This window comes from Benincasa hispida, chromosome 1 (assembly GCF_009727055.1).
Source record: "Benincasa hispida cultivar B227 chromosome 1, ASM972705v1, whole genome shotgun sequence".
In the NCBI taxonomy this organism is placed as follows: Eukaryota; Viridiplantae; Streptophyta; class Magnoliopsida; order Cucurbitales; family Cucurbitaceae; genus Benincasa; species Benincasa hispida.
This window is the reverse complement of record NC_052349.1, coordinates 5,594,885-5,656,564: the sequence shown is the minus strand read 5'-3', so window position 1 is coordinate 5,656,564 and position 61,680 is coordinate 5,594,885. Positions and strand designations below refer to the sequence as shown.

Genomic DNA, 61,680 nt, shown 5'->3' with positions numbered 1-61,680 from the left:
ATCGGACACCACCACCACAGGATCAGGTGCCGTAAGTCCAGACTTAAAACATGATCCAGAACCAAAGCATGTCAGGCCTTTCGGTGGAGGCCAAACATTTGCGAGATTTTAGGAAGTATAACCCCAGCACCTTTAATGGGTCACTAAAGAACCCTACCAATGCAGAATTATGGATATCCTCGATTCAAACGATTTTTCGTTATATGAAATGCCCAGAGGACCAAAAGGTGCAGTGTGCCGTTTTTATGCTTACCGACAAGGCTCAGATCTGGTGGCAGTCGGCAGAAAGGATGTTGGGTGTAGATGGGGATCCAGTGACTTGGGAGCAGTTTAAGGAGCGCTTTTATGCGAAGTACTTCTCTGCCAACCTGTGGTATAATAAGCAGAGGGAGTTCTTGGAGCTGAAGCAGGGACATAGGTCAGTGGAGGAGTATGACTAGGAGTTTGATGCCTTATCCCGTTTTGCCCCGGAGTTGGTCGCCATGGAAGTCATGAGGGCAGAAAGGTTCGTTCAAGGCCTAAAAGACAGTATACAAGGTATCTGCGAGCATTCAAACCAACCACTCATGTTGAGGCACTTCGTTTGGCAGCTGAGGTGGACCTACAGTCAGGAGATGAGTTTTCACGAGTATTCGGGGCGGGACCTTCGTTGGGTCAAAAGAGGAAGGCAGATCAGAAGGCTTTGGAGCCTCAACCTCATCAAAAGGTTCAAGGTTTAGACAGATCGCTTCGTCATTTTAGGCAATAGGCTGTCGAGACGGGTACGGTGGAGAGGATGCGACCGATGTGTAGCTCGTGTGGACGACGTCACTGGGGTCGATGTTTGGCAGGCACCAGAGTTTGTTTTTATTGCAAGCAGGAGGAGCACTCGGTAGATAGATGTTCTGCTAGAGGCATGTTCGGTCTTGGGAACCAGTTTATAGGCCGTGATCAGAGGAGTTTGAGTAGGCCCCAACATCAACAAGGTCGTGTTTACTCTACCACTCGGCAGGAGGCCAAGAAAACAGGCACTGTTGTGACAGGTACGCTCCCAATCTTGAGGCATCTTGCACTAGTATTGTTTGATTCGGGTTCATCCCATTCGTTTATATCATCGCTATTTGTTAAGCATGCCATGTTAGAACTAGAGCCTTTACACTTTGTGTTGTCGGTTTCCACTCCGTCTGGAAAAATTATGTTAGCAAAGGAGAAGATAAAAGCATGTCAGATTGAAGTAGCGAGTCATACCCTGGATGTGACTTTAGTAGTCTTGGACATGTGGGATTTTGATGTGATTTTGGGCATGGATTGGCTAGCTGCTAACCATGCTAGTATAGACTGTTCTTGTAAGGAGGTGATCTTTAACCCTCCTACAAGAGNGTAAGGAGGTGATCTTTAACCCTCCTACAAGAGCCAGCTTTAAATTTAAAGGGGTGGGGACCGTGGTCCTGCCCAAAGTGATTTCTCCCATGAAAGCCCAGAGGTTGCTTAACCAGGGTACCTGGAGTATCTTAGCTAGTGTCGTTGACACTAGAGAGCCTGAAGTCTCATTGACTTCAGAGCCAGTAGTACGTGACTACCCGGATGTCTTTCCAGAAGAACTTTCAGGTCTGCCGCCGCATCAGGAGATAGACTTTGCTATCGAGTTGGAGCCAGGCACAACTCCTATCTTGAAAGCTCCATACATAATGACTCTAGCAGAACTGAAGGAATTCAAAATTCAGTTGCAAGAGTTGTGGGATAAGGGTTATACGCCCTAGTGTGTTCCCTTGGGGTGCACCGGTGCTGTTTGTGAAAAAGAAAGATAGGTCATTACGGCTCTGCATTGACTACAAAGAACTAAACAAGGTGACTATAAAAAATAAGTATCCGCTTCCCAGGATTGATGATTTGTTTGACCAGTTGCAGGGAGGTAGAGTGTTTTCTAAGATTGATCTTCGGTCGGGGTATCATCAGTTGAGGATAAAGGACAGTGATATTCCTAAGACAACTTTTCGTTTGAGGTATGGGCATTATGAGTTCGTCGTGATGTCATTTGGGTTGACGAATGCTCTTGCAGTATTCATGGACCTAATGAACAGGGTGTTTAAGGAATTTCTTGACACCTTCGTGATAGTCTTCATAGATGACATTTTGGTTCACTCCAAGACAGAGCCGGAGCACGAGGAACATTTGCGAAAGGTTCTAGAGACCTTGAGAGCACAACAGTTATATGCTAAGTTTTCCAAGTGCGAGTTCTGGTTAAAGCAGATGTTCTTTCTAGGGCATGTGGTGTCCAAGGAAGGTGTATCTGTTAATCCTGCAAAGATTGAGGTAGTCACGAATTAGTCTCGTCCTACCACAGTTGGAGAGGTACGGTTGGCAGGCTATTATCATCGTTTTGTGAAGGACTTTTCCCGTATAGCCACTCCTCTGACCCGGTTGACCAGAAAAGGAGCTTCCTTTATTTGGAGTAAGGCTTGTGAGGATAGTTTCCAAGATCTCAAGAAAAGGTTGGTTACGACCCCAATTCTCACCGTACCAGATGGAACAAGTGGTTTTGTTATTTACAGTGACGCCTCTAAGAGAGGTTTGGGGTGCGTGTTGATGCAATAAGGTAAGGTAGTTGCTTATGCCTCCCACTAATTAAAGAACCATGAATTGAATTATCCTACACATGATTTAGAGTTGACAGCTGTTGTTTTTGCTTTAAAAATCTGGAGGCACTACTTATATGGCGAGAAGATACAGATTTTCACCGACCACAAGAGTTTAAAATACTTTTACACTCAGAAGGAGTTAAATATGAGGCAGCGTAGATGGTTGGAGCTAGTGAAGGATTATGATTGCGAGATTTTGTACCACCCAGGAAAGGAAAATGTAGTGGCGGATGCTCTAAGTAGGAAGGTAGCCCATTCAGCAGCCCTTATCACCAAATAGAGTTGTCTATGTAAGGACCTTGAGCAGGCTAAGATAGTAGTGGTGGTAGAGGAAGTATCTACGAAGTTAGCACAATTGTCAGTACAACCAAGTTTAAGGCAGAGGAACATTATTGCTCAACGCAGTGATCCTTACTTAGTTGAAGTAGCGCAGCAGGTGAAGACGGAACATGATGGTGAATTCTCCTTATCAGCAGATAATGGTCTTACTTTTCGAAGACGTTTATGTGTTCCAGCAGATAGTGACCTCAAGAATGATCTGTTATGGGAAGCTCATAACTCCCCATTTTCAATACATCCTGGCAATACCAAAATGTACCAGGACCTAAAACGTTGCTACTGGTGGAATAACATGAAAGTTGAGATAGTAGAGTTTATCAGTAAGTGCTTGGTGTGTCAGCAGGTAAAGGCCCCAAGACAAAAGCTAGCAGGTTTGTTGCAACCTTTGAGAATATCAGAATGGAAGTGGGAGCATGTCTCAATGGACTTCATTGTAGGTTTGCCGCGAATGGTGAAGGGTTTTACAGTAATTTGGGTTATAGTGGATAGACTTACCAAGCTGGCACATTTTATTCCAGGGAAGTCTACATATCCAGTGAGTAGGTGGGCTCAGTTGTATATGAAAGAAGTGGTAAGATTGCACGGGGTACCAGTGTCCTCGTTTTACCTCTAGCTTGGAAGAGCCTTTAGGCAGCATTGGGTACACGTTTGGATTTCAGTACAACTTTTCACCCATAAACTGACGGTCAAACTGAGCGTTTGAACCAGACCTTGAAGGATATGTTACGTGCTTGTGCACTAGAGTTTGTAGGGAGTTGGGACTCTCACCTGCATTTGATGGAGTTTGCCTATAGTAATAGTTATCAGGTAACCATTTGTATGTCACCGTTTGAGGCCCTTTATGGGAAGAGTTGTAGGTCACCCATATGCTGGGATGAGGTTGGTGAGCAAAAATTACTAGGACCTAAGTTAGTACAAACCACGAATGAGGCAATACAGAAGATTAGGGTTCGAATGTTGACGGCTCAAAGCAGGCAGAAGAGTTATGCTGATGTTAGGCGTAAGGACCTGGAGTTTGAGGTAGGTGGAAAGGTGTTTCTGAAAGTGGCACCTATGAAGGGAGTGTTGAGATTTGGCAAAATGGGTAAGTTGAACCCTCGTTTCATCGGGCCATTTGAGATCTTGGAGCGGGTTGGCCCTGTAGCATACCGTCTGGCCTTGCCCCCATCTCTTTCTGCAGTTCACAATGTTTTTCATGTTTCCCATGTTGATGGAAGTAGTAGCAGACTCATTCATGATTTGTGGAATTATGAAACCTTTTTGGCATTTAAATTTGAGAACCTGAGCTACGAAGAAGAGCCAGTCGAATTCTGGCCAGGGAAGTGAAAGTTTTGCGCAACAAGAAGATAGCTTTGGGTGAAAGTTTTTGGCGAAATCAACGGTTCGAAGGAAGCAACGTGGGAGCGCGAGGAGACATAAGGATGCAATTATCCCTGGCTTTTTTCAGATTAGAACTGTTCGAGGTCGAAATTTCTTAGGGGGTAGAATGTAACATCCTGATTTTTTTATTTTGTAATTTTTTATTTTTTTTTTTTTTTTTTTAATTGGTTGGTACTTGGATAAATATATATGAAATTTTTATGTTTAGGCTAAACTAAAATAAATTTAATTATTTGGAATTAATTGGTTTTTATTTTGGCTTTATATTTGGGAGAATTTGGTTATTCTATGGAGATAATTAATGTGTATATTAGATCTTTTTTTTTTTAAAGGAAAAGAAAAATATATATACAAGTATATATATATTTTGGGAGATAATTAAGGATTTGTTTTTTTTTAAGGGAAAAAGAAGAGTTTAATTTTGGTTATATATATTTATGGAAAGGTTAAAGGAATGAAAAAAAAGAAAAAAAAAAAGAAAAGTAACTTAGATTTTACTTTTCTCATCTTCTCCTCAACCCACTCCGCATCGCAACTTTTTTTTTCCGCTTCCTTCTTCTTCTTCTTTCCTTCCTACCTATGCCGCCGTCTGCCGTCCACCGTCGTCGTCCGCCTTCCAGCGCCGTGAGCTCCGTCGCGCCGCAAGCAACGTCACCGTTGGACCTCATCGCTGTTCGTCGACGCCACCAGCAGTTGGCGTTAAGACCTCCCGTCTATCGCACTGCGAGCAGCGCCGCTAGCCTCACCGTTTCCAGTCGTCGTCCGTAAGCACCGGGGTCGTCACCGCTGCGCCAGTCGAATTGCCAGGACGTTCAAGAGGTTCGACTCAGGAGGGTAAAGGAAGATGTTGCTTCATCCTCCAAGTACGTTCATAGAGGTTCGAACCCATCAGGAACTGAAGTGTTGGCACCCTTCTACTTCGTAACTCTACGAAGGGGAAGAAGAATAAGGGTGGTAAGAGAAAAGGGAAAGCACCTACTAACCCACTGTCTGTCGCCCCAAGGAGGCGTCCACAAGTTTCTAAGGGAAAGTGTTTCCATTGCAACCAAGATGGACATTGGAAGAGGAACTGTCCTTGGTATCTGAAAGATAAGAAAACAGCCAAGGCCAAGGCCAAGGCCGATAAAAGTAAATATGATTTACTTGTGTTTGAAACTCTTTTAGTGGAGAATGATGATTCTTCCTGGATAATTGATTCAGGCGCCACTAACCATGTTTGTTTTTCTTTTCAGGGGATTAGATCTAGGCGACAGCTGGAGGCTGGTGAGATAACGATGCGAGTAGGCATCGGGCACGTTGTCTCAGTTGTGACTGTGGGAGGACTCCAGTTAGCTTTATAAAAAAGGTTTCTTATTTAAATGATGTATATATTGTTCCTGAACTAAAAAGGAACTTTATTTCTGTAAAATATTTATTGCAATGTAAATACACTGTTTCTTTTGATTTGAATAAAGCGTTTATTTATAAAAATGGTGTTTTTATTTGCACAGCAAATCTGGAATCGAATTTATATGTGCTAAGGCCGTTAGCAATTAATTCCTTCCATAATACTGAAATGTTCAGAACTTCCGTAACTCAATCAAAACGTCGACGAATTTCTCCAAAAGAAAATGCCCAACTTTGGCATCTATGTTTAGGGCACATCAATCTCAATAGGATTGGGAGATTGGTGAAGAATGGACTTGTAAGTGAGTTAGAAGAAATTTCTTTGCCAGTGTGTGAATCTTTCCTTGAGGGTAAAATGACTAAACGACCTTTTACTGGAAAAGGTTCTAGAGCCAAGGAGCCTCTTGAGTTAGTACATTCTGACCTTTTTGGTTCTATGAATGTGCAAGCCCGAGGTGGCTATAAGTATTTTATTAGTTTTACTGATGATTACTCCACGTACGGGTATGTTTATCTTATGAAAAGGAAGTATGAATCCTTTAAAAAGTTCAAAGAGTTCAAGGCTGAAGTTGAAAATGCATTGGATAGACGGATTAAAACACTTCGATCAAATCGAGGTGGAGAGTTTTTGGACTCTGCATTCTAGGACTATTTGATAGAACATGGAATCATTTCCCAACTCTCAGTGTCGGGTACACCTCAGTAGAATGGTGTAGCGGAGAGGAAAAATAGGACCTTGTTAGACATGGTTCGCTCGATGATGATTTACGCTTCCTTACTGGACTCGTTTGGGGTTTCGCAGTGGAGACTGCAGTGTACATACTCAACTGTGTTCCCTCCAAGAGTGTTGTAAGAACACCTATGGAGTTGTGGAACAGGCGTAAAGCTAGTTTACGTGAATCTGTTTATATTGAGAGGTTAGAGCTGCACATATGCTTGAGGCTTCCAATAAGTTGGAACCACGATCGAGATTTGTGGCCTTTTTAGTAAGTCTATCAAAGATACAACAAGGGGTTTTATTGGTGTTAAATGAAGTCCAACTAATGGTGTTTATTGGTTTCAACAAATGCTACTTTTCATTAAGGAGGACTCATATAGGGGGAGCACAGTTTACGAAGCAAAGTCGGTGTTATGTGAAATACATTCCAATGAAACTACTAGAAACTATCCGTTTTGAGAGCTGCTAACATCCGGTAAGAGGAAAGTTTATCCTAGTAGTGTCTGTTCGAGCGCGCGGTCAAAGTTTGAGGGAACCTCCGACGTAGTTGGGAGGGTTGCGAACCCACCTCGTCTCGCTTTCTTGGGTTTCAATGATCCTTGCTATGGTAGCAGATGGCGACGTTGAGGATCCGTTGTCTTAAAAGAAGGTAATGGAGGATGTTGACCGGGATGAATGGGTCAAGGCCATGGATCTTGAGATGGAGTCGATATACTTCAACTCAGTATGAGATCTTGTAGATCAGCCTGATGGAGTTCGCTCTATAGGTTGTAAGTGGATCTACAAGCGTAAACGGGGTGTTGATGGGAAGGTACAGACCTCCAAGGCTCGACTTGTGGTAAAAGGGTTATACCCAGGTAGAGGGAGTCGACTATGAGGAGACTTTCTCGCCTGTTGCCATGTTAAAGTCGATCTTCATCCTCCTGTCCATTGCAGATTATTATAATTATGAGATATGGCAAATGGATGTCAAGACGACCTTTCTGATTGGAAATCTTGAGGAGACTATATATATGATGCAACCCGAGGGATTCACAGCCCAAGGTCAAGAGAAAAAGGTTTGCAAACTAAATTGATCCATTTATGGACTGAAACAGGCATCTCAATCTTGGAACATACGGTTTGATGCTGTGATCAATTTGTATGGCTTTGACCAAAATGTTGATGAACCTTGTGTCTACAAGAAGATCATCAACGCTTTAGTAGTCTTCTTAGTATTGTATGTAGACGATATCCTACTCATTGAGAATGATGTAGGTCTACTGAATGCAGTTAAGAACTTGCTAGTGACCCAATTTCAAATGAAAGATTTGGGAGAGGCTCTCTTTCGGGATCGTAAGAATAAAGTGCTAGCACTGTCTCAGGTATCGTACATTGACAAATGTTGCTCAAGTACTCTATGTAGGACTCCAAGAGGGGCTTACTATCGTTCCGGCATGAAGTCACTTTGTCTAAGGAAATGCGTCCTAAGACTCCTCAAGAGGTTGAGGAGATGAGATGGGTCTCATATGCGTCTGCCGTTGGCAGTTTGATGTATGCGATGCTCTATACTCGTCTAGACATCTGCTACGTTGTGGGCATAGTCAGTAAGTATCAGTTTAACCCAAGCTAGGGTCACTAGACCGTAGTGAAGAACATCCTCAAGTATCTTCGGAGAATGAGGGACTACATGCTCATGTATGGTTCGAGGGATTTGATCCTTATAGGATACACGAATTCTGACTTTCAGACTGATAAGGACTCTCGCAAGTCCACATCAGGGTCAGTTTTTACTCTTAACGGAGGAGCTGTGGTGTGGCGAAGCACTAAGTAGGGGTGCATCGCCGACTCCACTATGAAGACAGAGTACGTAGCGGCTTGCGAAGCTGCTAAGGAGGTCGTCTGGCTCAGGAAGTTCTTGACAGACTTGGAAGTTGTTCTAGACATGTCTAGGCCCATTACCCTCTATTGTGATAATAGTGGGGCAGTGACGAACTCCAAGGAGCCAAGGAGTCACCGGCGCGGTAAACACATAAAGTGGAAATATCATCTAATCTGCGAGATAGTGCATCGAGGGGGCGTGATCGTCACGCAGATCGCTTCGGAGCACAATGTTGCTGAATCGTTTACGAAGGCTCTCTCGGCTACAGTGTTTGAGGGTCACCTATGGAGCATGGGTCTACAGGATCGCCTGTGGCTGGACTAGGGCAAGTGGGAGATTTTTTGTACTGGGCTTTTATACCCTAGTTTATTGTTTTGTACTAAGTTTTTTGTACACCCCACTTCGCTTTAGGACAAGTGGGAGATTGTTGGGGTTGATGCCCTAAAGTCTTGTGTCCTATAGTTTATAAATAATATGTACGAACACTTGTGTTGTTAATATATATATTTACTTCACATCTTGTATTTTTCTTGGTTAATTGTTTTATTTGCTTTACCACAAACCAATAAACATAAAATCCTTGGTTATTTGTATGTGACTCAAGCATGTATGTGGTGACATACAAGTGGATCATGTCTTGAGTGATAACGAAAATGGTATGTAGTAAATGAATAAAGGAGGGAAACCTTATCTTGGTAACGCTACGGATGCGACCCACTTTATGGAATGGTCATAAGTGTTGTGACTTGTCACAGATGGTCTAATACTGATCATTTGTGTTGGGCACATGCGAGCGGGGGTGTCCTATACAAAGAGTTTGTATAAGACTTGATCACGAAGTGTTAACGTCTCGTTATATAACATCGTTCATGACAGATACTTCACTTCACTAGGATGACCATAGGTAACATGACCTCAATCCTGAGTGAGTTGGGAACTTCTGCCATTGAAGGTGGTCATTTGATTTGTATGGGTGCGAATGGCCAGGGCACCGATTTAAACTTACCATTTTGGGGATTCGTCTGATTTGGGAGTTGGGAACTCAGTTACACAAGATAGAATTCACTCCTTCCTCGAGGCAGGGGTAAGTAAATAGATGGTTCCTTAAGGGCTGATTCCGGGGCTTGAACGATGTGGCGCAACACACATTTTCTTAGCCTGAGAGGTGTTTAAACATAGTTGGACTATGTTGTATTATTCATTAGAGGAATCAGTGGTACTTAAGAAGTGAGATGTAACTACGGGGCAAAACGGTAAATTGGCCCAGTTGTACTTACGAGCATTTGTGAAGAGTCATCGTACTCATGATTGGTTATATCTGATGGACACAGAAATATATCTATGGTAAGAAGAGTTCAACTGCTGGTCTTTAGTGGAATCACTGACAGTTAATGGATGGTGGATCTCGTGGCTAGAGAGTTTAGTCAGCAATTCACGTACCATTGAAGCTTTGAGCCATAGGTCCATTAGGTCCTTTGGGTAGCTTGGATAAATTCGAGAACTAGTGTTTGGGTTAATTTGAAATGTTCAAATTGACAAGAGGAAGTTCAATTATATATGATATAATTGGACTGATTAATTATATATGATATAATTGGCTAAATGTATGAGATACATTATTTTGGAGGAAATTAGATATAATTATGATTTATATCAAGTAGAGGAGAAAATACTATAGTAGATATGTGATATCAAACTATAGAATATAAATATAACATGATTATATTTATAATTAATTAATTGATTAATTATATGATAATTAACCAATTTTTCCGCGTTCGGACGTGGGTAGTGGGCAGCGTTAGTTATGGTAACCAGCGGGTTGAAAATGAAAAGAGTTTTCATTTTTCGCATCGAGCATTCATTAATTTCGTCCGCCCAAAAAGAATTCGTGAAATGATCACCCGAGAGACTATATGATAGTAGCTCTTCCGTCTAAATGATAGTCTACCTAACGATTTCTCTAAACGATCGTTTAGCCTTTCATACACGATAGTGTAACTCTTCTATACGATAAGCACTTCCACTATACGATAGCACTGCATTATCTCCCACTTGCTTATCGTCTACATAACTCGTTGTCCTCCGTTCTCTACCAAACTCACAAAAGCCCACTCTTTTGGTTTTCACTCCGAGAATTCCGGGGTTCATTAGTGGTGATGTCGTCCCCGCTGCAGTGTTCTGTTCATATTGATCGTTCTATTGCAGTCAATATTCCCGCTGGGTGTTGGTAGATCTGTTGGAGGGATTCGTTGCTTGGGGTTCAGAAGTTCGAAGAGAGACTTCAACTGGTATGGAACCCTTTCACTGTTATTTATTTTGTTCTGAGCATGCCGATAATTAGATTTATGTGCATAACTGTTAGTATTGAATGTATATCTTTTGTGTTTCGGTCACTGTGAAATCGGAGCGATCTGACACGCTCATGGAACTCTCGGTATGAGATCCTTCAAATACGACAACATGACATCCAATAGTGTAGAGTGTCTTAATTCCTTAACTAAAGAATATCGACTACTACCCATATTGTGCTTGTTGGAACATGTTAGAGGCCTTAGCCAGTTGTGGTTTTATGAATGGAGGAATTATTAGGCATCTTGAATGACGTTACAGTCGGACTACAATGAAAATCGATTAACAAGTGACTATGATAAAGGAAAACAATATGTAGTTGAGCCGATTGATTGTTATAGGCTCCATGTGCGAGACAATCAGTTGGAAGGTATTGTGAACCTTCATACGAAGGAATGCAGGTTGTAAGGAATTTGACTCACATGGTATTCCATGTTTGCATGCAATTGTGGCTGCCTGAGAACGAAACATCTCCATCCAAAGTCTTTGTAGTCGATTTTAAAGCTTTGACTCCATCATGGTTGCTTATGCAGAGCATATAAATCCGCTTGGTCACACATATGAATGGAAGATACCTCAGGTGTATGTGAAAAAGAAAAAAGAATATTCTTTCTCTAAGAAGAGTGGCACAGGTCGGACAATGAAGAGTACGAAGAATACCATCTAGTGGAGAACATCGTAGATAAGTTAAATATGGTGAGTGTGGGGATTATGGGCATAATCAACAAGGTTGCAGTGAACCACTCACGACCGGGTGACATACTGAACATAACAGAATTGATTTGGTCGAGGTTGATTGTCTATATGCCATTTTTCATCCTTAATGTATGTTCTATGTACAAACAAATGCAGATTGTTTACAATGTTTAAATTGTATAATGCATTATGTCTCTAAATGTCTCGCTCTCGATGTGTATCTCTAAGTCTCGTTCTCACTAATAACGACACATATAAGTGTTTAAATTGTATAATGCATTTTGTCTTTGAATGTTTCACTCTTACTAATAACGGCAAGTATAAGTGTTTAAATTGCATAATGCATTCACGTTTCGCTCTCTCTAGTAACGTTACTCAATGTCTCTATCTAAGTCTCACTCTCTCCAAGTATCGCTCTCTCCAAGTATTGCTCTCTCTAAGTATCGCTCTCTCTGAGTCTCACTCTCTTTTAATGTCCCACTATCTCTAAGTCTCGGTTTCTCTAAGTCTCCCTATTTGTTAATAACGAGTCATATTATAGAAATCCACATGTTAGTCAAATTACAGAAATTCACATGTTAACAACAAGTTAGTGAAATTACAAAAATTCACATGTTATATTACAGAAATCCACATGTATCTAAGATACTGAGATTTTATATACATAAAAAATATGGAGTGTTCGCCCACAATTGACATGCTAACTGCATCCTATAGTCTGACATTTTTTTGAGTGATTACAGAAGGATCACCACCACTCACTAAATGTTCTAAAATTTTTATTGCAAATATGCCATAAATAAGGGACCCGTGCTGTATTTTAGTAGTAGTAAGTCGGGACATTTTCCAATGGTATATATTTAGGTCTGACTTCGAACGTTGCAAATCACAATGGTGAATGGGCGATAGTAGGGTGAAAGTCAATGGCTCTAGCCAAGACTCCAACTTTTTCTTTGACTCATGGACGGGAATGAATTGAACACGAACAACTGGCCTCTATTAATGTCCATTGCAATCGACTCCAATGTTCACCAATGTTTGTTGCCATATACACAAAAACCACGTCTGCCCACCTCACGTTGAATTTACCCATAACGTAGTCCTTGTACATGTCTTCTTCCTCCCATATTATGGCAGCGTGTAATATTGACTTGTCCTTGATCTATTTATATATCCCATATCGAGCATTAAGGTGACTCTGTACAAAAAATTCAACATTAATAGCACGTAATAAACAACCGACATAGTCTTGTTCATAAGTGCAATAAATGGATACTATTATTCCAATTGGCAGGATGGTGAACTTGCTCATATACATGTCCGATCGACTATGAAATTTACCTTAACCAAAACAAAATAGTTATAGTCTGCATTCGAAAGAAGGAATAAGTTAGGAGAGAAGAGTTCATTGTATCTAATTGTAAAAAAGACAAGGATTGCACACTTGCATCACACTCAACCATTGAACTCGGTTCAGTCAATTCCTAAAAAATTACCTTGGATAATGACCGAAATGCATTTTCTCGAACCTCTTCCAATTCATCATTTTTGTAAAGACGACAGGTGGAACATCATGTGCTAAGTTGTATTGGACCATCGCTTTAAAGAGTGTTGTAGATACTCCAGGGAGAGGGTACTTAATTATTGGTCTGTCTAAAAGAAGTTGTACCTTAGTTTCTTTCTATTTCATCATTTTCTTCTTTGGTGGGGCTGAAGGTGTGTATGTGTCAACATTCTTCCTCTTACGAGGGATTTTTTCGTGTTTCGATAATAACCTACATAATATAAAAGAATGGCAAACATGTCGATAACAAATATAAACAAGGAATTTTTCCAATCATAAAAGGATCATACTAGTGGAACTCCATGCATGGTGTCAGACTGTGCAATAGGGCTCTAGCAGACATTCTGCTGGGTTATATATCCTAAAACTCGCAGTTTGTAAGCTTTAAACATATCTTTATTTACAATAAAAATGTTATTGAGATTGTATCAATAAAGTTATTATTGAACATATAAATTGCATTTATAGATTCCTAAATCCAATAAACGAATGGACTCATGACTATAATATGAATACTTAAACTTTATGTAGAGACATAAAAGAGGATCATGTTTTACTATATAGTCAAAACGGTCAATAAGTATATGGATAGGGTTGGGTACCTTATCATGGGGACACTATGGATGCGACTCACTTTGTATATTGATACAAACGATGTGATCCCAAAGTCGCTCATGTGGGGACATACGAGTGGACGCATCCTAATGAAAAAGATATTTGCATAAGATCGGACTACGAAATAATCAATTTTCTTTATATCGACCATTTACTATTAAAACTGACTATTTCAATTTGATGACCTAAGATAACTCGATCTCAATCCTAAGCTAACTATGAACTCCTGTTTATTCGGGATTATCTTTTAATCTGCATGGGTGAGAGTGACTCAATATCGCCGCTCAATAAGCCTCCCGTTTTAGGGATAAGACTAGATGATAGTTGGGGACATAGCCCTGCAAGACGGAATTCATTCCTACTCGTTTTAAGGTTAACAGATAGGTTGTTCCCTTAAGTACTGACTCCTAGTCTTGAAAGGGGCCCCACCCTCTCTATGGCTAAATGAGACTCCATTTATTGGCAGGACCATAAACCAATTATTCATTAGAGGATCAGTGGAGACTTAAGGATTAAGATGTATTACAGGGGTAAAACGGTAATTTTGACCTAGCTGTAAATACGAACAACATGTGAAGGATCGACGTACTGATTATGTGTCACACCTTGCACTATATTACCCTCTTAGTCTGGAAGGAGTATGACTGTAGCAGTTACCAACCCTTTTGTTGGCACTTACTGCCTAACCTATGTTCATAACCTGTATAGAAACCTTGATATACAAACATTTTTAAATACATACTGAACAGAACAACTAGAACTTATCACATTCATGTCACAGGTTTTTACATACTATTCACATATATACAACTTATGTACATTACCACTAGGTGAACCAACATATAACACTAGTCCACATATGACAGACACATGTGTACTCACAATCACAGAGTCATCAACCAAGCTTCTTTCAACTTGAATCTTTGAGTGGCAGAGCAGCAATAGAGTCGTCTTCTAGGAAATGACCGCTACCTGGGGGGGAAAACATTTTGAAAACCATGAGCTAGAAGCTCAGTAAGTGACTAACTTTTAAAGTATCATACATAAAACTAATAATAAAATTGAAAGCTTTAATTGGAAACATAAACTTACGCAACCATCATTCACATAAACATTAACATAACAAATCATATCTATTCCTCAGTTTAGAGTGGCCCTCTTGCTCAACTCCCAATACTTATACTTAGCCTTTTATCTGAGAGTGAACCCTCTTGTCCTATCTCTACCTTACTTAACTGCATTACTACTTAGCTGGAAGAAGGAGCCCTTTTGTCCAACTCTCCATACTATTCTAGGTTAAGGTGTGTTGCCTTTGTCCATCACCTTACCCCGTAGTAATCTAGGTTAAGGTGTGTCACCTTTGTCCATCACCTTACCTAGTCTCTCTTATGGTTTCCTAGGATAAGGTGTGCCACCTCTATCCATCACCTCTCTCCTAGTCTTACCTGTCCTACGTACACGTAGTCTGGATCCTATCATTAGAATTCATATCTAGGACTTAGCTCTAGTACCTTCATATTTTAGTCCTTCAGCACTGAGCTATTCTTACTTTCTAAGGAATATTCTCAACTTTACTAAGACTTAGTTTCCTTAAGGCATTCAAACCTAACGCATACTCAAGGATCATTGAAGTTCATAACTTAAACATACTTAGTAGCATTCTAGATCAACGCATAACATTACATTTAAGAGATGCGTCATTTTGGAAAACTATTGGAAACAAGTTATCATGAATAGCTTTCATTAAACATAGATTACTAAATATTTTCGTAAAAAATTTGCAAGACATTTAAGCATTTAAAGTCACACACGGGTCTTGATCTTAGTTTCCTCAAGCTTTGTAAGCTTCTCCTATGGGTGTTGCTCCTACACATAAGAACAACACTTTAGCTACTACATTAGTCCCCCTTTTGAGACTACTCTTTAAACCAAGCTCACATTTATTCTTATTGCATTTTACTTTTCATAACCTGCCTTAGGGCGTTGGGTACGTAGTCAAATTTAAAGGGCTTAAACTTCAAGTGATCGCCTCCTTCCGCACGCCAACCGATTGAGCTGCTTGCTTATTCTTACCAAGCAGCTGCCTGCTTGTTCAACAGATTCCAGATTCAACTTCTAACATAAATAACACGAATTTCAGAACTCATCATAAGAAAATTTCTTCTACAAACTTTCTTAGAATCAAGTTAACAACATTACTTCAAAATTTCAGCTTAAGAATCCTCATGGTTTAATTTGGAGCTTCAAATTTTCATCATCGGCCCCAATTCAAGTAGCTGCCTACTTGTTTAACAATTTCTAGTTTCAACTTCCAAAATATATAACTCGACTTCCAGACCTTATCTTATGAAAATTCCTTCTACAAACTTGCTTAAAATGATGTAAAAATATTGCCTTAAAATTTCAGCTTAAAACTCCATGTGGTTCGACCTGGAGCTTCAATTCTTCATTGATGGCTTGGATTCACCCGAGAACTAAACCCTTCGTCACTTTTTTCCTTCTTCGGCCTTCTTATGGCAAGATTTTCTTCCAATAGCCTAGCGAGATTATCTATTTTTCATGTATAATTTTTATAAATACAAGCTAAATCTGAAGGAAATTCGTGCATGTAAAACCAAAAAATTGAAGAATTTTTTCTGAATTTTTTTCTCTCAATCTCTCCAAAACTCATCCTAAAACCTCACTCAATTTGAATCCCACAATCCAATCTAAGGTCTAAGAATAATAGAGAAGGCTCTTATAGTAGTTTACTTTTGAAGAAGAAATTCGTGGAGATTTGGAGTAATTGAGTGGATTCAACAAAGGTTGTATTCTTGAAACCCTATTTCTGATATTTTCATGAACATGCATGCTAATCTACTAAAATTGATGTAGTTAGAATGTGTTGAATGTCAACTCCATCAAATTCTATCTAAAAAAGTAAAGGTTCAATGTCCTCTCTACTCGTATTAAGATCTGGAGGTGGATTGGGTGAGGTAGAGGTATCAGGGTCTAGAAGTGGAAGTAGAGCAGGTGAGGTGGTGATATCAGGATCCAGATGTGGATGCAAGGTGGATGAGGTTGTGGTATCATGCTCTGTGGGTGGAAGAGGAATAGATGAGACTATGGTATCAGGCTCTGTGAGTGGAAGAGGAATAGGTGAGGTGGTGGTATTCGAAGGGAGAGATGAGGTAAGTGACCGAGGTAGAGGTGAGGTAGGTGATAGAGGTAGAGGTGGGATTGGTGACCTAGTGGCAGTGCTTTCATGTCTCTCATGTCTCACTAGAGGTTCGAAACACAACCATCTAACCTCGATATTGAGCTATCAATACTCCGTCGGTACGAATATGCAGAAGGATCAACATTGGCTCTCTATCTTCGGCCTAAGGTTTCAGGCTCAGGATGCTCCTCCTCCATAGATAGAATATACGAATCCTCAGGACGCTCACCAGAAGGATTCAACACGTCCTCGTCACGTATGTGGCCCACCAACACATAATGAAACATATCCTTACTGGAGGTATAAGTGGATGTTTATGTCATCCTCAAATTCGTCGTTCCTCTCTCCACCTTGAGCGTCTTCCTACTCATCACCATCCCCACTTTCCGAACTGTCATCCCCTTCCGAACTACCGCCACTTTTTGAACTACTTGAACTTTTCAAACTCTTAGCATTGGAATGTACTTGTCTTGCGGCCTGTCTCTCTATTATGGTGTCTTGAAACTTCATCTCAGAATCGGATATGACAAGATCCTCTTTGACTTTTGTCTGCATTAACAACCTAACCCAGTAAGATGATTAGTGTCAATTTAAAAACCAAATAAACATATCGTGGCTAGAGTACATTTTCATTTTGAGACTAAAAAATGTCTCTCTGCAATACTTCGAATGACACCAAGTGGGAGTATGACCATCTTAATATACAAGACATAACTACCTTGCTCTTTCGAGTGGCATTGTTCTCTGCTACTAATGATAGGATATCGTACGTCCATACCTAAATATGAAACAACACATATTCAAAACTATGTTAATATTAAAACAATGATAAGCTTATGTGAAGGAACATCTACTTGGAATGCTTGGGGAAATCCACACAAAGAGTACTTCAGAACATAATTTTTATTTCCTTTCACCTTCTTGTTATATAGACCAACCTTATCATTCAATGTAATCTTAAGAGCATCGAGTGTCCTCTCCCAAATAATTGTACCCCACTTTAGACTATTGTAATGATTTATGTCCTCAACGTTCTTAAATAATCTACGATTGACTGCACTTTTCTACTTGTTCTTTCCCATCATTGCAACCTCCGTGTAGACTAAGGTGATCTTAACAACATCATCATTGTTTCCGACCTCCAACTTCTTGTATTATTCTTCTAGTAAATTGATGTCGAATGAGTCCAAAGTCGACATATTACCAAAATACTTCGTTGCAAGTTCTTGTGAGGACTTCTCACTCCAAACAACTTGTATAAGGGACTGCCACAAACCAATAATCAACAAAAAATCGTCTTTCGAAAACGTGATGAACTTTCCTCTAACAGAGAAGTTGATCGAGTCAGCTCTCTTCTTCTTCACTTCCCTCAACAGCATATGGTGGTCAAGTGGGCTGTTGAATACGATGTCAATGTCTACGAATTACCCAAAAACTGTTCTCTTGAACATCTCTAACTGTTGACCGGTAAGCTTCTCTTTCACAAATCTTGTTGGCATTCGCAATGTGGGTCAAGCTCGTTACTTGCCTGGGAAATCGATCAACTTCACATATTTTGAAACTTTTTGACATCTTAAATTACCCCTACATGAAATGAACATTCAATCTATCAGTTAACAGATTCTTAAAAAAAAAATAGTAAACATATATTCTGTTTAAGTCTTACTAGACTCACTCTCAATTGTTTAAGTCTCGATTGTCTCTCTCTAGCTCGTCTCGCTCTAGCTTTCTCCCTCTTGCCTATATTGCTCTCGCCGATCTCGCTTTCGAAAATCTTGCTTTTGCCAATCTTGCTCACATTAATTGAACCATGTCCCTCAACATCCCTTACCTTATTTGAATGCCATAAAACGCAACTTATTTTCGTCCTCAATGCCATAGAACATATCAAAACCCAAAAAACAAACAAGAACCATAAACGACCGATTATTAAACCTTGAAACCCATAGAAACGGCCGGTTGATTCCAATTCAAAACCTACACAGACACAACATGCACAACAAAGATTAAATTCACTTACCTAAGAGCTTCGATTTTGGCAGTAGATAGACGGTTTTGCAAGAAATGTTTGATTGATTTCAAATGCAGCCATAATGAGCGACACAAGAATATTGTTACATTTGAAGAAATTTCAATAAAGCATATGGAAGACAAAAGGGTAATCTAGTATGGTGATGACGTCAGGAGAGGTAATTTGCCATTATTTTAAAAAAAGAGGTCATTTGACATTTTGGGCCCAAATATTGGATCATCCGTATAAATTTTCCTTTTTACATTGGATCTTTAGTTATTAGAGAACTCGAGTCTATTTTCTCATTATTTTCCTCTCATAGATCAAAAAACTTAGTTAATTTAACTTTGCTATACTATTTTCTTTATTGGAAGAACAACGGCTACTTCGGGTTGGGAGTTCAAAAATCAGAACTGGCTCTTTCACGACGATCTTCTAAGTGATTAGTTTTTTTGTTAGCGCTAAATAAGTGAAGTGTTGGCTTTGAGAACTGGACGAACTAGGATGCAGTCGAAGAGTATAATCATATAGGAGAAGTTCTTGCACATTCATTACTTTTGTTTTTGCTTTATCGTTGAGCAATGTCATTGCCTATTTTTCAAAAATCATAATAGGTCATTCTGATCAATTATTTATCTGCCTTTCAAGAAGTATTTGTGGCCCAAATTAACTATAATTCTCTTGTTTTGCAGGATCAATCTATTCAGCATAAATGGACTACTTCACTTCAAGACTCAGGGAAGACAATATCCTTGAACTTCAAATCTTTAATCATTTACTTGAATGTGAGCTCAATCGCGTAGACGATGCTCAGATGAACTAGACGATAGTTCAATAGTGTAGACGATACTAAGAAGCACTAGACGATCGTGTAGATGATACTAAGATGAACTGACGATACTAAGAAGCGTTGGATGATCGTTGAGGAAGAAAGAACACAAGAAGTTAAGTGGTTCGCTGCTTGTCCTAGCACCTTACTATCGATTATTACCTTATACTTCCGGAGAGAGAATTCCCAAGAGGTGAAAATCTAGAACATCGTCCAGAATGTTAAGATAAATTCGACTCATTAATTTAGTGAGTTATTCATGAAAATTGACTCCTCTTGGAAATGTACCACATGCATACAAGATTATGATCAAACTTTTTCCTGTTGTATTCTAATTATGCATATTTCTTAGACTGAACGCCAGGAATCTTCATTACAATTCCACCTAGTTACTGATACTCTCTACATGAAAATAACAAGTCAAATATATGAACATTTAATGGAGATTAACGGTTAATCGTCAGTATAGTAACTTAAATTTTTATGAACGGTTAATCATTCAATCTAAGACGTATCTTACTGCCACACTTTCACCTCTCCTCTTGACCAAAATTAAAAACTCATTCAAATCGAAAAAAATTACAAATTTAACTTTCATATATGTTAAATTTATACATGAAACATAATCTAGTTTTATGGTTTCGATTCAATTTGAAGTTTCTAACCATGGATTTAATCTATATAATTGTTTCTTTCGCTACACAAAAAATATCTAACAAGTAGTTCCCCAAAGTGCTTTTGAAGAAATGCTCCTTGCTGGAAATGATAACCCCAGCAGCACGATTCCGCATTTAAAGAGCTTTATTTTCACCCAAATTGAGATAGAATCTGTAGAAACTTCCCCCCCTTTCTGAACCAACTAATCCACAAAGGGAGACACAAGAGGTTTGTTTGAGAAGAATGCCTCCAAGTTATCTACCACCAACCTACACACTTCCATTGAAGATTCATATGTCATAGCAGCAGCATGTGGTGACAATACAACATTATCCAGATTTAAAAACTCTTCAGCTATTACAGGTTCATTCTCAAACACATCCAGTCCAGCTCCACCAATCTCCCCTTGAATCAAACGGCGGATCATCTCCTTTTCGTCGATGATCGCACCACGACCGATATTCACTATCACTCCATCTTTTCCTAATGCAACCATCACCTCCTTGTTAATTATATGGTAGGTTTCTTCAGTCAAAGCACAACAAATTATGAGTACTTCACAGTTGGCTGCAAGTTCATATACGTTGGAATAGTAGGAATATGGTGCCTTTGACTTTTTGATCCTTGAGTTATATGAGATTTTGCAGCCAAATCCTTCCAGCCTCTTGGCAACTTCAGAGCCTATTTTCCCCAATCCAACGATCCCAATTCGCTTGCCGCTCAGCTGCGAAATTTTCCCAAATTCATCCAAATAAAAAATACTCCTTTTCCTTAGTAACATCAGAATCTGTTAAATTTTTGTACTATATGTCGTCCATCCTGTTTGTGTATTTTTCTTTCAATTTGGTCTTTTAATGTTTAAATAGTTTCATCAAGCATTTCTTATGTTTTAACATTTTTCTTAATTAAGTTGGTAGAATCTAAAGATTAAAATATCGATGGTGAAGATTTCAATTTTATGGAGACATAACTAATTAATAAATTTTATTTAGATTATAATTAAGTTGTTTTATCCTAAGTTATGTTAATACTATTCCTATTCATAAATGACAATTATTATTTTTTTTTAATGTTGAGAAAGTTTTCTAAATTCTTTGAACCTTTAAAAAGTTTGGCAAATTTTTTTAATTTTCTTCTTCTTTAGGAAACCTAATTCTTCCCAAATTTCTAGTAGCTCACCAAGTATTTTGTTCAATTATACTAATTTTAACTTTTTTTTAAAAAAAAAGTTATAATTGAAAAATGTTAGAAAGCCTTTAACCATAGGAGTCAATTTTTAATCAGTACTGGACCTTTAATCCGGAAGGAAAATGGCCTTTCGTAAGCCAAAGCCCTTGCCTCACGAACCGATCTCCCGCCGACACTTTCCTAAGAACGTCGATCAGTAATCCAACCGCCATATCGGCGGCATCTTCGGAGAACACGTTTCTTGCATGGGCAATAGCCACCCCACGGCGGTGTAATTCCGGCAAGTACAAGTGATCGACACCAACGCTGCTAGTGACGACGAGCTTGAGCGAGGGGAGGCAGTCGAGAATGGCGGTGGTGAGTTGAGCAGTGCCACCGCCTCGGATAAGCAAGGCTTGAGTGGATTGGGTATAAGAGGTGAGGAATTGAGTTAGAGAGAGGTTGGAAAGCCATGGTTTTAGGAAATGGAATCTGTTTGTGAATTGGGATTCTAGATATGGAAATATCAAAGGGGGACCTAGAACCAGCACTTGCGGAAGCTCATCCTTGGCCTGGTCTTCGGTTGCCATTCTACTTCTTTGTCACAGTGCTGCCCTCTCCCTAGTTTTGTTCTTTTCTCCTCTCACGTTCCAAAACTTTGTTCCAAACAATTATATTTTTTCTAGTCATGACTCATGAGGTTTGAGTGGATTAGTTTTAAATGGGTTTGAAAAATATTTTTGTTACCTAAACTTTCATTAAACTACATTTTAGTGTTTTGACAATGATTAGGTGATGCACCTAACCACCATATTCTCCTCTCCTCTACTATATAAATAAACAAATTTAAAAAATATATATTTTTTAATAAAAAATTCTAATTGAATTGGACACAAAAGAGTCGTATACAAGTTTTTCTCCTTTAAATTTTCGGTTGCCTTTTAAGGCCCGTTTCGACCCCTATTTTATTCACCATCCCTACTGCCTATGAAGCACATATACTTCATGTGAAACAGAGAATTAGTATATCGAATATTGATATTTTCAGATACTTCCTCGATATGTATCTGACACGTGATTTGACGTATCTATACTTTCCAGATATCTAACACGTGATTTGACGTATCTATTTTTATGCGTATTTTTTTTAAGAAAAAAGACAAGTAACTCATCTAATTTTTCCCAATCTAAAATTAGGCAACCTATTAAAAAGCTCACTACTCGAGTCCAAAATTAAAAGAAAAAAAAAAAAAAACCAAACTCTACTAGAATCATCTAATCTCCATCTTTACATTTGAGTCCCTACAAAGTCCACAAAAATATAACCCATTTGGATATCTTCAACAATAAGTTATTCGTTTATCTTCATACTTCTCTCTCTAATATTCTTCTTTTTCTTATTTGCAATATGAGTCACTTTTCTATTACATTTTCTTAACTATTGTACTTCAACATATTATATGTTGCTTTTTTTTGTATTCTATTTCAATGTTTATATTCTGTTTTGTGCTATTGTTATTAACCTATATGCTAAATTTATCTATATCCTAGATTTTTTTTTAAAAAAATGTACCTTCAACGTATCAGTATCCTCGTTTTTTAGAAATATATATATTAAAAAAATATTTAAAAAGATGGTGCATCCTTAGATGTATCCTTATCTTAGATTTTTAGAAGTTGACGAATCTCCGATCATATCCGTATCCTGTAGCCGTATCTGTGTCTGTGCTTCATAGCCTACCACTCTTTGTTCTTTAAAGGAAGCATTTACAATACAATTTCCAATTATATAAATCATTATAAAATTTCCTAATAACAAAGGGTAATTAAAAATAAATTCATATAATTTCTAAAGTTGAAATTTAAATATTACAATATGGTAGACCCCATTTGGTAACTATTTCGTTTTTTATTTTAGATTTTTAAAAATTTAGTCTATTTTCTCCCATTTTCTTATCATGGTTTGTATCAATCTTAAGTAGAAAAGTTAAATTCTTAGCTAAATTCTAAAAATAAAAACTAATATTTAAAAACTAATTTAAATATATTAATAGTTAAAATATGGGTAAAAAGTAGATACCAAAGTAAGAAACTTAGAAATGAAAAGGATGTTTATAGTATTAATTTTCAAAAACTAAAATCTCAAAACTAAATAATTATCAAACAAAGTCATAGTTTTTCTAACGGTTAGATATACACTTTTAGCATCCATGATAATATTTGTAACTATTTGAGACAAGAACAAATAAAACTTGAAAAAGTTGTAGATAACAAAACTTTATTACATAGTAATAACAAACTAATATCAAAACTTTTTAAATTAATTAAGTAATAACATTTTTAGGTGAAGTTTTTTTCTTATATATATATATATATATATATATATATATATATAATAATATATATATATATATACATATACATATCTGAAAGAGGAAGGCAGAAGCTTTTAATTTTATTTAAATATATATCACACACAAGTCGAGAATTGGGATTATAATCCCGGTCCCTGGTCCCATTTGATTAATGAGGTGAAAATTTTTCTTGTTCCCTCCCACATTCACCATCTAATTGGGGATCTTCCACACTCCTCGGAGTGAGTTCACGAGGGTAAATGGATAACTCTAGATTTAATTATGTACTTTTAAGTTGGTGAGAAATTACTTTTGTACTTTAATGAATAACTAATTAATCTTTGTACTTTACCATTTGTAACAATTCAATCTTTACTGTGAAAAATGTTAATATGATTTTTACATGTGTACATCCATAAATTGATCGTGATCGTTTTTTTATATAAATTGATCAAGTTGTTATATAATAAAAGTTAGTTAACACTTAATTTTAAAGAGATTTTTTATGATGTCGACTACATTGTTACAAATTTTAAAGTATAATGATTAAATTATTACTTATTAAAATATAGGGCTAGTTGCATAAATGGTATTCAGGCTCAAAATAATAAAATATGTAGTACAATGATAAAATAATTGCATATATAGAATAAAAAATGGTAAAAGACTAAAAAGCTCATGCCCAACCACCATTACGCGCACTTCTTCCTAGTTTTTCAAATTAAAAGTTATCATTGATAGCAACTATCAGTGATCGTCGCTGATAGAAGTTATCAGTTGCTACCACTGATAGCTGCTATCAATGGTAGCTTTCAATTTGAAGGATATGCTATCCGTTGCTACTATTGATAATTTCTATAAGTGAATATCACTGATAGTTGCTATTAGTGATAGATTTCAACTTGAGAAATGTGCTATCAGTTGTTATCACTGATAGCTATGATAACTTTCAATTTAGGGTTTTTTTTTTCTTTTCAAAGAAGCCATCTTAATAGTGTGTAATCCTTGTAGCCTATCAGTGCCAATGGAATTCTAGCAATTGGGTTGTCGCCATTCGCCATTGCAACATCTAGGTCAACCTCGTTTGCAAGCGCCGGTTGGATTTCGTCAATTGGGTTGCTTATGTTCGCTATTTCAGCATCTAGGTCACTTCCATTCGGCACTACAAGAAATCACCCATTTTTCGACGCTTAAAATCATTGGAAAATGCTAGAAAACACGTTGAAAGATCCACTCCCGACAAGGTACTAGTCATCGGGAGTTGGTTCGAGAGAAGTCCGTCAGGATTAGAACTCTCGACGCTCAATTACCTACCATCGAGAGTTGGAAACAACTCCCAACGCTAAATATATGGCGTCGGGAGTTTGTAAACAACTCCCAACGCTTAACATATGGCGTTGAGAGTTTGTAAACAACTCCCAACGCTGAACATATGGTGTCAAGAGTTTGAACAAACTCTTGACGCATAATATACGGTGTCAGGAGTTTGTGCAATCCCGACGTATATATTGTCATCGTGGGAAGTTCTTCAAACTCCTGATGGCTGGTAGGTCGTGGGGAGTTCAAATTTAGTATTTAACACTGGAATTTGAACTCCTGACAGCTGGAGATAGTCATGTTTTTAAAAAATTTTAATTTGTAATTTTTAGTTTTTAATTTTTTTTAGTTTGATTTGAATAACCTATACAACATTATTAAACAACTCAAACATATTCACATAACAAATAAAACAAACAAACAAAGTTCATACTATTATTTATTACCTAAAAGAGAGAAAAGTTACAAGATAGTTTACAAAAGAAATATGTCTTCACAAATACATAAAAGAAAGAATATGAAAACAATGTCTGAAACATAGCATCTCCAACAACATTCTAACCTCATCTCCGAACAACATTCTACAACAAAACAAAAATATTCAAATGTCATAAACTTTCATAAACATATAAAAAACTCTAATTTCAACTCCAAAATGAGTATAACCAAACTCAACCCACCCCCCACAACATTCAAACTTCAAAAACATCCACAAACACAAAAAAAAAAAATCTAACTTTCCCCCCAAATCAATTATAACCAAACTCAACCCACCCCCCACAACATTCAAACTTCAAAAACATCCACAAACACAAAAAAAAAAAATCTAACTTTCCCCCCAAATCAATTATAACCAAACTCAACCCACCCCCCACAACATTCAAACTTCAAAAACATCCACAAACACAAAAAAAAAAAATCTAACTTTCCCCCCAAATCAATTATAACCAAACTCAACCCACCCCTCCTAACATTCAAACTTCATAAACATCCATAAACACACACAAAACTCCAGTTGTTTAGCTACCATAACTGCAAGATAGCCAACAATTCACTATCATAAAGCTACTAATAAGACATAATTAATTTGCTATCATAATTGCAGGATAGCAACATAGTAGACAACTAGATAATGAAGTAATCATACCTAATTTGATGGCCCTTTTCTTTGTGATCGTATCATGTCTTCCATCATTTTTTTCATTTCTTCCATTTTTCTTGCATGATCCTCATTCATTTGTTTTTTAATATCTTCAAGTTTCCTAGTCCTCGATTGAGACCGTTTGAAATTGGCTTTCAATTCCCTCACCTCCCTACTTTCCATTCTTTGAGTAGAAGACGAACTCGATGAACTGCTACCCATTCTTAACTTAGGTTTAGGACTCGAACCTAGGTCTTTTATATGACCGGGTCGTTTACCCAAAACCCTCTCATAAATTTCATCCTCTATTAGTGGTTGGGAACCTTCTAGAGTGGGGTTGGATTGTAATTCTTACATTTGATTCTGCATATATTAATTAAGTGTGTAAGTATGAGCAACTGAACTTACAAATAAAAAACAAAATTGGTTATATGTGCATCCTCAGCTGCCTGATTCACGAACTTTCCACCTTCAGAGTGTGTTTCTTTAAATAGGTCAACACATCCTACTTCTCGACCTTGTTTTTCCTGTAGCTCAGATTGAATTTGCAAGAACAACTTCGATCCACCTACGTGGTCAAACGATAATTTCTCTCTATTCTTCCTGTTTGTCTCCAAAATTTCCTACATTCGAACAAAAAAAAGATATTATATAATAGTAAACGAAGTAAATGTTACACGCCCTAAATTATTATAAAATGAAACTCTTCACTTTCGAAGTGGCCACACAAAAAATGTTGGGGTTGATGCCCTAAATCTCATAGGATCCTGTAGTTTATAAACATCTGTATGAAAAAACATTTGTGATATAATAATATAAGATATTTTCTTCACTATTGTCTATAAAATATGAGCTATTTTAGTTGCATTAACCATAAACCAATAAACTAAGATCCTTGGTTATCGTTGTAACTTAAGCATGTATGTGGAGACATACAAGTGGATCATGTCTTAAGTGATAACCTAAATGGTTTGTAGTATATGGATCAAGGAGGGAAATTTTATCTTGGTGACACTACGGATACGACCCGCTTTGTAGATGTTACAAGTGTTGTAAAGTGTTACAGATGGTCTGATCCTGATCATTCATATAGAGACATGCGAGCGGGGTATCCTATACAAAGGAATTTGTATAAGATCGGACCACGAAATGTTTAGTCTCGTTATATAATGCCGTTCATGATAGAGACTTTTATTTCACTAGAATGACCATAGGTAATATGACCTTAATCCTGAATGAGTTGGAAACTCCTGCCTATGAGGGCGGTCCTTTAATTTGCATGGGTGCGAGTGACTAGATCGCCGACTCAAACCTACCACTTTGGGGATTCGTCTGATTGGAGAGCTGGGAACTCAGTTACACAAGGCAGAATTAAATCCTTGCTCAAAGTAAGGGTAAGTAGATAGATTGCTCCCTTAAGGGCTGATTCCGAGGCTTGAACAATGTGGCGCCACACCTTCTCATGACTCGAGATCACTCATAGTAGAACTATGATGTATTGTTCATTAGAGAATTCAGTGGTACTTAAGGAGTTAGACTATTTACTCGAACCATTAATTATGTTCCATATTTTTGTTTATTATTTAATTGTATTAAAGTGTGTACGTGTATACACTATAATGTCAAGTTCCTCAAGAGCCCCGAAGCACAATTGGACTAAAGAGGAAGAAGCAAAGCTGTTCGAGTACTTGGTGACATTGGTCGCATATCAGACAATGGGACGTTTCGACCTGGGTACTTAGCACAACTACAATGTATGATGGCTGAGAAGTTTTCTGGCTGTAATATCCAAGGATCACCGACTATAGATTGTCGAGTCAAATCCATGAAGAAAAAAACTTACCAAGCAATCGCAGAAACGAGAGGATTGACTTGTAGTGGATTCAGCTAGAATGAGGACTTGCAATGCATTACTGCAGAGTGGGAGTTATTCGGTAAATGGCTGAAGGTGCAATTTTATCTAAATTGATTTATGAATATTGTTAACCTAATTAGAACATCCACTTTACCCTTCATACAGAGTCATCCTGCAGCAAAGGGGCTTCTATAGAAGTCGTTCCCATACTATGATGATCTGGTCTACGTCTTCGACAAGAATCGAGCTACGAGAGGATGGTCAGAGACCTTTGCGGATGTCGCCAAACCATATGAATGATGGTGCTCCTATTCATGAATCATAAGATTTGAACATCCCCATGATGTCTAGTCGGGAATGGACATGTCACAAGATGACATGTATGAAACACGTACTAGTTGAAGCACTGAAGGAGGAAATGCTTGAAGAGGAAACAAGAGGAAGCGAAGTGGGAATCAATTTGAAATGGCAGAGATTGTTAGGAACACGATGGAGTTTGAAAATGACCAATTGAAGGCGATTGTAGAATGGTCGAAAGAGAAGCGTGCAACTGAGGTCGAACTACGTGCGAAAGTCGTAAACCAACTCCAAGATATTATTAAATTGCATAATCGACAGATGGTGAAGCTTATGCAAATCAGATTCTGCAGTATGCAAGATACAAAAAGCTTCTTATCCATTCCCACAACCCTGAAGTTGGACTATTGCGACCCCCTCCTTCAAGAGAATATTTGATCAACCCATGTTTTGAACTGCTTTTCGACAATGAACAATGACTTTATTTCAATTATGCAGTTAAGTTTATAGTAGATTTGGTAGGAAATCTTCCTGATCATATTTTAATCATGTAATCATGAGTTAGTTATTTTGTCTTACATTTTTTTGTACTTCCAAAAAAGAGAGCTTTATATATGAGACACATGAATTGCATCTGAAAGTAATGTACTTTTTTTTTTTTTTTTGCTATGTTCACCAAGGTACCTCCTAAAATATCCAAAAAAAAAAAAAAATGGTGGTTAGCTTTTAATATAAATTAAAATCAAATTAATTTTGTATAAATTGGTGGAACATATAGTTTTAATTATATTTTCAAAATATGATATTTCATATGCATAATTATTAGTATTATAAAATATGGTAGTAGAAAAAGTTACATACGGTCTAAAATAATTTACATTCAAATTACATACTGTTATAACTCAGATTATAATAACCTGCACTCCAAATATAGACTACAATAATCTACACCCAAACACAGACTATTATAATATATACTACAATACTCTGCACTCCAAACACAAATTATTATAAACCAGACTATAATAGTCTGCACCCCAAATACAGACTATAATAACACATAGTTTATTATAACCCATAGACTATAATAACGATAAGCTATAATAACCTACTCTACGCCCCAAACTCCTCTTAATTAGTTTAAGTAACATCAAAATCTGTCAAAATCTTTCTATAGAGATTGGCTAAGTCCATCATGTTTAAAAAGTTCAAATTTAGTTTATTATGCTTTACATCTTTTATAATTATGTTGTTAAAAATGTCGAAAAGAAATTTGGTCAACTAAGTTGAACTTTTAAGTTTGGCAAATTTTTCTAATTTTTCTTCCCCAAATTTCTAAACTCACCAAGCATTAAGGATTAGAGTTTGAACTTAAAATTCAGATTACCAATAATAGGGAATGATCACAAAATGCATCTATTATTGAATGATGAAGTGATCAACATAATGAGTTTATATAGAAGACTCATTATGAAAAGAGAATAAACAGTACAACAACTATTTAACAAAATTCCTAAAGTTGATGAAATTTTTTGCAACAAACATAATAAACTTACAAACAAATTTACTATTAATGAGCTCTCTTGATACCCCCTCAAGCCTATGTGTTGAGAAGAACACACATTGAACTTGTCCCTTTATAGATAAAAGGACGTAGAAGATAATGGCTTGGTGAAAACATCTGCAATTTGAGCACTAGCTGGGAGATGTTGAACTCTGATCTTCCTTTGTTGTACAAGATCTCGAACAAAATAAATGTCTATCTCAATGTGTTCTATACGAGAATAAAGAATTGGATTTGCACTTAAGTGGACAACACTCAAATTATCACACCAAAAGGTTGGAGGTTGCGAGAGGGTAATGTACAAGTCAGTAAACAAGGAATGTAGCCATACCAATTCTGATGCAGTAAGGCTAAACTTTTGTATTCAACTTTAGTGCTTGACTGAGAGATGATCGTTTGTTTCTTTGAAGCCCATTGGATCAAGTTACCTCCAAAATATACACAAACACCAGAAGTTGATTTTCGATCATCCGGATCCGAGGCCCAGTCGACATCAACAAAACCTTGAATAATCAAATCTTTTGGCTTCTGGAACAATAATCCTTGCTCAAGTGTTCCTACTAAGTACCTTAGAATACGTTTGACAACTTGCCAATGAAAACGAGTTGGAGAATGCATAAATTGACAAACTTTATTCACACTGTATGAGATTTCTGGTCTTGTTAAGGTGACATACTGTAATGCTCCAACTATACTCCTATACAACCTTACATCAGCAAACCTTTCACCATGAAAGTTGATAAAACAAGCCCACTAACCATTGGAGTAGCAATAGCATTGGCAGCTGGCATTTATGCTTTATGTAACAAATCAACTATATATTTCTTTTGAGACAGAAATAAGCCACTAAACTCAGGGTAAGAGACCTCAACACCCAAAAAATAATTCAACAAGCCCAAATATTTAAGAGAAAATTTATTGTGCAATGCAGAAATCAGCTTATCAATCATAGAGGAAGAACTTCCAATGATAACAATATCATCAACATATATGAGAATATAGAAAAATACCCCATTTTTGTTGTTAATTAGCAGAGAAGAATCAACCTTAGATTTTTGAAACCCTTACTAACGAAGAAAAGATGTTAAGCGCTCAAACTAAGCACGAGGTGCCTGCTTTAAACCATAAAAGGGCTTTCTTTAGTTTGCAAACCTTCATAGGAGTTGACTTATCAATCATTCCTGGTGGTTGAGTCAAGTATACTTCATCTTCTAATATAACATGAAGAAAAGCATTGTTAATATCAACTTATCTCAGATTCCATCCATAACGCAATGCAAGAGTAAACAACACACAAATAGTAATAGGTTTTATAATCAGACTAAAAGTTTCTGTATAATCAAGATCAGCAACTTGATTATATCCTTGAGCAACTAACCGTGCTTTATATCGAGCAATAGAGCCATATGAATTCCTTTTGATTTTGAAGACCCATTTGCATCCAATGACCTTTTTTTCAGAAGGTTGAGACTCCAATGACTATGTATCATTAGCAATCAGAGCCTTGTACTCTTCTGTCATGGCTTGAACCCAATGAGGATATAGTAAGGCTGCTTTAACATTTGGAGGCTCCTCTTCTACATACTCCATAACAAGAACTTTGGGTTTAAAAATACCATTTTTGCTTCGAGTAACCATGGGATGTTGATTAACAACCAAGGAAGAATTCGGCAAAGGTGCAGGAGTGAATGATTGTTCTTGTTTATGTGGAATATTAAGGTATGATGCTTAGACTGTGGAGATGAGTTTAAAATAGAGGGTATGGAAGATAACTCGGGTAAAGAGGGATCATTTGGAGGAGAAGAAGAAATGAAAGAATCTGAATTTTCAGTCGAAGGACTGTTAGATGAGGAATATGAGACAAGAGGCTGGACATTAGTCTTTAGGCAATTAGGTGCTACCGCAGAACTGTTGGGTAAAGCAGTGATGATAGGACAATGGACTGACGAATTCGAATGGTTATTTAATGGCTGATGTTGATGTATAATAGGAGATTTTGAAACAAAGGCTATTGTAGAGGACTTTTTTGTACGATTATGAACAAAAGAGGAAGTAGGAAACTTTGACTCATAAAAAAGGTTATGTCTTGAAATGTACACCCTTCCTTATTGAGATAAGCATTTATAGCCCTTGTGAAGAGAGCTATACCCTAAGAAAAGACATGGAGTAGAGCGAGGATCAAGTTTATGTTGGTTATAAGGCCTCAAGGATGGATAACATAAGCAACCAAATGTTTTAAGAAAGGAATAGTTAGGTTTAAGGCCAAAAATTTTCTCTAAAGGAGATACTTGTTGATGGACTATTGTAGGAAGTATATTGATCAAATATACTGTAGTAGAAAAGGCATCATCCCAGAACTCAAGAGATAAAGAGGAATGTGATAGCAAAGCCAAACCAGTTTCTATAATGTGTCTATGTTTTCTTTTTACTAGACCATTTGTTGGGAGGTATGAAGACAAGTCAATCTATGTTGAATACCTTGAGATTTTAGATTAGGAGTGAAGGAATGAAATTCACCTCCTCCATCAGTATGAAGACGAAGTATAGGGTGTCCTAAAATTTTTTCTATAGTTTGTTTGAAAGATAAGAAAGCAATAAAGGCCTCATTTTTAGTTCTAAGAAAATAAATCCATGTAAATCTTGAAAAGACATTAACAAAACTAATATAATATTTGAATCCATTCCTAGAAGTTTGATAGGATGGTCCCCATATGTCTGTTACAACTAATTGTAGAGGTCTTAAATAAGTGGTTTGAGAGTTGAAAAAAGGAAGATTATGAGTTTTAGCTATTATACAATCATGACAAAGAGAGAATGTATTTTTATTGAAATACGAAATATTACAAGATTGAAAAACATGTTTGACAGTAGGTAAGCTTGGATGTCCTAATCTATTATGCCATATCTCTAGTAAAGAAAGAGCAGAGGATTGATTTTTATTACACTTGGTGACTGTTGTGTGAAGAACTTGATGAGTAGCTTTAGGTACTGACTTGTGCTTGGAGAGAAACTTTTGGGACTTAGCCTTTTCCATTGCAAAACAATAGAGTCCATCAACAAGATTGCGTTTGAGAAGAGTTCGACCATTGAGATCCTTCACAAAGCAAACATTAGAGGGAAATTCAAAGTAAACATGGTTGTCTTTAGCAAACTGACTAACACTGATAAGATTTTTGGTTATTTTGGGAACATGAAGAATATTTTTTAGCTGAAAGATAGTGTTTGAAAAGGCATTAGGAAAGGAAGATTGTATAAAAGAAGTCCCAATACAAGAAACATTCAAACCTGCACCATTGTCTACAACAACCTAACTGTCACCAAGATATTCAGTACCAAAAGTGAGATTAGATGCATCATTTGTGACGTGACTAGTGGCTCTAGAGTTTCCGAAACCACTGGTTTTCCCTATTGAGATCATTTTGTATAGACAGAATATTCACACAGGAATTCCCTATATGTTGTCCTTGATGATTGGAAGAAGTATGCTATGTATTATTACTTGAGTTTGGTCTATGAAACCATTTCTCAAGAAGAAGATAACGCTTAAGAGTAGTGTGTCCAAACTTGCCACAAACTTGGCATTGAGGTTTACCATTATTGTTCCAAAATCTTATGTTCTGCTTGCCAATCGAATTCTTACTTCTTCTGTTACACTCGGTATTATTATTATTGGGTTGAAAAGGAGAAGAATAAGGTTGTTTGGATGAAGTTTGTGTGGTGAGATTGACTAAAGGGGTAGAACCATCAACATTCACTAGGCTATGTCTCTCAACACGATTTTCTTGAGCAAGGAACTGAGAATTATCCCTTTGTAAAGAAGGGTATTCATCCTTGTCTGTGATGATAAAAACAGTAGAGTCATACCCAGGTCCCAAACTGACTAGAATATGCATAACATGATCTTCATAAGAGATAGATTGACTGACAACCTTTAATGAATCAACTAAGTTTTTAATCTTGTGAAAATACTCCTCTAACTTCAGATTGCCTTTTTTCATTGTCTCCAATTTTCCTTTTAAATCAAGTACTCGAGCCATATTACGTGAAGAAAAATGTGCAAGAAGAACACTCTATACCTCTTGAGATGTAGAGCAATCCAACATTTCAGACAAAATATCTTTTGACATTGCGCCAAGAAGCCAAGAAACGATGAGATTGTCTTGCCATACCCAGTAATCATATTTTGGATTAAGAGTCCTTGAAGAAGAAGATGGGGAATCAGTCGATAGAAATCTTGGTGAGCAAGAGATCATGGATCAATAAATCGTTCAAGCCTATACCCTCACAGTTTCGTAATCTAAAGCTTCCACGATAGAAATTTGCTTTCGTCCAATATCAGGGTAGTAATTTTGCTGCCAGGGTTGATTACTTTGAGTGGTAGGGAAGACAAGATTGTTTTAGAAGAAACTTGATCTTTACTCGGAGTATCCATGTTTGAGAAGGCTTGCCGGAGAAGAAGAGAGGGAAAAAATAAATTCAGTCATTTAGCCTTAGGGCTCTGATACCATAATAGAGTTTGGACTTAAAATTCAGATTACCAATATCAGGGAATGATCACAAAATGTATCTATTATTGAATGATGAAGTGATTAACTAATGAGTTTATATAGAAGACTCATTATGAAATGAGAATAAACCGTACAACTACTTAACAGAATTCCTAGAGTTGATGAAATTGGTTGCAACAAACATAATAAACTTATAAACAAATTTACTATTAATGAGGTCTCTTGATAAGGATTATAAATTATTTGACAAAATAAAATGTGGCAGTGATGTGATTTGAGTTGCAATCGTATAAAAAGTTAGTGGAACTTGAATTTGGGAGGAAAATCCCCTTTCGTAGACCAAAGCCCTTGCCTCACGAACCAATCTCCCATCGACATTTTCCTAAGAACATTGAGTAGTAATCCAACCGTCGTATCTGTGACATCTTCGAAGAACAAGTTTCCTGTAAAAGCAATAACCACCCCACGACGGCGTAATTCTGGAAAGTCTAAGTGATCAACACCAATTCTGACAGTGACAACGAGCTTGAATGAGGGAAGGGAGTCGAGAATGGCGGAGGTGAGTTTGGTACTGCCATCGCCTCAAATAAACAAGGCTTGAGTGTATTTGGGTTGGGCATAAGAGGTGAGAAATTAGAGTAGGGGGATTTTGGAAAGCCATGGTTTTAGGAAATGGAATTTGGCCTAGAACCAATACTTTAGGATGCTCATTGGCCTTGTCTTTGGTTGCCATTTTACTTGTTTCTCAGAGTGTTGCCTTCTCCCTGATTAGGAAAAAAGTCAAAGAAGCCCCCCAAAATTGGAATAATTATATGGAGTGCTATTTGTAGGGGTCCAAATGAAAAGTAGTCTTTGTATGTTTTTTAAGTTCGAGAGGTTCCATGTTTGTCATGGGGGGTGGGTAGAGTTTTATTACACCCGTCTTGTCCTTGAAATTGGCTATCTTATATATTTATGAATGTTTACGAAGTTTAATGTGTTGTGGTGGGGGGAGGGTTGAGATAAACCATTTTGGGGACGAATTTGTGTTTTATGTGTGTTGGTCATTGTTTACTCGTTTTGTGTGTTTTTGATATTCGGGAGGTTCCATGTTTATCGTGGGGGATGGGTAGAGTTTCATTACACCCGTCTTGTCCTTGAAATTGGCTAGTAGAGTTTCATTACACCCGTCTTGTCCTTGAAATTGGCTATCTTGTGTATTTATAAATGTTTACGAATTTTAATGTGTTGTGGTGGGGGGGAAGGTTGAGATAAACCATTTTGGGGACGAATTTGAGTTTTATGTGTGTTGGTCATTGTTTACTCGTTTTGTGTGTTTTTGATGTTCGGGAGGTTCCATGTTTGTCGTGGGGGATGGGTAGAGTTTCTTTACACCCGTCTTGTCCTTAAACTTAGCTATCTTGTGTATTTATGAATGTTTACGAAGTTTAATGTGTTGGGGGGAGAGAGGGTTGAGATAAACCATTTTGGGGACAAATTTGAGTTTTGTGTGTTGGTCATTCTTGAGGCGTTTTGTGTGTTTTTGATGTTCGGGAGGTTACATGTTTGTTGTAGGGGTGGGTAGAGTTTTATTACCACCCGTATTGAAGTTTGAACGTGTTGTGGATGTTTATCGATATAACATTTCAATATTTTTGTTTTATTGTAGAATGCTGTTCGGAGATGAGTTGGGACAATTGTTGAAGATGCTGTGTTTGAGAAGTTTTTTGGATGTTGTTTTGATTTTACTTCTTTTATGTATTTGTGATATGAATGTTTATCGACTTCGTTTGGATATTGTAATTTTTTATTTACTTGTTATAATATGGACTTCATTTTCGTTTTTAATTATGTAAATCTTTATTTGGTTTAATATGTTTTACAGGATTTCAGATCAAATTTTAAAAAATTACAAACGATATATTAAATTTTAATACTTCTCACGCATATAGGATCTCCCGACGCACTTTAAAACGATGTCGAGAGTTATGGGGGAACTCCCGACGCCTACATGGCGTTGGGAGTTATGAGGGCACTCTCGACGCATATTGTAAAACCCGAACCCTAATCACTTTAAGCAAGAGTAAGTAATATGATGTCTTCTAATGAGTTAAATGAAGTCATGTTTAAAGAGGGATAGAGGATGGAAGTAAGAAGAAATAAGCTATTGTGTAACTAAGTGTAAACCCCGAAGTTTCCTAAACAAGCATGTTTAGCCAAAGGAATGATATATTGAATATCTAATAAGTGAAACCATGTTACCTATAAGAGTTGTTGAGAAAGGAAAATAAAAACACAAAATAAGAAAACTCATTTATTGGTTTGGTACGTGGCGGTTAGTCCTTGAATTTAAGAGGCGGCACGAAGATTAAAAGGAAGAGAAACTTCGAAAGCTTGGTTTCAGCAATCTACCTAAGCAAATTTAGTAAAATTGGTGCCATTTGAAAGCTAGGAGAATCTAGTTTTCGAGGTTGTCTTGCCGGAGAAATATTTCAGGAGAAGAAGAACAAGAAGTGAAGAAAGTGCAGAGGAGGCAGAATCACAGATTAATCAGGGCCTGAGGTGAAGATTGGAAACTCTAGAAGGAAATCTGTGCATAACAGAGAGTCTAGATTTTGAGTTATGAATGTTTGAAGTTGTAACAGAGAATCTGTGTATAAGCAGACAGCTGCTTGAGAAGAACAAGCAAACAACTCACCATGGAGAGTTCGATATGGAGAATGAGGATCTCAAGGAAATCTCTCTAATTTTATGCTGAGGATCTCACTCTAGAAGGAAATCTCGCTAGAAATTGGGCTGAATCTTGCTGGTAAGGTTAGTATCGCTAGGATGAAAGTTTGCCAGGAAAAGCCTGATCTCGCTCATGAGGATCTTGCTGATCTCGCTCATGAGGATCTTGCTGATCTCGCTCATGAGGAGGATCTCGCTGATCTCGCTCATGAGGATCTCGCTAGTAAAACTGTCTTTGATAATGAAAGTTCCATTAGGAAATGAACTATTTGAGGTATTTTGCTAAGAACTCTAAATAGTTAACCGGGAATTATGTCTTTTCAGGCCAAGAAGAGCTAGGAGAGACGTATAATCCGTTAAGAGGCCAACGAGCTGTGAGTGACTATGTGATGCTTTAATGTTTTAATGATTTAGAAACTATGATTTCTTAGAAGATATTTCTCATGTTAAGTGTTCAAATGAAGTGCCAATCAACATATGTTTGAAGCTATTTCTCATGCTAAGTAAAGCATGTTTTCCACGGAAATTGACACGATTTAAATATATTGTCTTGTTCAAATACTTTCAGCATGTTTTAGTAACTCCATTTTCATGATGTTTACTAGTGTATGGGTTTTCCAAGTATATTTTCCATGTCTAACGTATGCTAGTGGTTTTTACAAGTTGGTTCAGTGTGTTTTAAGCCAACTTATTTCACAAAGTATGAAGCATGCGTTAGGGTTAAAGCTAAGGTTGAATGAAGCTTGATGTATTATGTTTTAAATACCTAAGATTGTCAAAGTACAGACGTTGATATTTTTAAACTTAATGAAAAGGGATGCTGAAGGTAGAGAAGGCATCCTAAAGAGTTTCTATGCTATATTTGAAAACTATTCTTTTAATACTCTTCGAGAACTTGATAGCTTAAGTGAGCCGGATACGGAAAGTAAGGAAGGTATCTGAATAAATGTACCAAAGGTGTTAACGGTACATAGAAAACACCACGTGCACGTTGGTAATACAACGTCAAGGGATTGAGCAAAAGGGTTCTCCCCGACTAAGGTTGACGTTGAGGGTTAAATCTAGTAGTTCACTCTCAACTAAGGATAAAGGGACGTCGAAGTATGGGTCTCCTAGGCTATATACCAGCAAAGAAGAGGCCGAAGTATGGGTCTCTTGGCCGATAATAGACGTTGGGAGCTAGAGCGATGTATGCTCGTTCTCAACTAAGGAATAATGATTTTTAATGATGGTTTTAAAGGTTTTGTATCACGGTTGTTTGGTACATTTTAGTTCCAGTATTATGTTTTCGAGCTTTCAATTTAAGCATGAAATTTATGTTTTTATTAAGTCACTCACTGGGCTTCTAGCTCACGTTTTCAAATGTTTTTTTTTCCAGGTAGCAATCAGATTCCTTAAGGTTGATCCTGCTGCTACTTGCCACTGAAAAGCCTGGCTTGTTCAGAAGAACTTAGGTTGATGGTTTGTTTATGTACACATATTTTTAGAGGGACTAGGGCTTTGATAGGAATGTTTTGGGCCATTTGTGAATATTTTTCCGTAGATGTTAAGTCATGGCTGTATGCATGTGTTTATGTATCATTGTAGAATCTTAAGGAAGGCTTGTTGTATGCGTATACTACTAATGTGTTGAACATGTTGGTATTTAGAATAGAAGGCTTTGGTGGTGGGTACTGGCAGTAGGGTTAATAACTACCACGGTCATATCCTCATCCAGGTTAAAGAGTAATCTGGGAGGGGGTGTGACACATATGTGGTGCGTTGGGAGTTCCCCCATAACTCCTGACGCCGTTTAAAATTGCATCGGGAGATCCTCTCCCGACCAAACTCCCAACAACCATTTATGCGTCGGGAGAGACTCTCTCAACGATTTTTCCACACTTTTTCGACGAAATGTGACGTCGGGAGAAGTCAGATTTCTTGTAGTGACTATTGAATAACAAGCCATTCATTTTCTATTTATAGAGAATTCATGGGCATGAGAGTCCCTAATGATTAATGATTAAATAAACCAAGATTTTACCATGAGTGCAATTTTAGAGACGCGAAAGCGAAAGCCTATGGGTTCGTTTCTGTAACTGAATAACCAGCATTGAAAATCGTCTTTACATTGGATGGTTTGATGTTTTGATGATCCCTTCCTTATTGACCGCAACTTCTGTATTTATTATTGCCTTCATTGCTGCTCCTCCAGTAGATATTGATAGTATTCGTGAACCTGTTTCTGGATCTCTATTTTAGATGAACAATATAATTTCTAGTGTTATTATCCCTACTTCTGCAGCTATCGGTTTGTAATTTTACCCAATTTGGGAAGCTGCTTCCGTTGATGAATGGTTAATTGATACAAATCACCGAAATAGGTTTATGATACATGTATAGGGTGTAAAAAAAAAGGCCAACGTGAATATTTTTTTTTTTTGAAAGATATTGTAATTAAAGTGTGGGATGGGGGAATCACACCTCAGACCTCGAGGTCGATAGTACAAGCACTATGTCAGTTGAGCTACGCTCTTGTTGACACCAACATGAATATTATCGATGAAAAAAGAACCGTGTAACTTTCTTTGTATGTTATTTGGGAGTGCACTCGTGACTTTTCCACTTTTTCTTGTTGAAAGGTTTCTCTTTATCCATTTTTTTATTTGTTAAACTAGTTAACAGCATTGATATATCCACCATTCTTCAAACAATCTTAAAGTCGTAAAGTTCCTTTGTAATGGTTTGTTTGTTCTTTTTTTTTTTCCTTTTCTTTTTCAAATTTAATTTTGATCATAGCAATTCACTTAGTCGTTAGTGGTCAGCTTATAAAATATGTAATTAGTTGAAAGGAAATTTCAAGCAAGTAGAGAAATTGATGGAAACAATATTTTGCTTAAACTACCTACCTTTTGACCAATATGTCTTTCATTAACAAGATAAGAGTAAATTGACTAAAGAGTATTTATAAAAAGAAATCACAAATATCTAGAGTTAGCACAATCATAGATTTATAGTTTAGATATATGATGTATATCATAAATATATGTCAAGGTTCTCTAATCTTTAGAGTATTTAAGTAAGCAATTAAGGTTATTGGACTATCAAATTTTAAAGTTTCTCAATAATGAATCACGTGGCTTTAAATTTATTGAACACGGAATAGTTTTATATGATAAAGCAATATCTCCTTGTCCTTTTCTTGGTTCTCCATCATTATAATTTATTTCTTAGTCTGTTTACATAGAGGGAGCTTTATTCATTTAGATACGACTTGACTGTTCGTTTTGATCAATTGTTCTACAGAACACAACTCAATGTTTTTGGTTGTTTGATGTAACATCCCACATTTTTTTATTTTATTTAATAATAATGTAATTTTCAGTAACTTTATTAGTTAGAAATTCAGTAATTGTCCTTAGTTGGAGGGCATGTTTAGAATTTTGGATTTGAAGTATAAGTGCGAGAATTTAAGTGTTGGCGTGAAAATTATTCAATTTTAAAATTCAATTTGAAAATAAATGACATGAATTAATTTTCTTTTGAAAAGGAAAGGAATTTAAGAGTATAAAGTGGAATAAGGAAATGAATAAAATATAATTATACTATTTCCTTTTTAGTTATTATTATTATTATTATTATTTAAAAAAAAAAAACCAAACATTTCCTTCTTCCTCTCGCAAAAAGGAACCCTCACCCTCGTTGTTATCTCTTCCGTCGCTGCCTCCCTCATTGCCCAAACTCCAATCATCCATTGTGTTGTCAATTCTCCCTTCGGCCACCACAGACCGCGTCGTGCGACTCCCTCATACCCTCCTCTGTCCGTCCGTCTGAGTTGCACAAATCTCGCCCAGCCGAAGAGCCGTCCGAAGTCGCACCGATCTCGGCCAATCGGAGGATCCGTCCGTCTGAGTCGCCGCCGCCTGCTTCGAGCTCGAACCGGAGGAGCCGCCGTTCGCAGCCGCGTGCCACTCCTCCGTTCAGCCCTACAAACCCCTGTGCCGCTGGTCCACTGCCATAGATTCGTCCAACGGGCTGCTCGAGTTTCTGTCACGGGCCGCCATTCAACTCCAGCTTCCGCTGCCGACTCTTGGTTTTGAACAGATCTTGGATTTAGGTGAGGTCAATGTTATGAGATGGATTTCTTGAAGGATTTTTTACACCCATTGATTATTGGATTAAATAATCATTTAATTCATGTTTTGAATGTTCTAAGTTGTCGTTCGTTGGAATTAGAATTTGTTAGAAGGAGATTTTGGAGTCGAGATTTTGGGAGTGGTTGTTGATCAAGTTCTTGGGGTAAGCTTTTGGGTAGTTTGAATTTGAATCTGAGGTTTCGCAATTATTGTTGGACTGAAATTTAATGGTTGTATTCATATGTTAGGGCTGTTATTTCAAACTGCTGTCATCGTTTGGATGTCTGATTTTATCTGTGGATTTTCGATTAAGGTAAGTAATCTTACCACTGGAACTGCCCACGAGCCAGGCTTTAGTTGTATGCTAGCATGGTGAGTGTATGTTATGGTAAATTGTTAACATGTTGATTGATAGTATGACCTGAATCAAAGTATGTTCTGACACGAGTTCTGAATTGTTTAAATATACAATCGTTAGTATGTGATGGTATGTGTTTTCATATGTCGACGTCTGATCTGCTGGTGTTGAGGCATACTTGTATGTTGTAGAATTACGATGTAAGGTTTACATTAATGTTGTATAATATGATGTTGTGGATTATGTGTATGTGATGGAGCCATAGTACCAAGGATTTCATGTATGTTTTAGAATTGTACGGTGTTGATTCTTAGAACGTTGAGACTGTGTGAATATCCTCATTGATTAGTTATCCCCAGTTTTGTGTTTCCTTCGGGATTCACCAGTTTTTGTTTCCTTCGGGATTCATCAGTTTTGTGTTTCCTTCGGGATTCACCAGTTTTGTTTTCCTTCAGAATTCACCAGTTTTGTGTTTCCTTCGGGATTCACCAGTTTTGTGTTTCCTTCGGGATTCACCAGTTTTGTGTTTCCTTCGGGATTCACCAGTTTTGTGTTTTCTTCGGGATTCACCAGTTTTGTGTTTCCTTCGGGATTCACCAGTTTTGTGTTTCCTTCGGGATTCACCAGTTTGTGTTTTCTTCGGGATTCACCAGTTTTGTGTTTCATTCGGGATTCACCAGTTTTGTATTTTCTCCGGGATTCACCAGTTTTGTGTTTTCTTCGGGATTCACCAGTTTTGTGTTTCATTCGGGATTCACCAGTTTTGTATTTTCTCCGGGATTCACCAGTTTTGTGTTTCCTTCGGGATTCACCAGTTTTGTGGGCATACTTAACTACAATAGGATAGGACTCAATCTTTTATCTGTTTCATGTGCTTATGTGCCATAGGTGGGTATCTAGAAGGCATAGATGCCTAGCCTGACCCCAGTGGTGGGGTTACTTACTGAGTATTTCATACTCATCCTTTCTTATGTTAATGTTTCAGGAAAAGGTAAAGATGCACCGGCGATGGCGCAGCAGAATTCGTGATCGTGACACTGGGACTAGACTTTTTCGCTTCCACACCTTGAAATTTGAGTTCTTATTTTCCTCTTAATATTTAGTTTTACTGTTAAAAATTTATTTCTAAGGATTATTTCTTTTATATACTTTTGTTGGTCTTTAAGAATTTTGGGTACCCTATTATTTGTTTTCACAATTGCATTTAATAAATGTCTTTTGAACTTTTCTTGTTTTAATTAGCATTTATTTCAAATAACTGAACGTCGTTTTAAATTCTTTGCATGCATTTATTTTAGTAACGGTCTTACCTAAGTCTTAGGGGATCGGGTCGTTACATTTGATGAGTAACTTTGTAAGTTTTTAGTTATTTTGAATAGTATAACTTTGTATTTTCTAACTTACTCATAACTTCATTGAAATACTAGTTGATTTGCCCTGAATCCATCTCGAAACGGTTACACACAAGCTGAAATTAATGAACTGTGCAAACACCAAAGCACTCTCATATGCATGCAAAAGTCTGTCTTTGAAGGTAAATATTTCTTTTAATTAGTTGTGCAAATGATGAAGATCATGAGATACATGTCATAGCATGTGATTGAGTTCTTCTACCAAGTTCAATTTCAATCTACCAATCAATCATAAATGAAGCCTCTTAATCTTGAATTTATAACCCGTTTTATTTAAATAGTTACATCTAACTCAAAGCTTCTCTAATCCTTGAAACCTTCGCAATCCACTTTCAGTTTACTAACTTCCAAAACATTGATGGTGAGTTTTCTCAATGGTTAAAAAACTATTATATAGTGATAACAATAGTTATATAATGAACAATAGAATTATAGAAATATATTTTTAATGATTATAATGTAATTATATAAGATAAATTTTATATCTACAATTGACATAGAATGCAAAATACGAACATTGTATTTCTCTATTTTAATCTTTTTAAAATGAATATAATTAAAGTTTTATCATTTATAAAACTTTCACCTTTGTAATCGTTTGTTTACTTTAATTTGTTGTTTTACTCAACGTAGTTTGTTTTTCGAGGGAATATTCATGAAACAATAATAGTAAGTTACCTACAAGACTGGAAGATGTCCAAAGGTAATATGCATGTTGTGGGCTACTCACTTTTGACAGAACCGTAATAAATAAAAAGAAGAGGAGGCATCTTTCACCCAGGAGCAAGGATTGGAACTAAAATTTCCAGATGGAGGGAATAGGGTATTAATACATCTGACAATAATTTAAACGTGGGAATTTATCCTCTAAAAAAGGAAATATTGAATGACGTGATCGTAAATTATAAGATTTTACGATTTCTTCTTCCTCTAAAGAAGATACTAATTGTAGGAAAAATGGAATTTCCACAATGACTGCGAACCCTTCTTATAACATTTGAGAATACAAATTTTTGTTGTATCCTAAAAATGGATTTTTGATAAGACAAGATAATAACTAAAATAATGCAAAAGTCTATTCTGATACATATCTTTCACATCGAAAGATGAGTAAGTCCATTTATTTAATTCGATATTTCCTCATTCCTTTTATATATATACTCACGTAGATATAACTTAATATAATTATATATGAATTAGTATAATTATAAGATACCTTTTATAACAATCAATAAATAACAGGTAAAAATATTCATATAACAATAAATATCAGGTACAAATATTACCATTCTGTAACAACTCTCACCACCTTACCCTCTATTTTTGTGCCTTTAGTGGGCCTAGTATTTCCGGCCATTGCAATGGCTTCTTTATTTCTTCATGTTCAAAAAAACAAGATTTTTAAATATACTAGTGCCGTCTATTTTTTTTTTTTTTTTCAAAACTTAGATTTTTACAATAAAACAGCTATCTATTTAGTAGACTAGATTCTAACATGTGGCTTACTCCAAACATAAGCGATTATACATGCGTAAACATGGTATCTAAGGAAATAAACTATAAGTATTTCAAAATTGAAAATATATAACAGAACGGGCGACGAATGTTTGAGATATAAAATCAATATATCTATATGGATGTAGGTATCTATAGGGAATCATATAAAGGTGATGTGATGTTATTATTTTAGATATCGAATTACTTAGATCTAAAGTAAAGGTTCACATCAATATAGTGCTCGTTGATTAGAGTTACTTCGGAAACAAAAAAAAGTAAAATAGATTTTGCTATTCTATCAATTCCAATAAAATGCAACGAAATCTAGTATGAATTGGCAATCAGAACGTATATGGATAGAATTTATAAGAGGATCTCGAAAAATCAACAATTTTTGCTGAGCTTTTATCCTTTTTTTAGGTTCATTAGGGTTTTTATTAGTTTGAACTTCCAGATATCTTGGTAGGGATTTGATATCTTTATTTCCGTCTCAGCAAATAATTTTTTTTTGACAGGGGATCGTAATGTCTTTCTATGGGATTGTCGGGAGCTAATAAAGAGACCATTTAATTTACCTATGCCTGTTTGAATAGCCTCAATTAATCCTGTCTTTCTTTTATAAGAATCAAGACGATCTTTATAAGGTTCCTCCTCCGAATGAAATTCATTGGGATCCAAAGAAACCATGTCCTCATCCATAAGGTCCCAAGTACCTAGATCAATCAAAAGTTCGATTCTATCTGAAGTACTCATTTCGAATGGTATCCACATTGTTCACAAATATTCAGTTTTGATTTCAAAATTTTCTTATAATTTAATCCATAAAAATTTTCGCATGAACCCACAAATGCTATTTTTTAGTTACATTTAGATCATTAGAACTTTTTGTTCTAGTTAAATCACTTCCATTCGTGCTAGTTCTTATACTGGAACTCTCTCTTTCACTACTATTTCTACCTTCATCACAAATATAACTATAAATGTAACTGTCCCTGTAATTGTGATTACCACTTAAAATGTAACTATCAATATAGATTTGAGCCCGAAGATAACTGTCAATGCAACTATTAATATGATTATTCCAACTATATTTAGTATCATACAGGTAACGATCATCGTGGGAATCAGCACTCTTAGATACATTATTTTGATAAGTAGAGTTCCAAAAACTATAAAAAGAATTTTCTAGTTCACTTACAAAAGAAGGATCATTGTCAATCTCAAAAATTTGATTTTCAATATCCAAATATATAGAATAACTGCTGCTATTACTATCCCTAACTAAAAAAGGGTCATCACATATGAAATTCTGAATGCCAACTAAATCATCAACAATACTATAACTAGATTGTAACTATCACTATGACTAGGGATGTTTTTATTCATATTATTTATACTTGATCCTTCACTTTCAATAGGACCAAGACTATTGATTGATTTACTTAGCCTACACTTGTATTCTAACTCCCCGTTAGACAACATCGAATTTAACCATCTTTTTTCCATAGAGCTTTTTTGCCCCTATTTACATGGAAATACAATAGATGAATAGTCATTCGATAAAAAAGAAATTTGAATATCTCATTTCCTATCAGAATAGGATCTAAATCCAATCACTAGGATTATTAACTACTAAAGAGTCGGTCTTAAAAAAAGGGTTCCGTTATATGTTATATATAGTGAAGTGATACTTAGCGTTCTCGTAAAAGAGAAACTCGCAACAAGACTCAATGAGATATCATTTTATTTATTAGTTGACTGGACTTAAAGAATTCTCTTTAAGTTGCCTACATACCTTTAAAAAATATATATATGATTTATATCCTAGTTCTATAATTTTTGTTTTATTTAATTTTGTATTTGGATCGATATAGTTCTTACCAATATTTACTCTTGAACCGTTCCAAGAAGATTATGTATTCTTTGCATGTTAAAGGTAACTTTTGTTACTAGAGAAGGTAGAACTAGTCAATGAACAACATTCTTACATGTGTTCGTTGCTATTTCCACTCTATTTCAAACCCCAGTTGAAATTGATAAAAAGATTAGCAAATTTCCAACAATTTAGGAGAGGACCATTAAACAAAGGGACAATTTTCAAGATAAAAGGGCTAGAGAAATGGCAAGCAACAGTTGACCTTATGTAGATAATCTCTTGGAATGTTAGAAGCCAAAGGGCTAACCCAAAAACAAACCTCTTTTGGTAAACAAGGGATAGAAGATGTGCTGTGATTTTGTATATGGTAACGTCAATGGGACCAAACAGTTGACCTTATGGAGATAATCTCTTGGAATGTTAGAAGCCAAAGGGCTAACCCAAAAACAAACCTCTCGTTAAGGATCTTTTTACTAGAGACAATCCTAGTATTGCCATTCTGCAAGAAACTCGACTTGATAGACAAACAAAAGATTTCAAGTCCGTGTACAGCTTCGTAAATGTGGGTTGGCTAACTCTTGGTGTTGTGGATCTATGGGAGAAGAACGATATCACTGTATAGTAGGTTTCTTCTCTTAAAAGAGTTGCAGGTTGAATTTCTAAAACAACTCCATTGATGGAAGAAAGAATCTTTGAAGGGAATTTTATGATCTTGCAGGTTTCTAACAAGGCATTTGGCGTGTGGTTGGACTCTCTTTAAATGCCTATGTCTCATCATGGCTTAATTGTGTTATCTGTGGAAGAGTTTAAATGGAGACCTGACCCTTTTGATTTTAGAATATTTGATTGGAGGCTCCAAATTTCAGAGCTAGTGGAGAAATGGTTTGTAAATCAAGCCTCGTGATGGATTGGCTATTGATTCATGGAAAAACTTGAAGGGTTGTAGGCTAGTTGTCTGGTGACATGAAACAAAGAAGCATTCTACGATGTGATAGAGAAAATGTAGGAGATAATTAATAGCAAACAAATGTTGAGTAAAAAATGTAAGGTTAAATGACTTAAGGGGATAGATGAAAATACCTTTTTCCTTGGGCAGATGAGCCTTAAATAGGTATACTAATAACAATACTCATTAATTACTTAGTTTGGAAATACAAACAACTTAGTTATTAATATAACCAAATTTTATAAATTTCGTGACTTAGAGCAATATCCGTCGATTCATTTGTGTAAAAGTTCTGACCTTTGTAATAAAATTCTCTCCTTCCCCTTTAAACTCAGCTGCAGTGAGCTGCACCTCAACTAATCCAGAAAGGGAGAAACCAAAGGTTTGTTTGAGAAGAATTCCTCCAAATTCTCGACAGCCAACTTAGTCAATCCCACTATAGATTCGGTTGTTGTAACAGCAACATGCGGCGACAACACAACATTATCAAGATTAAACAACTGTTTAGGAATTTCAGGTTCATCCTCAAAAACATCCAGCCCAGCCCCTCTAATCTCCCCTTGAATCAAACATTCAATCATCGCCTTCTCGTCGATGATCGCCCCTCGACCAACGTTGATTATCACTCCATCTTTTCCCAATGCAACCATCACCTCCCTGTTGATTAAATGGTGGGTCTCTTCTGTTAGCCCACAACAAATGATAAGGGCTTCACAGTTGGTTGCAAGTTCATGTACATTGGAATAGTGGGAGTATAGAACTAATGGGTTTTTGGTCCTTGAGTTATACGAGATTCTGCACCCAAAACCCACTAGCCTTTTGGCAACTTCAGAGCCTATTTTCCCCAATCCAACAATCCCAATTCGCTTGCCGCTCAACTGTCAAAATTTTTCAACCTTGAAATTCATAAAAGATCTAAAACATCCAAATTGAACTACACCTCTTCCAAGAGAGATTAAGAACATGTTTGAGGATGATGAACTCAGTGATATTCAAAATCACTTCAAAACATGACTTATACTCCATCAATTAAATCCTTGTTTCGAGATGATTTTAAACCTGAGATTTGTCACTTCTCAAACATTGCCCTAACCCTAAACAGAAATTTGCAATTAAATGAAAACCAGAGTGGACCTTTAATCCGAGAGGAAAATCCCCTAGTGTAGGCCAAAGCCTTTGCCTCACGAACCGATCTCCGGCCGAAACATTCCTAAGAACGTCGATTAGTAATCCCACAGCCATGTCGGCGACATCTTGAGAGAACAAGTTCCCTGCGTAGGCAATGGCTACACCACGCCGTCGTAGGTCCGCCACGTGCAAGTGATCGACACCGGCGCTGGTAGTGACGACGAGCTTGAGGGAGGGGAGGCAGTCAAGAATGGCGGAGGAGACTGAGAGACGGTGACCTGGAATGACAAGACAAGCTCGGGTGGATTGTGCATTAGAGATGAGGAATTGGAGTAGTGGGAGTTTGGAATCCCACGGTTTGAGGAAATGGAATCTGTTTGGGAATTGAGATTCCAGAGAACTGAATACCGTAGGGGCACTTAGAACCAAAACTTGAGGAAGCTCGTCGGATTGGCTTTCCACTGCCATTCTAATTTCTGCTTGCTTGTAAAAATAAGCTGATTGAAGAATGAGAGCCGAGAGGGCTAAGACAACACAAGTTTCTTCGTGAAAATTTAAATGGATGTTTCTTGGAATACGTGAAAGATTATGACAATGATTTTTGCCTTTTCGGGATTTCCACCTGCATATAATTGGTCCAAAAAAAAGGGATCAATCCAATCAAGCCGCAAGTTAGGTTATAACTTATTTTAGTTGATTGTGTTCAAATAAATAAAAATTGTATGAATTGGATTTGTTCATGGATTCACCTAATATAACTCAAACCAACTTGAACCAAAATTTATTATTAATTTTAAAATATTTGTTTTGTTACTTATAAAACAATTATTTATACATATATTGATTTTAATTTTATTTAGTTCTAATATTTTTTGAATAATTTATTCTTTAACAATTCTTAAAAGTAGTTTTTTTGCACTTTAGAAAGAAAATTTTCATTATATAAATTGAAATTGAGTTGTTAATCTTAATTCAATATATGAAATAGTTAAATTAGATTTTTACATATTTACGTTTGGCTTCTTTTTAGAACAAAATTTTAAATAAATGATCCGATTAACCCAAACCAACCCAACTCAAATATTTCATAGTTGGATTGGGTGGATTCATTTTTTAATAAGGGTTATCTGGGTTAAAGAAATTTACAACCCGAACAATTGGGTTGGGTTTAAAAAGTCTTTCAACTCAACCTAACTCAACCCATGAACACCCCTTCATATAACTCGTAATCGACCCTAATTAAAATTAAAATTGAAAATTAAGACCGTTAGTAATCATTCCCTTTTTTATTTGAAAACTAAACTTATTTTCTCATCGTTTTTAACTATTTGTATCTTTATTAAGTCTAAGGTTGAATTCTTGCCCAAATTTTAAAAACAATTTTTTTTTAATAATTTTTTTAAGTCTCGTTTGATAATCATTTGATTTTTTTTGTTTTTTGTTTTTAATTTTTGAAAATTAAGCCTACAAACACCTCTATCATCTCTAAATTTCTTATTTTGTAAATCTAGGGGCAGTTTGGAGGAAGGTTGGCAATGGGGTCGGGATGGGGGAGCATTCCTTGTCCCCATCCCCGATGGGGGAATTTACCCTCATCCCCGCCTTCAGCAAGGATTTCCATTCGAGGATACGGGTCCCCATGGGGACCCATCATGTCCCTTTTTGTTTCTCCATATGGACCTTTTTTTAATTTTTTTCCCCCTAAAATTCCCTTTGGTTTGGGCTTGGACACTTTAGTTGGGCTTAGATTGGGCTAAATTAAAAACTAGGCTAAATATAAAATGTTAAACACCTAATATATATATATATATTTAAAAATCTAATCAGGGTAGGGGTCAAGGTTGAGGCGGTGATACCCTCCCCGTCTCCTAATGCGGATCCTAAAAAGATCCCCAGTTTGAACCTCATCCCCGATCAAACTGGGGATTGCCCACCCCGATCAAGACGGGGCCTCACGGAAAACTTTGTCAACCCTACCTGAAATATAATAAGGATTACTGGAGATCAAATGATTGTTGAAATATGTGATATATCAAGGACAAAATGGAAATGGGATCGTGAAGTGTAAAAACGGTGGGAAAGAGGGTTGGGTTGATAATTGTGGGAAGAGTCAAAACGCTCAATCGAAACATAGGTCCTTTTTTATTACATTCCGTTTCAAACTCATTCATTTTCAGCAAAACAAACAGACCTCTACTTCCTACCAATATTTTCAAACCCCAAGCCAAATTTTGAAAACTAAAAATAAAAATAAAAAAAATAAAAACAACTACATTTTAAAATTTTATTTTTTAAAAAAATTTAACTCTTGCAATTAAGAAATATGTAAATCATTATAAAAAAAAAAAAAAAAAAAAAAAAAAAAAGATAGACTTAATATTCAAAAACCAAATACAAAAAACGAAATGGTTAACAAATGAGGCCTTAGTTTTCAAAAGTTGACTTGATTTTTCAAAATATTGGTAAAAAGTACATATCAAATCAAAACTTTAGAAGTGGAAGAAGTGTTAATTAGCTTAATTTTTAAAAACTAAAAATTAAAAATAAAGTGGTTACCAAAAAAGGCCTAAATAATTTAATGTATTTATTAAAAAATAAGTATATATTAATAATAACTATAGTTTATCATTTTTATATTAAATAGTTAATATAATACAAATATTAATTCTAATGAATCGGATAAATTTTATAAAGTCTAAATAATATTGATATTTGATAATTAATTAAAAATAAGCAATGATGATTAATAATATTATATTGATTAATTAATTAAGTTATATTTTTACTTCATATTCAAGATTTAAAAATATCAACAATATAAGAGTACAAAAAAACTCAAGTTGTATGGGTCTTAAAACTATATGATATCCTGCGTCAAAGTAAAGTTCTCGTTTGGATTTTTTCCTAAAAAAAAGAAAAAAAATACTTTTCTTTAGTTAGTGAGATTTGAAGAAATTATTTTTTAGTCCTTTAAATTATCAAAAATAGATTTTAAAGAGTGCCCATTAGAACAATAAGACAGATTTTAAAAAAATAGTAAAAAATGGTTGATTTTTTTTTTTTTAGTAACTCAAAACTGCAAATTAGTTTTTGAGGTCTAGTCAATTCTTAGCTTCTAGGAAATAGTTGAAGTTATTTTTAGTTATAGTCAAGTCTAAGTTCCTACTCGTGTGGAATTAGTGGGATTAGTTGCTAACATTGTGGATCTATTTTTAGATTCAAGAGATGTATTTATATGGAGTTTTCTAGAATGAAAATATACTTCCCATTTTTCTCATTTCCCTCCCATTAGTTAGAACACTATCAGAGCCCTCAATTCTTAAGGAATCTATGAGTGAGAGAATCAGTGAAATATCTCCAAGAGATAGCTATATGGAGGGTTGTGATTATTGGGAAGCAATTGAGAAAGACTAGGAGATTGTTCCACTTCCTGATAACCCAACAATACATCAGATCAAGACTCACAAGGAGAGGGTCACCAGGAAGGCAAAAGCTCGAGCTTACCTATATGCAGCTGTGTCTCCCGCGATATTCAACAGAATTATGGCCTTGAAGTCGGCAAAGGAGATTTGGGAGTTCCTCAAAAGTGAGTATGAAGGTGATGAGAGGATTAAAGGCATGAAAGTGTTGAACTTGGTGCGAGAATTCGAGAGAATGCAAATGAAGGATTCTTAGTCCATTAAAGAGTACTCAGATAAGTTGATTGGGATTGCTAACAAGGCAAGAGCATTAGGAATCAATTTATCTGACAATAGCTTGGTTCAGAAGATTCTAGTTTCAGTACATGAGAGATATGAAGCAACCATTACTTCCTTAGAAAATACTAAAGACCTTTCAGAACTCAAGGTGATAGAAGTGGTTAGTGCTTTGCAAGTACAAGAGCAGAGGATCTTGATGAGACAAGAAGGAAGCATTGAGGGGGCATTAAAAGCTAAAGTGCAGCAGGGAGAAGGTGGAAAAGAGAAGAAGGGAAGTGGCAGTAGTAACTCGGAGTCTGCTGCAAAGGATGCTGGTAGTACATGCAAGCACTGTGGGAAACAGAATCATCCACATTTCAGATGATGGAGAAGACCAGATGTGAAGTGTAGAAGATGTCATTTATTGGGACACATTGAACGATTCTATAAGGAAGCAAAACTTAACAGCAAGGAGGAGCACATGTTGTAGTACAGCAAAAAGAAGATCAACTCTTTATGGCTACTTATTTCTCATCAATCACTCAATGTGATGTTGGTTGGTTGATAGTGGGTGTACCAATCACATGACAAGTGACAAAGAGTTGTTCAAGGACCTTGACAAGTCATTCAAGTCAAGGGTGAAGATAGGAAACGATGAGTATCTAGAAGTAAAGGAGAATGGAACAGTGACAATAGGGAGTTGTGTTGGAACCAAATTGATTACTGAAGTGTTGTTTGTACCTGAAATTGATCAAAACTTGTTAAGCGTTGGTCAATTAGTAGAGAAGGGATTCAAAGTGTCTTTTGAAGAAGGAAAATGCCTCATTTATGATTCTAATGGGAATGAGTTGTTCAAAATAAAGATGCATCACAAGAGCTTCTTGTTGGATCCACTCGAGAAGGAGTAGATAGCTTTCAAGTGTCAAGTAAATGACACTGAGTTATGGCACAAGAGGTTGGGGCATTTTCATCAAAAAGGGTATGCACCTGTCTCTTATACACATCTAGATGTGTATAAGAGACAGAGTCTAGGGAATTGATTTTTCTGAGACTTTTGCTCCAGTTGCAAGAATGGACACAATCAGGTTACTACTAGTTGTGTCAGTCCAGCATGGATGGAAGGTGTATCAGCTATATGTGAAATCAGCATTCCTAAATGGAGTGTTAGAAGAAGAGATCTATGTTGAGCAACCAGACGAATTCATCATACTAGACAAAAGCAAGAGGTTTATTTGTTGAAGAAAGCTCTCTATGGTTGAAGCAAGCTCCTAGGGCATGGTACAGCAAAATAGACATGAATTTTGTGTGAGTCGTTTTCAAGCTCTTAGGAACAAATTAGGTGTTTGCAGTATTTGAGTTAGGAGGAGAATGTTAGTAACTCAAAACTGCAAATTAATTTTTGAGTTGGTCTAGTCAATTCCTAGCTTCTAGGAAATAGTTTTGAAGTTATTTTTAGTTGTAGTCAAGTCTAAGTTTCTATTCTTGTGGAGTTATTGTGGAATCTATTTTTAGATTCAAGATATGTATTTATATGAAATTTTATAGAATGAAAAATATACTTCCCATTTTTTTCATTTCCCTCTCATTAGTTAGAACAATTTGAAACGAAAATAAGGGGTTTTTCCCCCTTTTTGTCCTTTACTGGAATTCGTTGTTTGAAGAAACACACTCACTTTGAAAACCACGCTGCACTATAAAAACTCACGCAATTACTTGCTTTATATATGATATTTGTGGTCCTTGTTTGATTTAACATTGCTCGTAACACTGTTGGGAAATCAGTGTTTTTAATTCCCCACATAGGTTCAAATCCGACCCAATGCATTTTTTTTCTTCTTTTTATTTGTTTTTATTTCAATCTTAAATATACTTCTACCATTTTGCTTGTAAAAAAAAATATAATTAGTTCACAATTTTATTTTATCTCAATATTAAATATTAATCTTTCTATTATTATATATAGATAGTTAAACTATCTATTATAATTTAAATAATAAACTAAAATTTAATTAACTTTTCGTTCTTTACCAAAACTGTTTCTTTTCATTTTACTAATGTGACAAATAAAAAAAATTATAATTAATATATTCAGAAACTTTATAATTTTCTTTATAGTAAAAAAAAATAAAACTTTATTTTAAAAACTAATGGTATAAAAAAATGTATAATTAGTAGATCAAGTATCTCTAAATTAATAAATAATGATTCAAATATTAAGATAATAACCATTTTAGTTTTAATTTTTATAAAATATTTTATAGTTTGAGAATTTTTATTTATAAAACAATGGTATGTTAATTGCACTTTTAGTTTATTTGAATGGTGTATTATTTAGATAGATAGTTAACTTATAATTTAAATAATAAATTAAATAAAGTTACACTTTAAAATGATTGATATTTTAATATTTAATTTGTAATTTAACTATCAATTCAAAATTTGGCTTTTTAATCAATAGCCTATACTTTATATATGTTTCGGAGTTTTGAAGAATGAGTGTATTTAGTCTTCATATTTTAAATTTGTCAATTTAGCATATAGTCAACTTTTTGTTTAATGACTAAATTGGCTAATTTAAAATATGAGAAGCTAAAGTACCTAATCTTCAAAATTCAGGAACCAAAAAGCTAGATCCCCTGGAGCATAAAAGAATTAAATAATTTTCAAATTTCTGTTTAATATTTAAATTTACTATTATAAAAAAGTTATTTTAGTTATTATAATATTAAATAAAAATGATGAACTAATCATAGGTTTTTTCTTCAAAATTATAGAATTATTAATACTTAACATTAAATTTTCAAAAAAGAGAGAGAGAAAGAAACATATTGTGGATAAGACTTGAACCCATGTTCCAAGTTGACAATATTGTTACAATGTCTACATTTATATATAAATAAAAACACATAAATTGTTTGTGTCTCTATGTAACGATCCTAGTTTCCTACTACATTCTAGGACGTTACTTCATGCATGCATAAGCTTAATCGTACAATTTCTTTTAAATCATCAAATTAAAGAGCCAAGATTTTATTTAATAATGCTCGAACGAGCAAAGATGTGAAAACATAATTAAATAATAATAAATAAACTAAAGCAAAATAAAATAAAATAATTTACTATTAGGGGTACCCCTAAACCTTACTAAAAATAAATGAATGAAATTAAATAGTCAAATAATAAAATTGATATATTTTGCATAAAAGTGAAAAACGCCTAACTCCTAAACCAAATTTCAAAACATAATATTATATGCAGAAGCAGTGAATCGTCCTAATGGCCAGGTCACGGATCTCTCTTGTCATGCATTGTCATTACTCTTACACAAAATGCACAAGGGCATCATAAACATAGGCATAGGCATAAGGGGCGAACTCGAAGGCACGCTTTCATAAGTAGTGACACAAAGGTCAAAAAGGACACCGTACATAAGCATAGGATGTGGGCCTGAAGGCTCACACATGCGATGTGCATAGCCCAATGGTACACTCACAGTCACTAAAATCTCATATGGGCATAAGCTTACAAACATCCAATACATAATCAAACGTAAGCATGCAATACATAATCAAACGTAAGCATGCAATCAAGGTCACAGTCTACTCATAACTCATACATCAGTACTCAGACATTAGGCCTTAACATATTATATTCATGCTTCAACATTAGCCCACTATCCCCAGTTTACCCATGCACCTTATCACACTTTATCACAGTATGAATACTTCAAATTCAACACAAAAAAGCCATAACAGATTTCATCACTTCAAATTCGACACAGCAAATTCAGCATAAAAACCCATAACAGATTTCATCACAGTTTCGCATATGACATAAAAATTTCTCAGCAGGCCTAACAACATGCTAGGGCAACCAGCAGTAAACCACTTACCTCAGGATAACGCATTGTCCCAAAACGAGACCTTACTCCGCTCGAGAACTTCCTTCATCGCCGCACGTTCCTGTAACCAATCACAAATTAGGCCCAAGAATCTCAAAAGACAATGGGCTGCCAAAAGGGAACCGACATTTACCCCGAACAGAAGAATCGGCGACAACCAAACTACTCTGGTGTGCAATCGAACAAGGTGAGCGATCTAACACGCATTGGGCTTCAACTAACGACGGAACACTGACGTGCGGTGGACGAACAGAGGCGGAAAGGAAGCTCTACGCGGCTGGAACGACGGAGAGGCTCGCAACTTCACGCTCGGTGGCTTTGGACTCGGTCGACGGCGAATACGAGGGCCTCGCGAATTCTGGCTTCAAAGGCTTCGTCTGCATCGGTCGAGCGGCGGCACGAAGAAGAAGCACGATCGGCGACGGAAGGCGGAAGGCGAACTCGCGCGGTTGATGGCGGAGATTGGCGAGGAGGCGCGCGGAGACCGACGGCGGAGATCAGCGACTGTAGAAAATAAAAAGAGGGGGCGACTGGAGGAGGAAGAAGAAGAAAAAAAAGAAAAAAATTTCTCTCTTTTTTTTTCTTTTTACACGCATCCCAATGCCACCTTTAAAACCCTAATTCCTTTTTCCCAAAANCAGAGATGCACAGTGAAGGGGGGCGTGCGACTAGAGGAGGAAGAAGAAAAAAAAAGAAAAAAAATCCCTTTTTTTTCTTTACACGCAGCCCGAGGTCCCCACCCTTTATAACCCCTGTCTCTTATACACATCTAGATGTGTATAAGAGACAGACCCTGTTGTGTATCAATAATCCGCTGCCTCAAGGTTGGTTGCACTGTCAACTGGGCTAGCTGCGAAGTGACTTCCCCCACTGCCACCGCAATCTCTGCTCGTTCCAGATCTTTACACAACTGAACTTGCTTAATGATCAAGGCGGCCGAACGAGCTACCTTACGATTAAGGGCATCGGCTACCACATTCGCCTTACCTGGGTGGTAGAGGATTTGGTAGTTATAATCCTTTACTAACTCGAGCCACCTACACTGCCTCATGTTTAACTCTTTCTAGGTGAAGAAGTATTTCAGACTCTTGTGGTCGGTGAACACTTGGATCTTTTTCCCATACAAGTAGTGTCTCTAGATCTTCAAGGCAAACACTACCGCTGTCAATTCCAAGTCGTGGGTAGGATAGTTACGCTCATGATTCTTCAACTGGCGGGAGGTATAGGCGACCACGCTACCATATTGCATAAGCACACAACCCAAACCCTTCTTAGAAGCATCACTATAGATCACAAAGTTCCCCGAGCCGTCTGGTACGGTGAGAACCGGGGCTGAAACCAACCTCTGCTTGAGGTCCTAAAAATTGTCCTCACACATTTTGCTCCAAACAAACGAAGCTCCCTTCCTGGTTAGCTGGGTCAACGGCATGGCCATGCTGGAGAAATTCTCTACAAACCTACGATAGTATCCAGCCAAACCCAGGAAACTACACACCTCACTGACCGTCGTAGGGCCTGTCTCTTATACACATCTAGATGTGTATAAGAGACAGCCTAACATCCGCGTAACTTTTCTGTCTAGTTTGTGCTGCTAGCATTCTAGCCCTGATTTTCTGCATGGCTTCATTCGTCAACTCCACTAACTCAGTCCCCATCAGTTTCCTCTCTCCAATCTCACCCCAGCAAATAGAAGACTTGCAACCTCTTCCATAAAAAGCTTCAAACGGCGACATGCCAATGGTAGCTTGATAGCTATTATTATAAGCAAACTCTACCAAATGTAAATGGGAGTCCCAACCCCTTGAGAATTCCAACGCACAAGCGCGCAACAAGTCCTCCAATGTCTTATTTAAACGTTCTGTTTGCCCATTATTTTGGGGGTGAAACGTTGTACTGAAGTTCAACCGTGACCCTAAAGTTGCCTGGAGGCTCTTCCAAAAACTGGAAGTGAAACGAGGGTCCCTGTCGGACATAATTGACACTGGCACACCATGCAACCTTACTATCTCCTTCATGTACAACTAAACCCACTTACTCACCGTGTACGTGGGCTTTCCTGGAATAAAATGTGCCACCTTGGTGAGTCTGTCTATCACAACCCAAATCACCGAGAAACCCTTCGTTGTCCTTAAGGGGGCATGGTGGCCGAGCAGATCGCCCAACACGTACAGTCACAGCAGGCATCATCCTGTCAGTCTTGTTACCACTAGCTCAGAATCAGGATAGGACCCCGAGTCGGACTGTGGTAGGCCCTTAGTTGGAAGCTGGATATCTGCAAGATTTCAAGAAGTATGATCCCCCGACGTTTAAGGATCCTTAAAAGACCCCACAAATGCAGAATTGTGGTTGTCCACCATTGAGGGGATCTTCAGTACATGAGGTGTCCAGAGGAGCAGAAGTTGCAGTGTGCCACTTTCGTTCTCATCGACAATGCCAAGCGCTGGTGGCGCCGACTGAGAGAATGATAGAAATCGGTGGAGGCCAAGCCATGTGGGATCAGTTCAAGGAGTGGTTTTATAAGAAGTACTTCTCTGCTCATGTGAGGTCAACAAGTAGGCTAAGTTCATGAACTTGAAAGTAGGGATGACAGTGGAAAGTATGAAGAGAAGTTTGACAATTGTCTTGTTTTGCCTTTGACCTGTTGTCTACCAAGGCAAAGAGGGTTGAAAGGTTTGTGCAAGGACTCCGAGACGGGGTGCGAGGCATCATGCAAGCCCTGGAGCCTCCACCTATGCTAGCCTTCCGAGCGGTAGCACGCTTGGGTTGTCCTTCAGGGATAGGGTTCTTGAAGTCCTTGACGAAGGAACCGGCCCCCGGCTAAGAAGAAGAAGGTTGAGCAGAAAGCTCCGTGACCTCCACAAATGGTCCGGAGTACAAGCAGGTCAGTAGGGCATGCTTAACAATAGACTACGACTCATGAGGGGTTTGGAGGGAAAGGCCGGTATGCAAGTCTTGTTGGGAAGCATCATTGGGGACGTTGTCTGATTGGCATAGGGACATGCTTCAAATGTAAGCAGATAGGGCATACAGTAGACCAATGACCTAGTAGTGGTTTCGGAAGTGCGGGAGGTCAGCCCCCGAGTTTGCATCAGGGTAGTTCAAATCAACAGCAGCAGCAGGGTCGGGTCTATGCCACCAATCGTCGGGAAGCTAAGCACTCGGGAACAGTGGTGACAGGTACGCTCCCAATCTTGGGCACTATGCCTTGACATTGTTTGACTCTGGCTCGTCCACTCTTTCATTTCTTCGTTGTTCGTAAAGCATGCCATGTTAGTTTTGGAGCCTTTGGGCTATGTTTTTGTTAGTGTCTACAACATCGGGAGAAATTATGATAGCTAGTGAAAAGATAAAAGCATGTTAGTTAAAAATAGCAAACTGCACCCTTGATGTGACTCTGATAGTATTAGACATGCATGATTCGATGTAATTCTGGACATGGATTGGTTGGCTGCCAACCATGCTAGTATAGACTGTTCTCGTAAGGAGGTGAATTTTAACCCTCCCCCCCTAGAGAAAGCCAGCTTTAAGTTTAAAGGGCCGAGACAGTAGTTTTGCCCAAGGAGATTTCAGTAGTTAGGCCAAGAGATTGATTAGCTAAGGTGTCTGGAGTATCTTGGCTAGCGTTAGTTGACACAAGGGAAACCGAGGTTGCACTAACTCTGAACCAGTTGTGAAGATTATCCCGATGTATTTCCCAGAAGAACTTCCAGGATTGCCTCCACCAAGGGAGATTGATTTTACAATTGAACTGGAAGCTGACACTATTCCTATATCCAAATCTCCGTACAGAATGGCTCCGGAAAAATTGAAAGATTGGAGGTTCAATTGCAGGAACTGCTTGATAAGGGTTATTCGACCCAGTGTTTCTCCGTGGGGTGCACCAGTATTGTTTGTGAAGAAAAGGATGGATCGTTACGTTTATGCATAGACTATAGGGAGTTGAATAAGGTGACCATTAAGAAATAAGTACCCGCTTCCTAGAATCGATGACCTGTTTGACCAGCTTATAGGGTGCTAACGTATTTTCCAAGATTGACCTGGTCAGGTTACCATTAGCTGAGGATCAGGGATAGTGATATTTCGAAGACTGGCATTCCGATCCAGATATGGGCATTACGAGTTCATTGTAATGTCTTTTGATCTGACCAATGCTCTAGCGATATTCTGGATTTGATGAACTGGTGTTTAAGGACTTCCTAGACGCCTTTGTAATCGTTTTTATTGATGACATTTTGGTATACTCCAAGACAGAGGCGGAAGCATGAGGAACATCTTAGAAAGGTCCTAGGAACACTGAGGGAAAACAAACTGTATGCAAAGTTTTCTAAGTGCGAGTTTGGCTACGGAAGGTGTCCTTCCTTGGGCACGTGGTATCGAAGGACGAGGCTTCAAATGGATCTAGCTAAGATTGAAGTCATTACCAATTGCCCGTCCTACGACGGTCAGTGAGGTGTGGTTTCCTGGGTTTGGCTGGATACTATCGTAGGTTTGTAGAGAATTTCTCCAGCATGGCCATGCTGTTTGACCCAACTAACACAGGAAGGGAACTTCGTTGTTTGAGCAAAATGTGTGAGGACAATTTTTAGGACCTCAGCAGAGGTTGGTTTCAGCCCGGTTCTCACGTACCAGACGGCTCGGGGAACTTTGTGATCTATAGTGATGCTTTCTAAGAAGGGTTTGGGTTGTGTGCTTATGCAATATGGTAGCGTGGTCGCCTATACCTCCCGCCAGTTGAAGAATCATGAGCGTAACTATCCTACCCACGACTTGGAATTGACAGCGGTAGTTGTTTGCCTTGAAGATCTAGAGACACTACTTGTATGGGAAAAAGATCCAAGTGTTCACCGACCACAAGAGTCTGAAATACTTCTTCACCTAGAAAGAGTTAAACATGAGGCAGTGTAGGTGGCTCGAGTTAGTAAAGGATATAACTACCAAATCCTCTACCACCCAGGTAAGGCGAATGTGGTAGCCGATGCCCTTAATCGTAAGGTAGCTCGTTCGGCGCGCCTTGATCATTAAGCAAGTTCAGTTGTGTAAAAGATCTGGAACGAGCAGAGATTGCGGTGGCAGTGGGGGAAGTCACTTCGCAGCTAGCCCAGTTGACAGTGCAACCAACCTTGAGGCAGCGGATTATTGATACACAACAGGGTGATCCCGACCTGGTTCAGAGTGTCGTCAGGTAGGGTCAGGTCAGGCAAGTGAATTTTTGTGTCAGTGGACAAGGGTCTTTTGTATCAGGGATGGTTGTACGTCCCAACAGATGATGGCTTGAAAGGGGACTGTTGGGCGAAGCTCATAACTCTCCATTCTCGATGCACCCAGGTAGAACCAAAATGTACCAAGATGTGAAACGGTATTGCTGGTGGCCCAATATGAAAAGGGAGATAGCTGAATATGTCAGTAGATATTTTAGTCTATCAGCAGTGAAGGCCCCGAGGCAGAAGATAGCAGGCTTGCTACAACCATTGGATGTGCAAGAGTGGAAATGGGAGAGCGTGGCTATGGATTTTATTGAGGATGCCCAGGACAACGAAGGGTTTCTCGGTGATTTGGGTTTGTGATAGACAGACTCACCAAGGTGGCACATTTTTATTCCAGGAAAAGCCCACGTTCACGGTGAGTAAGTGGTG

General features: G+C 37.1%; 4 protein-coding genes across 4 annotated transcripts; 2 read left to right on the top strand and 2 right to left on the bottom strand.

Moving 5' to 3' along the window:
* Positions 1 to 50: 50 nt before the first annotated feature.
* Positions 51 to 440, top strand: LOC120075675. Its single transcript, XM_039029281.1, has one exon. The coding sequence runs from the start codon at positions 51 to 53 to the stop codon at positions 438 to 440; it is 390 nt and encodes a 129-aa protein (XP_038885209.1).
* A 19,694-nt stretch (positions 441 to 20,134) lies between these two features.
* LOC120089098 (glyoxylate/hydroxypyruvate reductase HPR3-like) lies at positions 20,135 to 22,058 on the bottom strand. The gene is made up of 2 exons (XM_039046523.1): positions 21,518 to 22,058; positions 20,135 to 20,949 (listed from the first exon to the last, which is right to left on the bottom strand). Exons 1-2 carry the CDS (start codon positions 21,980 to 21,982, stop codon positions 20,428 to 20,430), a joined length of 987 nt encoding a protein of 328 aa, XP_038902451.1. The 5' UTR covers positions 21,983 to 22,058; the 3' UTR covers positions 20,135 to 20,427.
* Positions 22,059 to 47,462: 25,404 nt separating this feature from the next.
* On the bottom strand, positions 47,463 to 56,632 carry LOC120075557 (glyoxylate/hydroxypyruvate reductase HPR3-like). The gene is made up of 4 exons (XM_039029095.1): positions 56,181 to 56,632; positions 56,039 to 56,108; positions 48,476 to 49,091; positions 47,463 to 48,219 (listed from the first exon to the last, which is right to left on the bottom strand). Exons 3-4 carry the CDS (start codon positions 48,935 to 48,937, stop codon positions 47,698 to 47,700), a joined length of 984 nt encoding a protein of 327 aa, XP_038885023.1. The 5' UTR covers positions 48,938 to 49,091; positions 56,039 to 56,108; positions 56,181 to 56,632; the 3' UTR covers positions 47,463 to 47,697.
* Positions 52,013 to 52,531, top strand: LOC120075668. The gene is made up of 2 exons (XM_039029271.1): positions 52,013 to 52,105; positions 52,190 to 52,531. The coding sequence occupies exons 1-2, from the start codon at positions 52,013 to 52,015 to the stop codon at positions 52,529 to 52,531; spliced, it is 435 nt and encodes a 144-aa protein (XP_038885199.1).
* Positions 56,633 to 61,680: the final 5,048 nt, after the last annotated feature.

Coding starts and splice junctions, on each gene's coding strand:
- LOC120075557 (XM_039029095.1), bottom strand. CDS start 48,937: ATGGCAGTGGAAAGCCAATCCGACGAGCTTCCTCAAGTTTTGGTTCTA. Junction 48,220..48,475: donor ATTTTCCTCTCGGATTAAAG/GTCCACTCTGGT, acceptor AAATTTTGACAG/TTGAGCGGCAAGCGAATTGG.
- LOC120089098 (XM_039046523.1), bottom strand. CDS start 21,982: ATGGCAACCGAAGACCAGGCCAAGGATGAGCTTCCGCAAGTGCTGGTT. Junction 20,950..21,517: donor ATTTTCCTTCCGGATTAAAG/GTCCAGTACTGA, acceptor AAAATTTCGCAG/CTGAGCGGCAAGCGAATTGG.
- LOC120075668 (XM_039029271.1), top strand. CDS start 52,013: ATGGCCTTGAAGTCGGCAAAGGAGATTTGGGAGTTCCTCAAAAGTGAG. Junction 52,106..52,189: donor GCATGAAAGTGTTGAACTTG/GTGCGAGAATTC, acceptor ATTGCTAACAAG/GCAAGAGCATTAGGAATCAA.
- LOC120075675 (XM_039029281.1), top strand. CDS start 51: ATGATCCAGAACCAAAGCATGTCAGGCCTTTCGGTGGAGGCCAAACAT.